This window comes from Pleuronectes platessa, chromosome 5, assembly GCF_947347685.1.
Source record: "Pleuronectes platessa chromosome 5, fPlePla1.1, whole genome shotgun sequence".
NCBI classification, from domain to species: domain Eukaryota; kingdom Metazoa; phylum Chordata; class Actinopteri; order Pleuronectiformes; family Pleuronectidae; genus Pleuronectes; species Pleuronectes platessa.
This window is the reverse complement of record NC_070630.1, coordinates 6,497,778-6,569,866: the sequence shown is the minus strand read 5'-3', so window position 1 is coordinate 6,569,866 and position 72,089 is coordinate 6,497,778. Positions and strand designations below refer to the sequence as shown.

Sequence of the window (72,089 nt, the reverse complement as noted above, 5' to 3'; positions counted from 1 at the left end):
TGAGTGTGCCGCTTTAATTGATGCAGCAATCGGGTTTGATTCATGTTACGTTCTACGAGGAGAGAGAGCCATGAAGTATCCGATGAGAGCTGGGGCAGGGTTACATTAAAGGCATTCCCGTGAACTCTCAGCACTTCACAGCACAAGATCCCAGTCTCCGCTTTCCCCTTCCAGACAGATGCCAAAGTCATTGTTTTTTCTGAGCCGGGTTTTCAGAGAGAAAACTCGATCCCACTGGCCGCCAGTGTCACCAGTGGCCCCCCGTCCTCCCCCGTCATTCAATCCCGTCTCTCCTCCTTTCAGGAATGCACTTCAGTCATTCTTCCTTAGTCTCCCTCCCTCTTTTCTCTGGACCATGGTGCCCGAGGCAGTCTGGGGGAAGTGTGTGTTTGGTTGGCCCAGATCTATTCATCCCTCCCCGGTGAAACGGGATACAGTGACCTCCTCTGTGTCCGGTGGTCCCGATCTCAGGCTCCTGTCTGGTAAGTGTCAGAGATCGACAACCTGCGAGGGGAGGGGGGAGGTAACTTGATGGCTGGTCAGGAGACAAGCCAAGAACATGAGCCTGTCAGACACCACAGAGGGATGATACTAAATCTGAGTGAAAGCACCAGCAGGAATGTTCTGCAGTGAGTTGATGTTAACTGTGGCTCAACACTATGGACCGAGATCTCAGAGCCATCTGTTGTGCTGTCATCATTTCTCTTCCTCAAATAAAAGGAGCAGAGAATATCCAGCATCCGAACCATGACTAATAAACAACGCAGATTGCAGGAAAGTGCTATACTGTACCTCACAGGGGGATATTCACATAAATGCATCCATTTCAAGGTACAACACTGGGGACAATTACAGGCAGGTTTCCTCTACTACAAATGGGGGGTATGTATAGCAACCCCTACCTCACCAGAGATGACAACCTCTCTGCACCTCACATTAGCATAATCTACGTTCACCATGTGCGCTGCAATTTGTCTGGAAAATCTTTCCCCCCACAGGTTCATTATTGAGAGTGTGTCCATTAAAAACAACTGAATTAGCATCACAACTGGCTCACCGCCGTGTTGGCAGTCTTTGAAAGAGTAATTGGATCCATTAAGGCAGGAATAACTGAAAAAAGGACTGAGATCCATGTTCCTTTGTGTTTGTCTGAGTGTGTGTCTGTGTGTGTGTATGTGTGTGTGTGTGTGTGTGTGTGTGTGTGTGGGTCTGTGCGTGAGAGAGAGAACGTACATGCGTGTGGGTATGCGTATGGATATGAGAAAATGCCAGTACATGTCAGTTCCTCTTGACTTTCTCTGCAGCAGCAGCAGCAGCTGAACAATGGCTAATTGGGACCAATTAAGATACAAATTCATAATTTAATTTAGAATTCTTTAAAGCATATTTGCAGGAAAGTCATTTTAATAAGAATTCTCAACAAGCGCAGCACTGAACAGACTTTTGAATGTGGCTGTCGTGGAATCAAAAGCTGCTTGTGAAATGACTTTTAAGCAAAATAACATAATGGCACACAGTGGAGCTCATACTTCTGCTTAATGGCTCTTCCCCTTAGCCATAGTGCATCCTTCCAAAAGGTTTTGTGAAAAGTCCTTCAGTGGCTGAACAAAAAAACACCAATTCTTGTTTTTACACATATTTTCTATATAATTTAGAGGTAAGGATGTACTCACATTATTTTTATTTTGACAAGGACAACCATGTTTGTGTCACTGAAGTCAAATATTTGTGAAACTGGTGGTTCTGCATTTGCCAATATAGTTAACATGAAGGTACCATCTCATCATCATCTTGCCCAAGTCATAGGGATAAACAAACATTATGGTTTTACTTATCAACCATAGCTAGCTGCTAGTTTTCAGAGGTTAAAAAACTAGAATGATCCATTGGGAGACTGGTCGCCTGTGCAGAGCAGCCCAGTGATGTGAATCCATTTCCAGTTTAAATCTTATAAAAGACCCTTTAACTTTGCAGCACCTGCACCGGATGGCTCATCCTGCTAATGTTAACGAGGCAAACAGGAAATCCTTGCTCTGTGATAAATCTGACCACCGCCACAGCAAAGCTCCTCCAAACAGCCCCCCCCCCCCCCCCCCCCTCCCCTAATGATGAATGAACAAACCTGCGAGAGTCCTTGAAGCATGGGGGTTACTAGGAAATGCCACAAACCTATCTGTCTCAATTGTGTTCGACGGCCTGTGATTTCTATGGGTCCACGCAGGAATGTGTGTGCCTCTGTGTGCATGTCCTAAAAAGAATGAATGCCGAAAAAGCCATTACCTGTCTGAAATGGTGGCCCAATTATGACAGTCTCCTTCAGCATGCGGCCTTGCGAAAAACAAAACCCCATGAAATTGATTACCCATACACCTGCACCTCATTTGTGACCATTATGCTCCCAGCTCCCCTGTCAGGGACTCTCCGCACGGTCCTGTTCATTCCCCTCCCACAGAAAAACAAAAAAACGCTTTAAAGAGACAAACATTCCGGACACAAGGACTGGTGTTGGGCGACAAACCTGCAAATAGAACAAGAGGATACAGACAAGATAAAACCAGAAGGAAACAAACAAACAAACAAAAAGATACTGAATTTTCATTTTGCTGCCAACGTTGTCCTTCTATCTATCAATTGCAACCCTGCTTTATTGAGTTCCCTCGTTCTTTTCTCTATTTCTTCCCCCTCTGATTCGGACTGACCTCCACCATTAGGCTCAAGGTCACCGGGGTGGGCACAAGGACATTCCTTTGAGACCGACGGCAACGCTCGGTTGCCACTAAATAAATAGAGATGTTTTATTGCTGCCGGTGACAGTAAAACTATATAAGATGACACATCTGCCAGTTAGGCAAGTCTGAACATGCAGGGGGGGCATTTGTTTTATTGCTGAGCTCAGGATGAACACTGAGAGGTTTTACTACAGTTAATCATCTCTCAAAATTTACCAGTGTTTCCAGTTTATTATTCAGTGACAGGATTGGAGTGGTTGAAATTTCAGAAAGTCGATGGCGGCCTCCGGCTCTGCCCCACTATGCTTCTCTGGGGTCTGCTATAACGTACCCCTCAGTTCTTAGTGATGGATCAGATTGGTGGAGGTGCAGCTCCTGGAAATAAAAAGCCTATTTGCGTTCTGCTGCTGACCTCCGTCACTCAGTGGGACACTCTCCGGGGACACCCTCCACTCTCCATCTCTCCATCCTTCCGCCTGTCCATTCCTCCCTTCATCGCTGACTGCCCGGTAGCTATGCTCAAATATCTGCTGATAATGTTACAGGGCTTTTCTCTCACAGTGATACCTCAGGGGGAAGCGGGATGACAACACAGTCAAGTCAAATTGCACGCAGATGGCTTGTATCATTGGCTGTTGCAAGCGAGCACCAATGTTCAGCTTCTTTTTTTTCTCTGGGTCCAGTTTCTTGGCTCGATCTCAGCTTTTCTTCTGAGATGGACTCCGGGGAATGTCCTAACTCCCACTCAGTGAGCTCAGATGTGAGAGGATTTGGCCTTGCCTGCTGGCTTTGCTTAAAACATAGGGTACACCGAGGAAAAAATTTGCTCGTACCAGACCAAAACTCACGAATGGCAGCCGGTGGTAGGCACACACAATGATGGCGAGAGGAAGAAACGACTGCGGGACAAAGCTTGGACAGGGAACGTGTCAGCTCCGTCTGGTGATGTGTGAGTGAGGTAGGGAGTCACGCAGTGGTGGGTCCCACACAGCAGTAGCTGGTGAGCAAGTCTGGCGTGGGGCTGCCTGCGAGGCGACCTCTCCTGTCTCCCCTGACTGTTGTTTTGCATTCTTCATAATTAGAAGCGCCCAAGCATGCCAGGCATTCCTAATAGAGGTGTTTTACACTAGCGGCTGACACCATCACTCAATCTGAAGCCAATGGTCCTTTCCCAAAGGTCAACAACTCAGCCTTCTCTTACTCGGAGCTGCCTCCTTCCCAGAGATGGGGGGCCCCCACATGTCAGCGTGACAAAGGCACACGCCTCTTTCTTTTGTTCCCTCCCTCCGCCACTACCTCCACGGACCCTGGCAACCAACACTAGGGCCTGGTACTAGTTAAACCAAGACTCCCTATAGAGATGGATGACTCCTCTACTCCCTACACCAATGAAGACGAATGCTAAGCATGAATTATTAAGGGCCAGAGCAGAGGGGGAATATTTTGATATTGAAACCTTATGAATAATTCCAGCAGGGCTACCCCAAAATGAATTACCTTGTTCTCTGTGTACTGCTGAAGGAGATGCTGCTCTTCATCTCCAGGGGCTCAGGTAGTGGAAAGAGATGCTGGATGCAATATACTGTACATAAGAATGCATGCCATACCGATGTTTGGTATTGTGAGCGAGGTGAAAGGAGACGGAGATGCGATGTGTTTGGACTGGGTAGGATTGTGTATTCCTTTTGATCCGGTGGTCAAAGACGGGTCCATGGAGAGACGGGGATGAGGCGTGTGTGGAATGCAGAGGGGGCTGCAGTGATTGGGATGCGAGGGCTGGGGTTGCATGTCCAATTATCTAGCAGGCAAGGAGAGAGGCGAGCTGGCCAATTAGAGGGAGAAGGAGAGAGACCTCTGCCACGCGGAGACAGACAGCCAGCGAGACAGAAACATAAGCCTATAGAGACATGAGCAGGAAGAGAAACTGAAAAAAAGGTCAAGATAGGAAAGAGAAAGAAAGATGGATTAAATATATTTCTCTACGTGTTTTCTGAGAGGTGAAGGAAAGGAAATGTGAAGATAATTTTTTCGTGTTAAGGAGAAATATAGCATTTACCCAGTCTTCCCTGACTGTAAAACACAGTGTATCCCTGATTGCTTAAAAACATCCACATATAAGTGAATCAGGGTAAAACCATACATTTCTACAATTAATTTATTCCCTGGCGATATGAGCCTTTCACACACTTTCTGTATCTGCATTAATATTTCTTATAGACAAATTTGTAAAGTTATGTAAGTTGGCCACTCTTTTACTCCTTAATATTGATATTGGCATCAGCCCCCTAACAAATCAGTGTCTATGGAGCTCTACTGGCAACCTTTCAGGATTTTACGGCTTGGGTCCCCTCTGTTAAAAGATTATACTGCACTGGAATCTAATTATCATTTAATACTCGTAATTTGTTGACACTGAGCTCCAGAAAAATTATGATTATAACCTTAGAGAATCTGCGGCGAGCCAACTCCTTGACTGAATAACTCTTAATAGGGTTATTACTTAATAAAGACATATATCCACCGCTACAATAGCTCTCTGTGCTGCTGCCAGTGTTCATGAGGTCTACTATAATTTACAGTGAGGCTGACTGTAATTACCCTACTCCTTAAAGACACTTGTCAAAGTGATGTAGGGTTAAATCTAAGGGTAAACAAGGGGCAGGGCAAAGTCCGATTTTGACTAAGACAATGCCACTCTGTCTCTGCCTGGATATTTCATTGCCTGTCAAGTGGAAAGACAAACCCTTTCTATAGGTCATATAGGAAGGGCTTGTGAAATCCAGGTACATAACTTTATGTTCTTATGACCATTCAAGGAAACATTAAGTAGGAGCCTTGTTAGCCCACAATAACTGCTAGCAAGGGTACCACCAAGATGGCAGCTGAGGGATGAGACCCACCTCCAAGGACTTTCCTACTCCTCAGAGAAATCTTTTACGAGCGTGATAGAAATCATCTTGAAAAATCCTCGACAGTTACGACAACTCGGTACTCGGAGAAACCTCAGATTCTATCTGTGGCAACTCATCGACCTTTTCACTAGCTTCCAAGTCTGTCAGTCATTTGATTCCTCTCCTCTATCATTTCTATGCCCTGAAGATGCTGAGCGATGGTTCACTCGCTCCAGGAATGTCTGGTGACTTCTCTATGTCTCATTTAAGGCTAAGCAAATTGAGGGGTTTTGAACTAAACAGTACTGCACTCTGCGGCCAAGTCAAGTCCAAACAGTGGATTCTGTCGTTTCAGACCAACTGTATAATTTCTGACGCCACAGGAATGGAGCCACGACTCTAAACTGAGACAATGCTCACTCGCTTTGAGAGAGGAGTAACACTGCCTGTCTGCCAATCAGCTACAGCACGCTGCGATAATGGGAAAAGGTCTTCACCGCAATCACAGGGATGGCGTTCGTTCTTTTAGGCACCTGCACGGCAGCGAAGCCTGGAGGACAAACCCAATCGTCATCAAAGGGACCGCCTCCGTTTCCATCGAGCATGAACGCTCCTCTGTGATACAGAGAAACAAGTCGAGGCCACAAACAGGATATTAAAGACCTCGGTCCTCTCGTCTTACAGCTGCTTCTCACTACAAAGGCTCTCGCAAGCCAATAATTAGCCACAGGTCCACTTCACACGCTCGCCCTGACCCCCGACCTATTTTACTCACCACTACTTCCTGTGAGCATATTTAGGGTCCCGTTGTAAATGACCCTTTGATGGAGGAGCAGCACAGATGTTAATACATGCAAAGCCATTAGTAGACCTTTGTGCTTAAATACATCATAATTTGGAGTTAAACAGACAAAGGTCAAGAGGGCACTCTGGCCTGACCTGGGAAGGCCCTCAGCGCTCGATCAGTGGTTAGTCTTTAACAAGCCTCCTCAAGGAGAGCCAGTGTGTTGGCCGGGAGAGGATGACGCAGGGAGCTGCTTGCTGATGTGCGGAGAAATGTAATTTACCCTTCATCAGAAGAGAGATTAGAAGTAAATGCGGGGAGGAGGACGGGGGTCATCCGTCTTTTAGCCCTCAAGGCCACTCCCCCTGCTTGCAAGCCACTTTCACAACTGCCTGAGCATAATTATAATACTGTGAATAGAACTCACACAGAGAACACAGAGACTTTCATTGCTTTGTGAAGACTTTTTGGGAGGTTTCTGAGATGTGAAGCCAACAGGCAGAGGTGAATCTGCCGGTGCATTGCTCATCAGCCGTAGCCACAGACATCCTGTTGACATCTCATCTTCCCTTTTGTTTCTCCTTTCTATCCACTTTCTGTCAGTCATTCTGTCTTCCTCTGCTCTCTTCCCTGGCCCTTTGCCTCAAACTCCATTTATGTCTAATGTCTCTGTTGTATCTCTCAAAGCCACATAAATTATATTTCACAAAGTAAAGCCTGTTGTATGGAATATATCTTCCTTTCTATTTTTTGCGTAACCCGAAATAAGAGTAGTGTTATAGCAGTCACACAGATGGGTCCAATGCAAGTCCTCAGAAGAGCGGCGGTTTGTTCACTGTGCTGATGTGGATATCAAATGAGGACATCAATACAAATTAATACAAAGTCTGAAAACACATTAAGAACTATGCTTATAATAATAAATCAGTCCATTTCTATGCTGTGGCGGATTCTCTGCCAGCAATTACAAAGCTGCACAGCACATTCACTCAGAGCCATTCATCATGGAAAACTCCGATTTATGCAGAACCAAATAGCTCTAATAATTCCAGCCCCTTCCCCGGCACTCAAAAGACTATAAACACTCGAGACAGATAAAACAAGATGTATTAGCAGAGGACGTGGAGTGGGAGAGGAAGATTGCTGAGTGGCATCTGGACAGATTAGGATGCAGGAATTCTTTTTTTCAGCCCTGCATCTGTCTTTTGTGCCCTCTGGCTTAAAGAAGACTTCGGACTGTGCATCTTTTTCTGATTGGAATCTGCGGGTGACCGCAATCAATGAGGACCTCTGTGTGCCAGATCAATGGAGGACAAGAGTAGGTGATGGAAATTCATCATGCTGGAGTGGCTTGGGGTAAATGTGTTTGTGTTGCATAATCACGATGCCACTCATCTGACTGACTAGAAGAAGTGAAGGATGATTGGTAATTGTCCCTCTGACTAATCAGGCCTCAGGAGCTGCAGGCAAGGAACAACACACACACACACACAAAGCAAGAGAGGGCAAATTGTTATAGAAAACACACAATAATGTGTTTTAAAATATGATATATCGATCACACTTTTCGTTCATTACCAAATTCCAAAATCTAGACAAGACACAAACATCAAATAAACAGATTTACAAGCATTTCATTTCAAGTGCAGCAGAATGACCGGACTGATTGGAGTCAAATAAAAAAGGCAAACAGCGATGAAGGCAGCCGAGTCCATCCATAAAAGGCTGGTCTCCAAGAGATGAGAGGGGAGAATGTAGGTTACTAATCCTCCCAAATTAAAGGAATAAAGAGATTATATCTACCAAAGCTCTCACTTGTAGGCCAGCTCGCTGTTAGCCCCTCCACTCTAAGCTTGACTAACTTCTGTGTAATCAAACGTTAGTGTTTTTTTCTATCCCACTTAAATTCTTGCAGGCACAGCAAGAAGATAACATGGATCACATGTGTGTCATGGAAACACGGTAATGAAAAGACAAAAAAGTTAATGGGAATTTATGTAACCAGAGTCTTAAATCTTGTGCATATTCCTAACACACAACTGTACACATGTGGGCCAAAGCGTACACACACACACACATTATGCAGACTTGTCAAGCAACACCATGAATTTACTGCAATTTGCACAGTGAAAATGAAATAAAGACACTGTTAATGAATTACCAGGGGAATGATATAACCCTATGAGGGGTTTAGCTGGAATATGGGTGTAAACACTACTTAGATGCATTTAACTCCCTTTTAGCACCTGTCCGACTACAGCACAACATTCAACTGGCTGTTTATGCTCGAGCGTAACACCCCTGACCTTGCTCTCATCCTTGGGAGGATTTTTAAAATAGTAAAGCCGCATCCAGCTCGTGCATATGTTTAACACACATACATATTGACCCAGCTTCAAGGGGAAGCGTGTTTTAGGGCCAGCTATTTAAGAAGAGCTTTAGTGTTCAAGGGTGGAAAACAACAGCCCCCCACACTGACCTGGCTATTTAGAGTCATGAACCTTCACCTTTAGACAAGGTGATGTCAAACCTTGAACAAAACCAAACACAAGCTCCAAGCCCCCGACCTTCAGGCTGCACAAGTAGAGCACTTGATCCGACTTGTAGTTAATAAAGCAGCCATTAATCACACAGTAACTCCATCTGACTGATGTGCATGGGGGCTGAGCACGCCTGTATCATATGTGGGCCACATTTCAGTGAGTGGGAGAATGCTCTTCCAGTCTGCAGAGCATTGACTGCTTCTTTTCATGGTAATGAGGCTACGCGACGCAACTGCTCATGAAGAACAGAGCACAGAGACGAGTGTAAACACCATTCACTCCCTGTTGTGTCTACTCGCCTCACTGAGGGCCCAGTGGAGAGAAATGAGAACGCTAATGTGAGACCACGGCGCATGTAACCTGGAGCAGTGCACGTCTGGAATAACCGTTATTTGCATGCAGGGCCAAAGAGGAGAGGAAGGAAGAGAAGCTACAGCGCAAACTGCACCACGAAAACCCACCTCGGTGGCAGGTAATGACAGAGCAGGGCTTTAGAAATTAGTAGGTGCGAAAAAACGCGTGGAAAGACAAGTGTGTTAAAATAGGGAGAGAGAGGGAGGGGAGACACACACACAGACAGATAGGCGTTTTTTATCTCGGAAGGAAAAGTTACCCAAAGTTTCCCTTGAAAAGAAATGTTCAAACGAAGGAGGGTAATCCTCAAATCTCTGGCGCTCTTTTCCTATAAACCTAATTATCACCAAACATATCTGTCAGAGGACGAGGCCTCAAAGAAGAGTTTTGTCAGAGAAAATACATAAAAGATGAAAAGAGTGGGGAACGGAGGAAATATTCACTTTGATGAGAACACATTAATGCTGGTTTAGGGGCGTCTCTCCCTGTGTTGTGTTGTTTCCATCGCCCTCCGTCGTGTTCAGTGAAAGTTTAAGGTCTCCTGGAATCTCCCCCCCCCGAATCTCTGTCGGCAGGAGAGCTGCTTTGAGAGCAAACCACATCCTCGGGGAATTGCACGATGGGAACAACGCTTTCATCCCTCAGAGAAATCTGTCTCTCCCAGTACGAGGTTTATCACAACTGACACACTGAGATTCCTCAGAAGGGGGGGGGGGGGGGGGGGGGGGGGGGGTATAAAAGGGCTTCTTCTGAGAAAGTCATCACCTCTGACGACAGCACGGGGCTCATTAACAGCTTCTACAGAATCAACCTGAGTGATAATCTCTGCCCGTCTGATGCCTCGTGCTCGACACTCTGCTTTACTGAAAGGTTAAGAGGGAGGTGATTTGTTATACAGAGAGGATTAATCCAGCTGTCTGCCCACCACTTGGCCGCCGGGACTGTGGCGGGTAACAGTTGCCTCTGTGCATAAAGCTGACGTGGACAAATGAACAGTATCTTTATCCATCTATCTAATTCAGACATAAATTCACGCTGGACAAAAACCAATGCCCTGCAGACTCATCCTCCATTTATTCGATCAAATCCCAAATGGAAAAAATCGTATTATAAACGTGCAGAACTACATATGTGCCCTAGCATGTGCACATATGTGTCACATGCGATTACTCAAGCACACACACCAAACATGCGCTCATGCAATACACAGAAATAGCCGAATACTACACAGTTATACCTGACTTGTCCCAAAGCTCCACTCGCACAGCACAAGCTATGACAAGAAATGTGTTGCCTATCTCCCTTTATATGATAATTCGCCACGGTTGACTTGCGGGAACCCAGATAAGCCAAGTCAGGCTGAGAAGATAAATGTGACAGGGGACCACTGCCAACATGTACTGAGTTTATTTGGGGACAGTCTGGCGTGAAAGTGAGGACATGGCCCAGTGCTCCTCCGGGTTCCAGGTGAGGGCGCCGGCTATTCCATTTAGTTTCATTACGGCAGCAGCAGCGGCTGACATCCACCGTGCAGCCGCCACAGCAGAATGTCAGAAGCAGCCTCACACAGGTGATGTGGATGGGAACAGAGCTCCGGTCTGTGATTTAACTTTTAATAATAATTGAACGAGCCAAGAACCATTGTTTAGCCAGGCACACATGCTCATGTTAAGCAATGGGCTGCCTCACGTCGAGCCAACAGTCTGTCACTCTTGGCCACGGACCAGCTCTGCTAATGTGGCTGGAATTTAAGTGCACCTCGACGGCAGCTGCTGAGAAAGCTGAGAGCATGAAGGTGGCAGTGTGTAGTGGAAACGAGATGGAAGCCGGCTCAGGTCAAACTAGCTTGATTTCCTGGAAAAGAAAAATGAGGAGAGGAGCCATGGTGAAGTGTGGGCCGGATACTCATCCTTAAAAAGTCCTCCTTTACCCTCTATTAGCATCAGTCAGTAGTACTTAGGTCACTGAGACTGTACAGCAGGTCACCTCCTGGAGCAAGTATGAATTATGAGCCATTATGGATAAATGATCCTCACATAAAGCTCTGGTAAAGATGGCTCAGGTCACAAGGCCACCTCTGTAACCCATTTCACTGCTCTATAGTTATATATAGCCGTAAAAACAGCTTACTAATGAAATAGATGATAGGCAGGGATAAAGGGTTATTCCCTTGGAGTCCATGAGCCTGTATTTACTTCCATCAGGCCTCGGCCGTCAGGAATAATAACACGGCTACGGGCGGGTGGGCGGGCGGGCGGGGGGGGGGGGGGGGGGGGGGACCTCAAGGATCTTCTGCTGATAGATGAAGAGACTGACAAGTGCTGCGGAACAATCCTTATAGGCAGCTAAGTGCGACCAAGGGGGACCAATAAGTTATTAGGAGCCACGATCATTCACACTTACCTGAAGATAGTGATTGAGTATCTTTCAACACTGCTCAATTTATCTGAGTGTGTGTGAAGGGAGGGGGGGTGCATGAAAAAGAGCGAGGGAGAGAGAGAAAGATAGAGGGAGGGGGGGGGGGGGGGATTGCACACACAGCCCATTGAGGTATGGTGATGAAGTGTGGCAAACAGACCTTATTAACAAAGAGTAAAGCTGTGAGGCACCTCCTTGCCCCATCTCCACCTAAACGCCACAAAACAAACAGGGTGACCCCGCTCTAACCCCGGCTCCGTCCATCCATCAGCCGACAGAACACACACACACACACACACACACAAACACACACGACCACAGCCCATATCTCCACACAGTCGACATTAGGTCTGCGCCTGTGGAGGGATCCATGCTGCTTCACTCCATTAACAGTCCCAGCACACACATACAGACACACACACAGACACACACACATACACACACAGACACACACAGACACACACTCACACACACAATCAGCAATCTAACAGCAGTCCCACATTTTAACGGGTTCGTATGATGTCTTCATTTTTTAAATCGACAGCTCACTGTTCAAATGTAAGAGCTGCAGGTTTGAATTTTTTTTACATTTAAAGGCTCTACCTGTTCTGTAACAGTAGGAATAGTACGTGTGCACTATGATAAAATATGAAAATAAATATAGCTCCAAAAGACTATTTCCCACCTATTTCCTAGAACATATTTTCACTCTGAAAATGAAATTTCCAACATTTACAAGGAATTTGATCTGAAGAGGAGGGGGGCAGGAGGGGGGGGGGGGGATAATAAGGTATATCTTTCGACTTACTGCCGACTCTCTTTGCTGATCTCTTTGACTTTGTTTCCCAAACTCAGTTTATTATATTTCCACACTGTGGGTATCGGGCCGGCTGGTTGGATGGTACTCCTGCTCCTCATACCACCACACAGACAGATACAAGATAAGGGCTTAGACAGTCAGACGTGGTCAGTAAGGCAGAGGAAATCCCTATCATTTGTCTAAGGCCTGCAGACGTATGTTCAAGCTCAAGTCTCAACCCCCCCGATCTGTCTCTCAGCTTCCCTTACTGGTTGAAGGTTCATGTGGAGGTGAGGGTTCCTACCTCCCCCCCCCCCCCACCTCCTTCTCCGGTGACCCCTTGCTGTTGCTTAGTTCAAAAGATCCCCTCAGGGAAAGACCTCTCTGTCACACACACACACACACACATGTTGCTTTTTACGTGCTCTGCAGGTGCTGCAACACACAGTCAAACACACAAATTCTCAGCACACAGACACATGTTAAGAATACCGACAGAGGGCCAGAGAGAGAACAGGGTGATGTGCATTGTTTCTTTCATTTTTCAAGATCGAAAAGAAATAGATGTTGCCATTGGTTTCACTCTGACGCCTTGAAAACACCTTCGCTGCGCATGTGTGGAAAGTAGCACAATAGACCAGGGCTTTTGATTCAAATGACAGGTACGGCCTGTGCCTTCTATTGTTCATGAGTGGATTTGTGGGATTTAAACAGTGCTTCGTGTGCCCAAATCTTTCAGAGGAGGTAATTATTGTAATGCGATCCTGAAAGACGCCACTGCAGAGGACAAACTAGTATCACTGCTTGGTGGGAGGGCGTTTCGGGGGCAAGGGTCAGAGAGACCTGAGGTGACCCCGCGATGCAGGGAGAGAACAATCAGTCAAAATGCCAGAGCGACTTTAAATCACCAAACATCTCACTGGTCGGCCTTTGTCCTCGCACATGTGATGAGGGATATTTCACAGCGGCACATGCTGTCCGGGTCATGCATGTATTCCCACTTACCACTCACCCACAACCCCTCAAAATTATTTCTAGACTATTCAGCTGAATCATTCTAGTAGATTCAAGGCTTTTAGAAACTAAACTCAACTCAACTGACTATCCTGTATGCTGGACTTTGAGTGTCCAGAAGCTGCACTTACAGCTAGCGGGTGCATACACACAGATAATGCAATGCAGGGCAGAGAATCTAAATCAATTTCCATCAGCGAAAATCCATACCAGACAGTATTAAGTGTGTTCACCCATGAAAACGCGATGTTTGATTGTGTCACTGCCGGCATCGGGCCCAGACGCAGCTGCTTCACCTCTCGGTGCCCTGGCAGCACCCCTGGGCATGAGGTGGTAATGAGAGGGCAAGGGGACAGGCAGCCCGGGTTCACCCGCAGAGCAGGGGGCAAGGGGCCGCCGAGAGAGGCCAAAGGATATGCAGGCCTGACATGCATACTAAAAAGGCTATCAATTACGAATTCCATTTGCCAGCAATCTTTGTCAGGCACCATCAAAGCTAATAAAATTGCCCTGTGATCTAAAACCCCGCTGAGCACAGAGAATCAAGAGGGAGAGACATGCATATCTTAATCCTGTCGTGAAAGGCTGCACACCTCGACATTAACCGCTCTTGTCACCTTTAGCGGGGAAGGTTGACAGGAGGCGGGGTTTTCTTTCCATCATGGTGGCGAGGGAGAGGCGAGCGGAATAAACATCCACTTCTTGGAATATGTTGGGATAACACATCGAATTTAAGACTGGTTTTATATTTAACACTAACTTATGGATGTGTGAGGTTGAAGGAAAGAAAAGGGGAATTTTTGTTGTGCGTTTTTACCCGTGCACACTCCTCAGGGCTGTGGGTTAAGTGACAGCCTGGGCCCATCACTGAGATGAATGGCTCTGTCCTACCCAAGGCCTTTTAATTAGCTCTAAGGCTACGCACACACGTTCGCATACACACACACCCACACACTCCAATGCACCCACACACATGTGCTGTTATGCACATGTGTTCTCAAGCATGTGCCCTCACACCAATTCAAAAACACCAAGATACAAATTGTAAGGTTTTGGTGAATTTGAAAGGGTTTGAACAATTTCTGTGAATGTTCTTGTGAGAGTACACACACACACACACACACACACACACACACACATACACAACATCAGCAAACAACAAAAACCTTTGATAAACCGCAGCTGCCATTTATAACCCAAAAAAAGGTGGGTGTTAAAGAAGTCATTTCCGTTGTGCGAGATCAATCCATCATCTTGTTAGTGGCAGAGAAAGAGGAGGGTGGGCTGCAGTGGTGGATTGGGGGAGGCACCAGTGGGGCGAGCCACCTGGTAACCAGACTGGTGCCATCGAAACCAGGACAGGAAGCGAGAGATCACAGTCCTCCTCCTCTGGCTCCCATCCATTCCCTCCCTTTTCCCTTCTCCTCCTCCTCCTCCTCCTCCTCCTCCTCCTCCTCCTCTGAGAATCTTCCTCCTCCACACATGGTTGAGAACGAAGCGCCCGATCCACCATTAGAGCGCGGGTGGGGTTACACCAGGGCTCGGGAAGGCTACAACCAACCACCGGGGCTGTTCCAATTACAAAGTGACTGATACCAGATGATGAAGCTTGCGGCGTCTCACATTAACATCCACCATATCCGCAGCATCTGCAGAGATGAAGGGCGATGGAGGGACACTGAGCTCCGTGCACGTACAGAACCATCCAATTACAGGGGCTGCTATCTATCCAGCATTACATGGACAGAAAAGAGGAGTGCCTGAGAAGGACCCTGTCAAACCTGAGCCACTGAGCAAAGCAGCTGTAAGTGTGCTACAGTACATGCTTTTATTAGAATTGGCCCTTTGCTGGGGCGTTATGGGCGAAGCAACGTGTGAGTTCAAACCGGTGAGATGGGAAGAGAAAAGGAAAATCGTAGAGAAAGAAAGAAGGAAAGAAAGAGAGAGAGAGATACTTTCTTTTTTATTTGATTCAGCCAAAGACGGTCAGTGAAGGGCACATAACGGCCTGATCTGTTATGCTGGTCCTCTGGAATGTTCCCTTTTTCATCCTCCTTACCCAACTCGTTCAACTGCTCAGACCAACACACACACTTACACACACTTACACACACACACTCATAGACAAAAAGCACAGCCATGGGGCTTACGGTACATCTGTCACACTGCTGGAGCAAACACTGTAGCCTCTCAAGACACCACCAGCTGTTCTGGAACCCCGACTGGAGGTTGGTTTTTTATAACCCCATTGTTTTCTCTGTCCTGTATGTCGCTCCTCAATTTACTCAGATACACGCTAACACAAAGGAGGGCAGTGTGTCAACGCCCACAGCTCTTTGAAGTGAGGACTGAATGTTAGTTTAGACATCAGAGAGCAGCTTTCCAGTTAGCGTGCGCAGCCCCTCCGTCTGCTCTGCACCCGCTCGTTTGCGCACATTCGGAAAGTGAGACTCTCGGAGAATGAGAACGGAAAAACCAATCACCACTTGCCGCTCAGTGTGACCGTCGGCCGACCCACAGTGCATCACTCCTAAATACATGGAGGTGCAACAAGAGCAACCCTGAGGAGGACGAAAAGGAAACACACTTGAGGAAAAACCAAGCCCTGTAATATCATCTATATTGAACACCTTGGAGTGGTGTGAGTTTCTACCTCTCATTTCCTCACCTGCTCCCCGTGGAAATAAAACAATTCTTTATCAGATCTCTTTTAAATACTGACAGTTCCATAAACCTGTCAGGTGCGCGGTGAGTAACGGCATTCCATTAGTTCAATGCTGACATTCTGCGTGGAAAAATGGTCATAGCTGCCGGGCAAGTCAAACAGATTTGATTTCACTTATATCTAGTAACAGTGCGTTTTTCTTTCCTGTGGCTGTAACAGAATACGCCTTGTTCCCTCTCGGCCTCGGGAGAAATCTTCTGCCTAGCGGGGAAAGAGATGGACAGAGAGAACCCTGAATGACTGGGTCTGCTGGGAGCGGGCTCATCAGCACTCGGGTTGGAGAGGGAAAGAGGGATGGATGGACCGAGAGTCGGGGCGAGGAAAGGAGGAAAGGGGGAAATCAATAAACCAACCAAGTGTATCCCTTCTCTTCTATGAGCTGGTTAAAATCTCCCTTTTTCTTCCTTTCGCATAAAGGGGACGCTCCACAGCACTCAAATCACAGAACCACTCAGGAAGTGGATATCTAGAGATAGATGTTACCGGCTATCTTGGGCGGACAAAGAATCCAATCATACGCTGCACACAACGTTTCTCAGTTTGCTCCAAACATGTACCTCCACCAAGGATAAGAAGAAGCCTCTTGGATGAGAGGTGAAACGTCAAAGTCCAGTTGCCTACGTACATTTGTTCAACTTCTGAAGAAACCGTGACCTGGTTGACTGAGAATCTTCACAGACAAACTTCTCCCAAACTTATCACAGTGAAAAGGTTATAGTTCCCGATATATCTGCAGGCGCAAACCAAAACTAACATTGCTGACAGACTCATGGTGTGCTTTTCTATTTTCTTTTCTTTCCTCACGGACGCATTTCTTGCCAGCATGTATCCGAATACATATAATCCTTCTGTCAGCGTGTGGATATATATAAAGTTTTGATTATGATAAGACATAAAGAAGCTGGACTCCTGGGGGTTGGTAGTAAAAGACAGCAAGCCCTCACAAGCAACCTGACACCGCTTCAGATGCAACTCGGGGGGGAAAAGCAGACAGAGGAAAGCAGAGCTCTTCCTCCATCTCAAGTAGTTATTCTGCTTTCGAAGCTCGAGGCAAAAAAAATAAATCACACAGCAATACAGCCGTGTCGGACAAATTCTAGATTGTAATCCCACTTGTTGGTGATGTGTTCAAAGGGCATCTCTGTAACCAGCATCATTAAGAGAGAATGCATTAGTCAGGCCGGCATTGGGACACTTAACCTCTGTCCGCGAAGTCAGCAAACGGCCCTAATCGATCCCCTCAGATCAGTAAAGAACAGACTAACAATGGCCAACAATCAGTGTGGACTCAGGGCTGAGGGCAAGGCCGAAAGCCTCTCCCACAAGGTCAACACTGGAGCCACTCGGCCCTGATAAGAAGCCAATGGGTGATAAAGACGGGGGCAGAGGCAGGCGAGAGTTGACACAGCGGTACTTTCCAGGCAGCCTGATTCATGAAGAAGATGATCTCATATCCTGTGTATGAGTGTCCATCTCTCCAGGTCAAGAGTCCTGAATGACTTCTATTTGATAGAACACAGAGGAAACAGTGGAAGATAAAAACCACTGATCCTTGCGCTTGTCAACAAACTCATGTCACTGCCATGCAAACTAAATCCATCTGAATGGGCCATGTTTGATGAAAGGACAGCTGTCATATCGGGGGGAAAGGTATAAGTAGCATGATGACAGAGAGACGCTGAAAGAAAAGGGGGTCAGCTTTGAGACACTCGCCAGCCCCCCCCCACCGAGGGGAGCCAGGATATTGTTCGTCAACACGACTAACCCCACGGGGCTCACTGAAAACAGTCTGGCTCTCATTTAGCCAGGCCCGGGCTCTCCAAGTGGAACGACAGTACAACAAACACAAGCAGCACTTAAACATGGATATTGGAGATAGAGATTCACCGATAAGCTTTTTTTCATTCCATATGTTACAGGTCATTTCGAGAGCGTGATGATTATGACTAGATGAACCAAACATTATTGAACTTAGGTCAAGATTGTACAGATTGCAAGGGGGGCCTCTATAGAGACAAGGGGTAATATGAAATGTTTTAACTGTATGAACAGACCAAAAAGATGTGAATCTGATTTTTAATAAAGTATAAATTGGTTAAATGGCAGCCTTTGCTTTCAGAGAGGAACTATTGTGTGGATCTTATTATTCTGTAATAAAAGAGGAGTAAGAGTAATTTGCTAGATCTTTTCCTCAAAGGAAGATAGATGCTTGAATACAAACTAAAACCCAAAGTGCTCTTCTTTGAAATGTACTGAGGCCAGGGTTAAATATCAGCATGCGATCTACACTTCATCGACATTTTCCTGGCAATAGTTTCTGAACTGTTTCTGTTTCTGCTTCCCAGTTTCCACTCACTTTCCGTTTGAAGCCACCGATGTGTGATTTGGCTCGCGTAAAAAATCCTGAAGTCTAAAAATGAAGGAAATGTTGAACAAGCCAAGACATTAAAACTAAACCAAGACAGTAGCAGAGGAAAACACAGCAAACACGGGGCTTGTGTCTTGTTGGTTTAGTTTAACATGCAATCATCTTTTTTTCCCCTTTTCCTCCTGACATAAAAAAAAAAACACACCTCAGTTGAACAATAGAGCCGTGATTGTTGTGGGCACAAAAGTGAAACTTATCTGTCATGTAGCCTCCTTCCACTGAGCAGCACCGAGGCCTTTAGAAGGAGATGAAAAGCCAAAGAAATGTCCCTCTGGTACAATGGCAGCCTTTGTCAAACTGCCGGCTTATACATAGCAAACAAAATGGTAAATGTTTGAGCAATGAAACTCAATCTGTGCTCGGTGCTCAAAGCAAGGCCTAACCTGCTCAGCTGTTTGGCAGGCTCTTTATGTGTCTGGGGAGAGGAGAGGCAAGTAAAGGGAAGCAGGGTAAGATACAAAAAAACAAAATACCTTTGCTTTTATCAATTGAAACGTCTCCTCCCTCCTGCAAATACGCAAGTTCATTTCATCTCAAAGGTCGTTGCATGACTTCTTTTAAATTGCTAACCCGATGACCCTGCAGTATTTCCACATTGGGTTCTCTGCTGACAAACCTATGTTTGACTTTTGCGCTCTGTTTGGATTCGGGCCCCTGATCTCACACTGCCAACACATACAGTGCAAGTTCATAAGTCACTCAGCTGGTTCCTTGAAGGAGCCGAGGCAATGAGAGCTCCATTGGTCCGAGTAAAGAAAAAGCTCAGATGATGGAGGCTTGGCACAAGGCAGATAATGACTACTCTCTTTGCTTTTTGAATCTATCTAAAGGTCCCTCCGACTTGGATGAGGGCCCTCCAGCATAGAGGGACTTTGATTTTTTTTTTTTACATGAAGAAAGCCAGAGAATTCCTCCAATCTCAAGGGACTGTGATTTGGTATACCAGCCTTTGACACACTTGTCACGATTCAGAGCCGTGGCCATGTTTCACTCCCTGAGAATATCCAGATTTACCCTCTTTCACCAAATCTCAGGCCCGGGAAACAAATTGCGTGTGACATTGCACGGCAAAGACGCTGAGCAGAACTATGTGGAAGGGAGGTATGGACAAGAGGAAGGAGAAGATGAAAGAAGGCAGCAGGAAGTCCCAGTGACTCTATTGTGGATTTCTTTTTTCTTTCCTCGAGACCCGATGTGCCCTTTTGCAGTGGGAAATCAACCATACCTTCCTGTGAGTGTCTGGTAATGAGGGTGTCCAGCTAAGCTAACAACGACCAACACATGCGCACAGCTGAACAAAAAGACATGGCCGAGACAATTTTACCACTAAAAGCAGCTTTGCTTAGTCTACCCTATTCACATTGTATAGTCCCTGTCTATAAATAGATGCAGCCAAATGGTACAACATAAACCTAAGACTTGAGTTGTGTCCCTCAGCAGCATCTGCCCGGGGATAAATCTGCCTACAGCCTGCAGCTGTCAACAGGAAGCCAGAATGACCTCCACACACATATGCTCTAACAGTCAAACATACATTCAGAAACACACACACTCACACACACACGTCTTTCATCTGCCCATGACTGGCCGGCTTCCAGATCTAGCGCATATCAGTTCCACTCCCTTGTAATAAAAGCTAATATTCAGCCCTGTTCAGCACCAGTCTGGACTCTTATTACAGCCAAATTGAATTAGAGACATAAATTCTCTCAGTGCACTGCGAGAAATAAGCAAATGAAAAAAAGTGCTATTGGACATTTTATAAACACATGCTATATTTAACTGCGGTGGCAGCGCAGATCGCCTGTAGCCGCGTGCCGACGAACGCCTGCTCTCAAAGGGTTTCTGGTTTTTGTCACCGCAATAGCTCCGAGCACTTCAAGTGCCGTGGCCCGATTGTCAGCTCGCTCATATTTTCCCCACGAGCCTGTTGGTGGAAAATTTACAAGAACGGTTTTAACAGTTTGTTATTTCATGGGCTGGCAGAGTCAGTTTTGCTGAGAGCCTTGTAAATGTCTTTTAGGACCTCCAATGAGCAGCGGGGCTACGGGCACTTTGCAGAGTTGAGCACATGAAAGTAGAAGTTTCCAATAATCTATGGGGGGAGAGACAGAGTGGAAGGAGTGTAGTAATTGGTGTGTGTGTGTGTAAATGTGTGCATGCTTGTGACTGCTTCCACTTCAGCCTGCATCAGAAAGCATCTAGTCTTATTTTCCATTTCTCAAATGATGAAGATAAGTGGGGCAGTTGTGACGGCTCAAAAAACTGCACAAATCAAATCCATCATCGGTCGTCATTAAATAGACAAGTGAACTGATCAGTCTACACACCTGATGAAACAATATGTGCACAGACACACACAGACTCACGTGCACACTCAAGGCAGAGCAACAGTGATCCATTAACACTAATGAGCATATACCAGTTAGGATGATCTCAGGGTGTGACAGCGGTGGAAAGCCAGGGGGGCGTGGACCCTGCTTCAGTGCCAACCTGCCATCTGCGCTCAGCACTGGCAGAGTTAATGAGGGGATTAGGCCCACGTGCACAGCCCTGGGACAGGACCCCATACCCTGCCACCAGCAGGAGCCCACCACACCGGCACTTTAGTACGGCTAACATGACAGAGGCAAGGTGGACTCCTGCACACACGCTGAGCAGAAGCCCCACTGATCTTCGACATGCAAGGACATGTTTGACCCGTCTCTAGATGGATGGCACTGTGCATGTGTGTGTGTGCGCATGTGTGTGAGTGGTTCTCATGGATGCTCTAATAAAGGACTATAAATGTGCACGTGAGGAAAGCTACGTCGGAGCACTCAGCGTAGGGAACAAGGGGAATCACTCCTCATTTGGCACAGACAAAAGAGCGGCTGGATGAAAGGGAAACCAGGAGGCAAAACAAATCTGTTCACCTCGAAAAGATTAATATTGGGATAGAGGGGCAATCTGTTGAGCAAAGCAGGGAGTATGTTGGCAGCTCTGCAAGGCACTGACCCAAGGGAGCGGTCCACTGTTTACACCCAACGCCATCAGCACCGCCAAACCTCCTCCTGAGGCCGAGTATCGTGAAGCCCTCAGACCTCCCCGGCTACTAGCAACATCCCCATGTGTTACCGGCTTCCTTCTCACTGCCATCACCACCTCTGCTCAACATGTTACACAGAGGTAGCACTCTGCTGCAGGAGGTGAGGAGAGGACGGCTGCACCCGGTGACTCGGATGGCAAACAGCCACGGAGAACCAAACGACCGTAAAACAGGCTGCTTACGAAATAAATGAACGGGTAAATGAATAAATCCACTGACCTTGGGTGCAATTAGACCTTAATCACTTCACGCTATCTGCCCTGAGAGATACACTAATTAAAAATTACAATGGAGGACAATAAGGGAGGCTTTGTGTGGAAATACCTGCCAGCAGAGGAGAAGACCATTCTAGGTTTTGGGAAATAACACAAAGGTTATTTCCGATGAAAAAAAAAGTACTAACACGCCACTGGAGATGCATTACAGGCCCTATCCACAAACATGTACCAGCATTCATGTTGGACATTTTAATTCAAACCTTTCATACCCAGTGGTGCCTCCTGACCACAGCGAGGAAACTTTAACCACTAGTCAAATAGGGGTTTGGCAGAAAGGTTTATTTGCCCTGTCCCCTCTGTCTGAGCTCGTTTCTGTCCACAAAGCTGCTGCTGGTCCTGCTCCCGCAGCTAAGATGGACGTTCTTACCCTGCTTCTTCCCTCCGTGACTGTAGGAGCCATCTTCCTCCTGCCCACCACCCACAGAGCTACAGAGGATGAGAGCGGAGACAAAGTCCAGACGGAACCTTCATCATTTCGGAACACAGTGTTTGTTTCTACGTTTGTGCCATGTGAAAAATAAAGCAGTCCTGTTATATAAAGTGCCAGACTTCCCAGGAAAGACACAGAGTATTTTGTTTATGTCACGGGCGTCCCGCTCTCCTCCCCCTGCCCCCCCCACGGTCTGCCTGTCTCTCCACACTGACTGATCAAGGCCCTGGGAGCCCTGTAATAACAGACTGTTTAGACACTCATCACTGATTGTCAGTTAGAGGTCCTGTCTCCTGTGACCTCCAGCACAGTAACTTTAAGGAGCCGCTGAAAGGCCCAGTCATCTCTACCTGGTTAGTCACCGTTCTATTGAAAAGCTACGTCACCTCCAAACATCCACGTAATAACGCCGAGCGTCCCCGGAGCTGCCGAGACAGACACAGTCTCACACAGCGTTAGCAGGCCACCAATAAACACTAATGCACCAAGCCAGAGCCTAATGGCTGAATGCACTATGTGTTAGAAAACAATAAAAAATAACCGAATAAAATCCTGGGCACTCTGCGATGTTGCATGAGTCATCACTGTTTAACTAAAGCCTAATAAAGGACAACAGACCCCGAGAATAGCCTGAGATGGAATGAAAGGCTGGGCTTCTCTGGGCCTCGTCCGCAGCCTATCAGAGCACTGGCAGGCCGGACGGAACACTGTCCAGTGGTGGTGTTTTATTGGAGCCTTGTATTTGTTAATGTGTCTGGGCTCCTGCACTGTTGAGAGAGAAAGTGGAGTGGAACAGAGAGGCTGTTGTGCAGGAGCCTGGCTGAGCTCCACTGTCCCGTCCAGCCAATCTACCATATTCACACTTTTTTTTATTTTTTTTTGATAAAGCTTTATGAACTGTGGGCACTCTGTGTGGGTGAATAGTCACTCTACCTCTTCACACACACAGTTCACAGTAAAGAGTTCACAGTGTCAGCTGGGCTGAGAGCAATTGTTCCAGTGAAAGTGCCTTTGCTTTTATTTCCATCACCTTTCCTTGTCCCGTTAGCCTCCGAGTCTTTCTGTGCTGCTGAATAGCTTCCTACACGCCTCTCTTTCATGGCGTCCTCTCTGTCGCTGGAACAGAGACGCCTAGGCAGGGCATGGGTCCTAAATAAGAGCCTGAAGCCTGACACATGTGGCCTGTGAACTGACAGCAGCTTTGTGGCAGAGGCAGGCAGGGCGGGAGCCGGGGGCCAGGGGCCAGGGACACTTGGAGAGGAGAGACAAGCTGAAGGAGCCCCTTGAGAAACGGCCCCCGCTCAACAACCACAACAACACCTCAACAAGGGCTCCAGTCATCCAGGGGAGTCAAGCTGGAAGGAAAAGGGAGAAATGGCACCACTGCTCACTGCCAACAGGAACCAAGAAACCACTGCGTCAGAGAAAGAGCTGGTGAAGGGCAGAGGGACAAGCTCAAAGCGAGAGTGGATAGATGATGGACTGAGGGTTGTAGAGAGAAAGAGAGACTTGGTGGGCTGCCCCCCCCCCCCCCCTTATTGTCTGTTACAGGCAGGAAGCTGGAACAAAGTCTGAGGAAAACAAGTCGGGTAAAGGCAGAGTAAAAGAGATGTCGTGAAGAAATGGAAGCAGACAGGTGAGAGAGGGAAACAGAGAGCACCTTGAAAGTGTGCTGCTTGTCACAACACATTGCTGCTGCAGTCGCCTTGGTACAGATGAAAAGGCCAGCAGGAAGAAAAACAACTCCAGAGGAAACGATAAAAAAGAATCCAGAAGTAGTTCAGCGTGACAGCAGGGAGGAAACACAGCAACAAAGATACGGATTTAAATGACAATGCATTTAGAGAATCAAGTTTTTTTAGAATTAGATTGGGGTAATTACAAATTGGTGGTATCGGTTGTCACCAGTAGTATTTTAGGGAAAGCTACAAAGCTGAAAGAACGTCAATTCGAGAGAAGAAGAAAAGGCGAGAAGGAGGAGTGGGTGGTTTTCCAGGACAGCGGACAAAGAGAAAGACAATTACAGAGGCTCTAAAAATCTATTCAGTGGATTTTGCTGGGAACCGTTCATCCTCCATCTCTCTCTGGCTCTCCCAGTCGCCCTGACTCACTGGGCCCTCCTCTGGCCTGATCCCAGCCTAATCCTCCACTCTACCTCCATCGCAGATGATTTCACAGTTGTCAGTGAACACTGAATTTCCTCTTTCTTCCCACAAATGTTAACTGGGGAACACGCCAAGATGGTGCCCGGACGGTAAACTGGTTAGAGGGGAGAAGATGTGTCTCTCAAACTGGCAAATGCTTCCCTCACGGTTGTCAGCATTCACCACAACACCGAGTTAAGACACTTGGCCGGCAGAGTCATTTAGAGGGTTTGAAAACATCCAGACTGGAGTCACTGGTCTTTGGAGGGCAGAGCAGGAGACTGGTCCCAGCAGCTAATGTCCTTCGTTTAACATTAGAGCCATCAACAGCTCGGTCTCAGGACAAGAGACCCTCTCACTGAAGGTCGTGATGACATCTCCACCTGTTCCCCACCCTTCAACCCATGTCCACACATTGTAATGGGAGTTGTGTCTGTGGCTGGTGGTGCAGGGTCCGATCAGGTCCCCGGCTCTGTCTAATTGCAGTAAGTGAAGTCACTGTCCCTCCTGCAGCTAATGTAGATTTACTGATTCTAAATCCCACTTCAACAAGCCACAGAATCTATATGACAGAGATGGAAAAAAAAACACATACAGCTGTGCAACATGGAGAGTTTGGGTAACAAGAAAGGAGACAGTAGCTAATGGTTTTTAAATGCCACTGAACATTAAATCCCTTCTGTCATGTCCACAATTGCTCGGTGATTCCCATCTACAGCTGCAACACTGTTTTGGTTTTCTACACCTCACATCTCTGGAGCTTTGTGCCATGAAGCTATGCCGCTGGTATGTGACTACCGCAGGCGGTGGAGTGAAATAGGTCTGAAAGGGGGTCAGAGGAGCTGCGCCGGGGTAATGTTCTTGGCACAGACGGCACCATGTGTTACCCGGCTGGTTACCGCTACACACAGAGAGAGAGAGAGAGAGAGAGAGAGAGAGGGGTGAGGTGTGGTAACAGTAAACAGCCCAGACGTAGGAATGCACAGGGCAGTTAAAACGCTACACAGCGCCATTCTTCACAGAATCCACATCTCAGCGGGGACACGAATATCAACCTTTCACCCGCTCGCCCTGTTCGGCAAACACTCAGCGCACTTCTAGGCTCCCACCGTCTATAATTGCTTTAGTGTCTATAACCGACTATGCAACATTCTTGCTGTCTTTCGCTGTCACGCATGTCAGCGAGTCTTTTATTTTGTCTTCCCGTTATTATTATTAATAGCTTTGTGTGTAAACCGTTTGTGGTTTAGCATAAAGCCACATAGGCCATGTGCCATTGTGGTCACCTCAGGGACAGACCCTCAGAAGAAAAGGCTCCAGACTGGGGGGGCCACAGCAGCTGAGGATTGAGAGACTGGATAACAAACATGTTTTCAGGGGGCGGCAGGGGGACTAGAGATGTCACTGTGAATAACACTCCAGTGACTCGGGCTGCAGTGATACTCAACGCGAATATGAGTCAACGTTTGTGTGGACTAACCTGGTAGATTCAATAAAAGCAAGTGTCTGTGACGGATGAGAGGAGGTGCGGTCCATATACAGCGCCATGGATCATTTAGTGCGCTGTCAACAGAGGAGGGCGGCAGAAGTGAAAGCATGTGTGACTTTCGAGGAGGTGTCCGAGCGTTCGCGTGTTTCCAGCGCGTTCGGAAAACGGAGTATACGAAAAAAAGCCAAATGTTTGATAAATCTAAACATTTCTGGCCGACTTAAACACAACATGAAATCTGTCCTCAGAGCAAGGCAGCACAGAGACAGAGGAATAAAGACGGAAGAAGATTAAGATGCATTTATTAGTCCCAAACACATGCACAGGCAGGTAGGGGAATTTAACCTCTGCTTTTGACCCCTCTGGTGCAGGACACACAGAGCAGTGAGCGACCATGTACGGCGCCCGGGGAGCAGATGTTGGGGGAGTAAGGTGCCTTGCTCAGGGGCAATAGACAGGGTAGGGAGAATCCTCTTGGATTTTTGGACAGATCAATCCAGGTTCGTCTTTTTGTTTTTTCTCTGTGGAGTCGAACCAGAGATCTTTTCTGCCCATAGACCAAGTTTCTGCCCCTAGTCCACCGCCTCTCCCAAGCAAACAGTGACAAACAGAGTTACGCGTCCTCCTCCATGACGAACAGAGTCACTGTTTATCTCATTTTAACCTTTAAGCCTCTATTTTCTCTGGATTCCTTCACGTCACAGCTCTGGCGTAAAACTCCGGGAGGAGCGAGATCCAGGTACACTCATAATACGGAGCCACATGTACTGTGGTCCAATTAATTCAGTGATTCCCTGGGATATTCGAAAGGCAAATGATTTAACAAAGAGCCGGGATTAGAACAGCGTGGAACAAGGTGCTGGAAGCGAAAACAAAAAAAAAGGAAACAATGAGCGATAAGGAAGACTGCGCAGGGAGGATAATTAATGAATAGCAGCGTCAAATAATACAAGCTGTAACAGTGGGACCTCTTGTCCTACTTCTGCTGTGTATTATGCACACACACATGCACACACGCACAAACACGCGCACACACACTCACACACTAAATTAAGGGGGAGGAGGAGGAATTAAGACTTGGTTCCAAAAGGAATTTAATAGTGATTTACCAACAGACTTTCCCATAAAAATGTCTTCATGAAATAAAATATGAAACAGCAGGGGTCATTAGGAAACACAGAGAAACGCTGGCAGACGGTAACATTCTTATAATAACGATGGTGAGGCCACACTGCACCAGAAAATAAAAAAAGGAAAGGTCAGACAGTGGTAAAACCAAAAACCTTGGTTTCACATTTCTTTGTTCGTCTGTGTCGATTATAGGGAGACACCCCCGAAAAACACTGGTCAGGGCCGAATGCTCTGAGAACTATTTTATATGGAAATGCTGAAAACACGTTTGCATTAAATATGCGACTCAGACCAGCATAAGAAAAAAAAACATCCGCTGGGCAGATAATGAACCCAGTTTCCACTGGTGTGTATTTAATATAGGATGTAATCTGTGAATTAATATTCCAATATATTCAGTTCACGGGGTCCTGCCTTGAATTATGTGAGGTAATTTTCCCAGTGTGGAGAAAGTGGCTGTTTCTCTGTGGCAGGTAATTGAGAGCAGTGATGTGAATAGAGTGTCGGATACGGTGAAGGCCTGACTCTCCCCTCAGCGTCAATGTCTCTCTGAGACCCAGGAAGGAAGCATTGTTCCATCAAGGGACACAAAAAAAGGATTAATTTGAATTTGGTTTACAATGCCATGCCTTTCAAGTTAATCCATCTGGCCTGTGCCCCGGAGTTGCCAGCTACTCCCTGCGTTGTCCATTCATTCTGCCGGCGCTCTTTGTCTGCAGGAGGGGTAAATGTCAACTCTGCCGCTGCTGAGACAGACGGAGCACTGAGAGATACTGAAAGAGAAAATTAAGACGGAAAGAAAATAGTCTGTGTTTGCTGCTTTTCTTTTTTTCTTTTTCCTAATCCTTGAAATGTTTTAATATATAATTATTCTGATACGTGCCTCACTTAATTTCACTCCATACTAGTAACTGGTCTATACACAGTCAGATGCATCCACTGGTATAATATATATGTAGTTAAAATCTGTCTGAGTGCAGAGGAATTAGGAATTATCCAGAGCGACGCAGTCATTTTGCGTGAACAGATGGAGATGTGGTACTCAGATTCTGTTAATAACAGGTTGTGTGAAAAAAAACACACAAAATACTCATGTCCTTCCTTCCTGTGAAGTTACTAAATGGCACGCATTATCCGGCACCCCCGCTGAGAGTGCTAGGACGAGTCTCCACATACAGCCATCATGTCCGCCTCTCCCCCTCCCCCCACCCAGATATACGGATTAAACCAAATTACTATAAAGGCTGAGGGAATGTTGGGTTGCTGTTTGTTTGTTTCTTTACTTTAATTATTTCTGTAAAAAATATTTTCTGACACCTCAACTGTTCACAACACAAGATTAAGAAAAAACACAACAAATTGATTCACGTTGTCGTATCTGAACCAACTGCTCACATATTGTGTTGTGTGAGGAGAGTCCAGATCCTTCACTTGATAGGGAAAGTGGTTTCAGACTTTTGTACCCCACTCGAAATATAATAATAATGCACAGAGTGAGCATAAAAACCAAATAGTATAAGTTGCTCAACATGGAAAATAAATCCCACATAATGATAATAATAAAAAAACAAGATAAAATAGAGATGAAAATGAACCCACAAGCTAAAGTAAAATGATTTCAAACTATATAATTACATATTTGCAAAAATAGGATGGATGGACAACTCAAAAACAGAATATGCACACACACACACACACACACACACACACATACACACACACGCTCACTGATATCCAGACCAGACCTGGCTGCAGTGAGAGAAGCATTCAAGGGGAGAACGTATCATCACTGGCCAAGTTACAAAGTACAGCCTCTTGTTCACTGTCTTATCCCGAGGCTGCAGAGGGACAGTGCAACTACTGATCTGTGTCTTTGCTGCACAATTCCCAACACACCTCTGAAGGACACACACACACACACACACACACCTCGGCGGATCAACTCAGGCCAAATAAGAGAAGTTGCAGCAGACATCTGCACGGCGGATGTGATGTGGAGTTAAAAACTGGGGGACACAGATGGGGTGTTTGAAGTCTCCTGGCTGTTACCTTTCGTTAACAAGCCTTTCAATTAGCAGGTACAGCGAGGTGCTACTGCAGATATCAACAAAACACCGAAAAATGGTTCAGTTGCAGCTGAAATAAATGAATAATCATGTATTAATCCAGCTCCCGAGAGAGCAAAGTAAAATACTGATAATATACAGTATACGGAGAACAATGGAGGGGGAAGATTTTTAATTAGAAATGTTTTATCAAACTACTCCACCATCTCAGGCAGATGTCCTCCTGGCGCCTCTCAAATACTCCCCCTAAGGCAGCTCTCAGGCCAGTAGATAATCAATGCAATGTGTCTGTATCTCTCCACGAATCACAAAACACGGCAGAAATTCACTACTTCTCCACTTTTAAACTTCAGCACTTCTTACTTTGTCCATATTACAAAAAAAGCACCACAACTGCAGCTGAAGTGAAATGATCAAGATTTACAAAGGCCGCTTTGATATTTAATTTATACGTACACTGTAGTTACACACTACGCACAGAGCTTTTCAAAGGCAGCAATTCTGTGCACAATTTATCAGATTCATCCAACTTCAGAGGTTTTTCTTGAAATCGACTGTCAAGACGATACAATAGTGCACAAACCATCTCCAATGTATATTTAAAACCCACAGAAGAGCTGTACGGTTCTTTTCTAAGCAAGGCTCCAGATGATGACTGAAATAACAATGTATAATATAATTAAATTAAGATAAATACAATAGTAGAAGGCCAACGGTGCTGCCTGAGGGGAGGTACTACACTCCAATTACACATTTGGATTTTTTTTAGGTCAAATCTCGGTAGCATGGTGAGGATTTAACTAATATTCAATTACACAGTGGCTTAGTTCTAATATAAGCCGGCAGATTTAGCCGTCGCTCGGTGTCTGACTGCATGCAGCATGCAAAACTGGAGCGAATAGACATAGTGCTTTGGCCGAGTCAGATGTGTTTAACCTACAAAGATCCTGCATCCTGGGTGCACTTCCAGCATGCTGTCAACTTTGTTTACCAGAGCTCGTTTTACACAGGCCTCAAAATGTCAGTTTTATGGCCAGTGTCACGAGTCAGATTGATGCTGCATGCTGCACGAACTGCGCCCGGGATTTCTTCAACGCGGCCATTCTTCAGTACAGAATTCGACACACAACATCAGGAGGCTCAGAATTGGAGAAATGCAGCGCACAGCCCCCCACACAGTGACGAGGTGTATTGAGGTAGACAGCTCTTACCACCCCGCTCTCATACACCATTAGTCCTGGCTGTGTGTTGCACATTCCAGCCCCCCTGAGTGTGTCCGGGAAGTGGGGCCCCACCACTGTGGGTCCATCTATAGAGTGCTAATCCACCGCTGGGCCATGCAAAACAGGGGGACGACCAAACGTAAATAAATAAGAACGAGCTGAATCCCTGTCCACTTTTCCCATTTCAATCAAGTGCCGGGATGGAAACCAGACGGCACGGTCACATTCAGGGGTCAGTCCCGGCTCAATTAGAAAGGCCCACACTGAAAACACTGTGTGATTATTTTTAAGCCCTTAAAGTGTCTCTCCCTGCCGGCTGGGAAGTGGGGAAGTGGTGCTCAGGAAGAGGAGAAGAAGGAAAAAAAAGTTACTTCAACCCCTAAACCCGCCTTCCCCCCCACACACCGGCTGTCAAAATGTATACGGTTTATAAACAGAGACAGACGGGCTTAAAGGTGCAAGGAGGGAGGTCAAAGAGGAGGGGAAGGGAGATTGAGGACCCCCAACCCTCCCACTGCCAGATACCAGTCACTGGCAAGCGCCAACTGGAGGCCGGTCACCGAGACCACACTTCTGTGGGGGAGAAAGGACTGGGACCAGTAAAGTCTGGAAACTAAAGCCAACTGTTTATTCTTATGATTCTTTGCATTCAGTTCAGCTCCAGTGTATGTTGTAATATAATAAGGCACCATGCTGAGGGAGAGGGAGTGGAGTGGTGTTAGTGGTTTATACACCCAGGGAGCATTATCATGTAAATGGTAGTTACCATACAGTAAAAACCCCACTTTTACAAATGATAGCAGCTGAGCCTCGGAGAGGGGGGGATGTATCCTGAACGTAAGTGCTCTTCAGGGACTCTATCCCTGCTTTTTGTCTACTACATCAAAGAGATGCAGCTGAAGAGCTTCCATTTCCAATCGCTGAACACTATGTACTCTAGCTATGAATCTTCCATATCACTGTCTCCCTGACAGTATCCATGTGCACACGCAGGTTGGTGAAAACCAATGATCCCTTACCTGGCTATGTCATGTTTCCTATTATCTCGAGTTCTCCTCGGCACACATTTGGTTTCCATAAATAACCGAAGAGGCTTGTGAGCGGCTCTCGACTTGTTAACAGATGGGGAATCACTTGGAGGATTCCATTAAAACTCTGCTTGGAAATCATTTGATTAGCTTGAGGACAAACAACCAGTATCGTGTTCTGCAGCTGAAAACTATTAACACTCTGCCTTTATCACCTTTCACTCATCAGACAGTGTCATTCCACCATGAGCATTACACATATCACATTATTTCATTAATCTAATTCCAATCCCTTCATTGTTTTTGCAAATTTCGGTGACGACGCCTCTTTGGATCAGGAACAGAGGAATACAAACGACAGCTGTAGTCCAGTGATGCAGCATGAACTGTGGATGAGTAATTTGATTTCTATCTCATTCTACTTGACCCCAAGTTATCGTCTATATCAGAGGAGCTGTGACCCAGGGGCCAATCAGCTTGAGCACCTCTTCTACCGGTCGGCTCCAGAGACATTTAACTCTGTTATCCAATTACAATCCAATGCTGTCAGCGGGACACAGTGATGCTGAAGCCCCCTGATGAATACAGGAATGCTGAGGATATAAATGGGTTTCATCTGGAGTCGGCCCGTACATCCACACTAGAAATACACACATGTGCACACACACATCCATGCTGAAAGATTTTCCCCTGGGTCTCATCTGTCTCACTTTGTTTCACAAACTCACTTGTGATCGTTTGCAGAAGAAAAAAAAAACCTTAGTGAGCATCTGTTTAACTTAGTTCTACAGGAGTCCAGCCCGAGAGTCTTTCAACCTGACATCAAAGCTGACCGATGGATATAGTCCCCAAAGTACTTATCATCTATGAAAACTCGCTACAGATCAAGAACGATTACTGTCTTGTAGCGGCTGCACTTTTAAGTTTGAGGGTGTAAACAGCCAGTGTTCTGCAGAGTGAGACAGAAAGATAAAATCAGTTGCATCGCTCAACGCTGACAAAAATACTTAAAAAGACCCGTTTGAAAAATCACCAGATCATCCTCGTCCTCTCCACAAATCCCCAATCTCTTAAAGTTCCAAAATCCCAAGACAAATGGAAAAGCTGTTATAATACTTCACTGAATTCCTCCGACAGGCCAGATAGTTGAGGTAACACAGACTCGTATTAAATGCCTAGTCTACCGTTTCCTTGCAGCACATCTTTTGTCTACAAGCTGGATGGATGCTCATTCTCCATCTGTGGCTGAGCGGATTAACAGTCGGGCTAAGGGAGTCTTATCTCACCTTGCACAGATAAATCAAACGGGGACACACAGCGCCGCTCGCACTCTGCTCTGTGGAGCAGCGCAGAGCGAGGAAGGCATTTGAACAGAAAAGCCACACACAGGCACCTCGCCAGACTGTTTGTTTAAAAGCTGCTTTAAAGGTTTACACTGGGCTCTGCCTGCCCTCGGGAACGAGCAGCCAACGGCGAAAGGCTGCTCGTGTTGTTCGGAATGGTCACCTTGATCTCTTCTCCCGTGACAGCTTCCAGACAACACGAGACAAAAAAAGCTGTCTGCCGAGAATTTGGCATGGATTTTCTCTACCTCTGACCAGCCTCTGATTTTTCTGGCCTCCCTGGAATACCCTGACACCTACTCACGTACGCTTGTTTTGTAGTCCGAGCAGAAAAACGACGTGTGAAGCCGAAGAATCGAAATTCTCACATAAAAGATCAGAAAACGCCAGATTGACAGGCTCCCCAAGGTTACAGCAATATGTGGCAGGCGACCAGCAATTCTGCAAAACGACACTACTGTAACTGACACGCTCATTGTGACACATCCACACTGCTGTATTACTTGTATGCAGGGAGTCAAATGAATAGTTCTGCATCACAAAAGAGTCGAGGGCTGACATTTTCCATCCCCTGCATGCCAATGTGAACGTTACAGGACTCCTTACAACTTTACGGTCAAGTGGAATAACAGTTGATGTTCAGAATAGATATATATATAGTTATCCGAGGACAGCTATAATAACATCTGTGCGACTGGAGGACAAGGCTGGCTTTATGTGGCTTCGCCTCGGGGGAAATAGCTTGAATGTCGTGCAAAAACATATTTTTTAGCAGAAATTCTTTATGTGGCAAAGCAAATCAGGAAAAATGACCATGTCTGTCCGAGTTGTGTGCGATCGAGTCATTGCTAAAGGATTTGTTCTTTGAGAGCTGATTTGCCGTAGATACTAAACAAAAAAGAGATTATTTTAATGTTTACTGCTACTACTACTATTTATGCACAATTTTCCATTTAGTGGCTGAGGATGGAGATTTAAAATACCCTGAGCAATTAAAAAAATTATTGATCTGCAGAATTGCCTCAACAATCGGTAATTACAAAGAGCTTCAGTCCAAATGATTACCTGACGAGAGGCACATTCAAGGGAGGATACACTAATAGGAATCTTGATAGAGTCAATGTGGCTAAATGATGAAATATTTGTGCCCAATGGGCTGAAGGTAAGTGTAATTATGGTGCTGAAGGGAAGTTCAAAGTCATTATGGGACTGTTTTAACAGCTGAGTAGATCAGCAATACTCTCTCCGCACTGTGATTCAGATGTGGTGGAGGCCATGGCTTCTAATGAAGACCGACAGGGACCGGTGTATTTACAGATAGGTGGAGATACAGATGGTGCCTTTCATCTTAAAACACTATCATCAATTTGCATATGAAAAAAGTTCCATGCAATAAACAGGGTGTGCCCTCGTCAAGGTGACCTCTGGGCGGTGGAACATCAATGGATCAGGTGCAGGCCAACTGTTCTATTGAAGGTGGGAAGCTGAAAGGAAGCACTGTGACTACAAAGAGTGCGCCGGCTCCACGCAGAAAAGAGAGGACGCTTATAATGGTTGACATCAATCAATAATGGTCCAGGAAATAGATTCTCTTTGTGTTGACCAGAAGCAGCGCTGGAGGCTAATCTTCATTCTAAGCCTCCACCAGAGAACAATGGCCGCAGAGAGTTTAGGGAGTGTGAATTAAATTTAAGAGCAACTTGCATTTTGAGCTAACTCTGCTGCACCGAGGGATGACAGCCAGCTGTCAGGCCACAGTTGGAACTGAGTGCTGCACCACTGAGGACAGCGTCTGTTTGCCAACAGCAAATAACCGCCTCTGGCCCATTTAGGACCTGCTCTTTTTTCTTTTCTGCAAACAAAAGCAGTCTGCCACTGAGATGACACGAGCACTTCTCAGTGGCGACCACTACACCGCCCGATCAAACACAGAGCTGGACGTGGAGCAAGCCCAAAGCCAACACAGTAAAGAACTCTGGACTAACCAGAGTACATGAACACTGCATAGTGCCCGACCAACAAAGAAGACTTTAAAGTCCCTTCTGCTTTGGGCTCATTTGAGATACCGGGATCTTCTTTGCATGGAAATTGTTCATTGGCCATTAAATTGAGTTTAATGAGAAACTCAACGCCAACAATTATCTTCATTTATCGGAGACCAGATGAGAAAAAGTGCAGAATTTGAAATGTCGGTTTAAAAGTGGCAAAGAACTCGATGCAATACATTAGACCTAAACTCATGACAGACATATTAACATTAGTCTTTGCAGGGAGCTAGGTACGAGCACCAAAGTAGACATCAGACTAAGTAACATGACAAGACCACTCCTTAAGTTTTAAGTGGATCAGAACAGGAATCAACCTGCTTGGCTTTCAAGCAGTATTGCTACACACAGGAAGAAAAACAATAGTAGAACAGCCTGGTATATAAATGGCCATGGGGCTGCCAGTCAGCAGAAAAAAGCACAAGGAAAATGTAGAACAATATCCTAGGTGTTAGAGCTGAGACTTTAGGGATATATCTAAGCTGGCAAGTGCCAAAAGACCCACCAAAAGCACATGCACCTATAAACACACACGCTCTTACAAACAAATGTCACACAAAGACGCACACACACACTCTCAGGGACACCCACGCATACATTCTGTGGCAGCACGCTTATAGCGAGAGAGTTGCCAGCTGTCGGAGATCTTTGAGAGAACAGAACACCACCTGTCCCCTTATCTTCCCCTCACGAGCCAAGAGAGACTCTCAGTCCAAATCGGAGCCTCAGCCTTCCTCTCTCTCATCCCACGCTTAATGGCAGCTTGTCCGCTATTTTTCTTCTCCGCGATTTATCCCCGTCTTTGTTCTTCCTTCCCATCGCTCCTTCTGCGCGTTTGATCTCAAAGCGCCAGATTCCATGCAATTATTCTCGAATCGGATCAAGCCGATTCCGACGGGAGCGAATGTTGTACCTGCGGTCCTCGTCGCGATGGTGAGGTCAAGATATGAGTGAAGGTGGACAGTGGTGCCAGATGTTCCTGTTGTCGCCAGATAGGAGCAGAGTGTGCGTGATGGGGTGCAAGGTCAACGTTTCCCTGTCTCTGTGTTTACATGATCTCACTCTTTCACCTCTGCTCCTCGCCGGGCCATTGTTTTGCTTTGGGTGAGCCGAGTGTTTGTGTGCAGACAGGTTGATGGAAGCCAGGCACAGGCATGGGCAAACTCCAACTGCAGCTAAACCCCTTTTTTAACTGCAGTCTGAGTAAAAACAAGCAAATGCTATACGCTCAGGAGTAAGCACGGCTGGGAATGGATTGTGTTGCTAAATGAGAGCATCATCAGTTCTGGTCCATGACTGTGTGGGATTGAAACAGTTACTCGGGACTGGGGCAGTCGAGGTGCGAGTCTGTGCTGGTGCTGGCAGCTACATGGCCATCAGTCAAATAAGAGCAGCACATGCAGTTTCCAGGTAACCAGCGGTAGTGAGGATATGTATATGAAGGAAGTGCTAATGAGCTAGAGTTCCTTTGAGTAACACACATACACACCTTCCTGTCCATACTGTACACACACATGTACACACTGCACAGGAGCACTTAAGCGTGGAAGGACCAGTGGAAGATATGAGTGCTGGCCGAACCAACCATCTGCGAGTGATGGTCTGATTCCTGGAGACCAGGCTGATGTTTTACAGACTACTTGAGCAGCACTACAGCAGATGGAGGTCCCCACTGGGTAAAATTATCCCTACAGCTTAACATAAATTAGGCCGGGCCCCTGGGCAGGTAGCTTGAAACCTTGAGGATTGAGGCGGGTGCAGGGCAGGGAGTACCAGGCCGACAGGGACCGGGCCCCAGCTGAGGAAAGGTTTCATGAGATCAGGATGGTCCCCTCGTACCCAGAGCAGTCACTCCAACTCCTCGGAGGTTGAAAGTGAATTTACATGGCAGTGGTGAACCCTGGGTAATGTGATTAAATCCTGGCAACACACTGAGCAATGATTAACTTATTCTCTCCTCTCTCTTTGCCCTTCCATGCTGCCTCTTGCATTTCTGTCAGGCAATCAATAAGCTATTATAGCTCCAAACAGTGGGGTAAATTAACTTACAGGCTCCACCTGCAGAGTCGGCACTCTCCCCTAATCCCATTGGCAGGGAAAAACGAGGCTGGACGCAAAGGCCAGGACCCAAGATCATCTGCTTCCACACCACGACTATCGGCATGATGCTGGCATAGAAAGCAAAACAGCTTAAAATGGTGCAAGTGATACACTGCAAGACTCTGGAGAAGTGGTGAGGTTGAAAGTAATACTGCAGTACGGGTAGATACAAGAATAACACACTGACAAAATAAGTTTTGCAAACCAGCATTAGTGCTTTAGCCTTGGTTATCTTCAGGGATGTGAAGAACTATGGGGAAAAGACTAGTTATGTCCCTGCCAGTCAATGAAGGGTCTTTCTATCCCATCCATCAGATAGTAAAAATTGGCTAAAAGGAGCCGAGGCACCACTGATAGATGAGAATCTGATACTAGTGCGAGGCGGAGAAAGAGAGAGGGGTCTGGAAAGGGAGAATAGAAATGTCACCCCGGAGCCTAACAGCAGCACTATGGTCATACAATACCGGGTCCCCACTGAGTCAGATGTCAGATATTTCAAACTTACCCACAGCAACACTGACTACTGTTTGAATTTTCAATGGATCCTCTCCACTTTTCTCCTTTTACACATGACGTCCCCCCTGTCTGCCTTTTATCCCACTCTCTGCAGTATATGGTTACATGGGGATCCCTTTGTGTCCTTGCCACACCCTGTTCAGAAAGGTCAAGCCGGCACAAAGAAGAGGTGAGGGTGTATCTGTTCTATTCACCGCTCGCTCAAGCACCCCTTCTCCTCGTGGTCCTAATTAGACTATTGTATGTGTTTACATACACTTCAAGGAGGATGATTATGTTCGCTGGCTGAGCCCGAGGTGCGTAAACTACATTTTCCAAGTTAATGGGACCAGACGGATACTTCAACAATTCCTCGCTGATCTGACCTGCACGCGTTCAATGACGTGCGGTGTCAGCTTGTGGCTTTTTTTTGTTCCTCCATTTCTTTTTACGTCCTTCGTCATTAGTACTGTGGTAATGAAGTCAAACCCTTTATTTGTAACGTGAGACCAAGTATGCCGAGTGTCCAGGGTTTAGAAATGAACTGTGGGCATTACAGAAAGGTCATGATAACAACAGAGCTTGCATAAGAACGACACGCCGATAATGAGCATCAGCTCTCACTCATACCACTGCTATTTTAGAACCCACTTGTGTATCCTTGACACGACAAGGAGAAAGCAATTTTCTCCCAATTGTTGCATTGATGATCAGATTAGCTTCCCCGGCAACCAAGGGCAATTAGATGACAATTGGATGCCATCATGTTTCCCCTGTTTGCCTTTGTCATTGACTGACGGCAGGGCTGCGACTATCCACCGTCAACAGCAAATAGATTGCATTTCATTTGTAGTCAGATAGCAGAAGGCAGATCATTATCAGTGTTTGGGTCTAGTGCTTACCTCGCCGGCTCTTCCTGTCTGTCACGCTCCAGGGCAAAGAACATGCTACAAGTCTGATAACATTTCAGACTTCTATTTCTTTTCCTGCTTCTTCTCCCATTCTCTTCTTCTTTCTCTGCCTCAACCTTTGTCTCTCTATCAATATCACAGGAGGCAGAGTGAGAGTGGGTGGAAAGTAGAAGGAGAAACAGAGAGAAAGGGAACATACATCAGATGAAGGCTGATACAGCACCACAGACTCTTTCTCGTGTTATCGCTACACTGAATCTGAAGAGGAACAACCTGCAAGCAAACCCTTGCTACCCACCGCCTCAGCGAACCCAACAAATCTACAATTTAACAGATAAATAAACGATGTGAGCCGTATACTCATATCAAAGATGCTGCAGTTCATTGTCAATGTCACCTAAACATCCAAGTGAAACCCATCAGTATTTTGGGGGCGAATCTGTCGAGTATGTGTCTGACATTTCACTGCTCTTGTTCATTGCCTGTGCTGAACTTTTCCTGGAGTTCACAGCCGGGTGTCTACCGTTGGTTGAGAGTTAGAGGGTACGTGATAAAGTATCAATTGGTGGTGAATTGGCGGCCTGTCTGCTGGAAGTAAACAGTGAAGACGAGGAGGGGGGACTGTCCGGCCGTCACAAGGTCTGTGCACGCTCACCTTAAGATGAGAGTGTGCCCCTTGTGCACATTTTTCTAACTTTGCCAAAATGTTGGCTGAAAATCGCTGATGTTCCAGTCTCCAAACCCCTTAATCCTCCTTAACTCCATCGTCTCGGATCGAGGAGCATGATAGAAGGTTTCAAGTAAAGGCTTAACCCAGGTTTAATAACCAGAGCATGTCCGCAGAGCAGAACGCCTCGTCATATGACCAGACACCAGAATGCCGGCGTGTACGCACACACTGCCCTCGCAGACACGCAAACACACACACATGCGCGCAGCCTCTCCAGCCACGGGCGAGGCTCCAGACCAAGAGGAGATTACACCTCCCAACAAGAGTAATACCCAGGTCCCGGCAGAAGAAGTGGAGATTAGAGTCAGCAGCATCCATTCATCTGGTTCTCACCAGCACTGACACACAGCTTACCACCAAGAGCATTTATCACACATGGATCAGGGCCAGACACACACCTCCAACAAATATGGAAAGAAATTGATAAAGGCTGCACATAAACAGGAACTAACTGCACACTGAGAGATGCACACGCACAGGGACAACATGGGCGGTTTTTAAGAGGAGAGGAAGTGAGGGTACTCGGCTATCAGTCGTCCACCAGAGTGGTCGTAGAGGACTGGAACTCAAGAGCTCACGTACTGTATCTTATCTACTCTAGACAACCACTTCATAATGTTAATATCATACTTCACTATCCCGGGACCCAGCGCCCATCCCTCCCATGTGTGTGCTGCACCGTAGCCAGGGCCAAGGATTACACAGAGATGAATAAGCAGTCGCTGTGGTGACGGTGGGGGGGGAGAGAAAAGCTCTGACGCACATGTTTTGGGTGGGTGGGGGGGACACCCAGAAAGCAGGCTGAGCGGTGGCACTACTTCTTTCAAAGACGCTCCCGAGATATCTGGGAAATGTCATAGCCTGTAAATGGACGGGCTCCAAAAAAAAAACTCAGCAGAAAACAGAAGAAAGTGCTCAAAGTGGATCCATAAGTCAGCTTCCCCCTGCCTTGTTAACAGAGACATTTCCTACATGAATGCACAGAGCTCAGATCTGAGCGGGGGGGAAAAACAAGTCAGTGTGAAACAGCTGTGTTTAGCACATCTAATGCATTTCAGCCTCCTATTTTTATACACAGAGAGAGAGAGGGCGAGATCAAAGAGGCAAATATGTATCACACTACAGAGACTCACTCCACTGTCACCGACTGAAAGGTATTTTAAGTTGCCTTTAAAAAGAAAAGTACCTTATTTACCCAAGGTCTGTTTATTGTTTTATGGTGCAATTTCCCCTCCACAGTAAATTCCACTGGTGATAAACTGATAACACAAACGATAACGATTCAGAGTGGAAATTACATGAAAGTAAATATTCTAACGGTTCCGAGCTTTATCGTCATTTGTTCTTTTGTTGAAAAAACGTTCCAAGTGTACTTCAGGAGGGGATTGTCTCTTCTCTTTCTTGGCCCAGTGGGCTGTCAGAGACGGGGGAGCCTGGAGTGACGGATGGGACTTTGGGCAGGCTCTTCTTTACCCACGTCTTTACACCTGCCCCTTTAGCTCAGGTGCAGACACCTTCACACAACTCTCTGCTCAGACATTGTTCACCGGACCAGTTTACACATGTTGACAGATTGATGGAATCAAACCACAGACACAAACACAGGAAGTCCTGCATCGCCCGTTCTACCTACAGTCGAATACAAATCGAACCGGTCATGCTACTTTCTCTCCCTCTGCAGGATGTGTGTTCTCTTCAGGCGTGGTGCCAGTGTTTGCTGTAAAACAGCTCAAAGCTTATTCCCTCGCTGAGCATTTTCACCGCCTGGCCTCTCATCTAGCCAGCAGTATTAGTTTTGGTGGGGGAGGGGGGGGGATGTGTGGGCGAGGTCACGCTTGTGTTTGTAAAAAAAAAAAAAAAACATGTTCAGAAAATCCTGAATTTGCCGTGACACTTGACAGATTCTTACATGACTGAAAGAGACGTGGGCGCCCTCCTTCCCCTTCACTCCAGGCTGCCGCCACAGCAGGAGTGACAAGTGCATTTAAGGCGAGTTATGTCGGCCGAGATATAAGCCAAGTTCGTGTCTGATGTTATGTTTAATGAATGAAGTCAAAGTTTGAAAGTACGCGTCCACCACATTAACAAGCAGATCGTGCCATCAGGGTCGCCACACGCGTCGATCTTGCAGCGTATCGGAGAAACTCTTCACTCCAGATGACATTTAAGTATTGACCAGCAGCAAATAGACGCTTTTGGTTTAATTACATGTATTGCATTGATTTATGGAAATACCCTGAAGTGGTAAATATGCTAGGTTGAGCAGAGCACACGCAGAGTGCATGTTAAAAACTGTTTTCCACATATATGGATTGCTAGAAGACGGGTCGACGTGCATGTGCTGAACATATTTTCTCGGCAGAGGTTTCACATAGTCTAGCGAACAGTTATGTGCTGATGGGGACTGTAATTAGACAGAAGCCAGTTGTTTCCCATGTACTGTAATTTCAAGATTAACGGCATTGGACTAAAATAGCCTCGACCAGCAGCACACACCCAACGACTATTCAGAAAAAGATCAACTAAAACCAAGACATAATTCATCAAATACTCTGGGATTTGTTTTAAAGCCAACAGCATGCATGTAAACCTTGTTACACTCTGTTACAACAGACTTTTCTCTTATTCACACACTCACACACCCACACACGCACACCACTGGCCCTTGAGATTGTGGATAGGGGTCTGCATTCCAACATAAAACAAATTAGAGCGGAGGCCAAAAAGCCTCTGTGGTGTGGAGCCCACGTCTCGGCTGCATGTTGACTCTTGAGGCAGACCCTGGCTGTGCCGTTTTCACCAATTTGCTCGAAACCTCCCTGAGACAAATAACTGCCACAGCGCAGGAACACACTCGGCCTCTGGTCTCCTGGCAGCTTGCCAGCGCTCTAACTCCTGATCCTGCCTTGCTTTAGCTGTCCTGTATTTTCTTGTTTTTAATCAGCCGCTCATTCTTTGGTGTTTCTATGCCTTACATCACTTCCTCTTACTTCCACTCATTGTCTCAATTTATGTCGGAAACTTCTAATTATTGGCCAAAGTGAGAAAAGAGGTTAAATGCCGTCTACACAACACTCAAAAATAAATAGATGGACAGATCGGTGCTTCACCGTATTGTCACTCTTGTAGTAGTTGAACGAAAAATAAATAGAAGTCGGAAAAGCCTGGTACCGGGGCAGGGCTTGTTCTTGTAGATAGCAGCAGAGAATAATGAAGAGTCGGGAGGAGAGACGGGTGAGTGCAGGGAAGAAGGAAATGTGAGATAGAGTAAACTCAGATGGTTTGTGTCAAGAGGAGGGGGGGTTCATTTTGGGAGGAGTTGAGCTGCAGAGGACACCATTAAAGACCGCAAGTCTTTGAGAGCCAACAGATGTAGCACAAGGGATTTCCTGCGAGCGAGACAGGCGGACCCCGGATCAGTGGGAGGTGGCGCTGGAGGTGGTGCCATTGGAGTGGCGCATGCCAGCCAACTGTCCTCCGCTCGGCAGATGACCCTTAGGAATGGCCCCAAATCTGTCAGAATGAACCCTGCCTGCTTCGACACATCCGACGCCCCCCCGACCTTCCCCCCACTAATCAGAGTCAGTGGAGCCAGCTGGCTGCTCATGCTGACAGAGATTTCACGGAAGCATCGTGATCAATGAGAGTCACATATAAACTCGGTTGAACAGTGATATAAGCGCCGGGCCAGATTCGAGTCAACGTCTCTTTGCTTCTGTTGTTACTGGCTGTAAAAAAAAAAGTAAACCCTTCCTCTGGAGAGCAGAGTCTGCATGTGTATACAAGGCCTGCAGCCAGCGCAGTGTGGTCAGCACGGTGCAGTCGGCCAGGCCACTAGACAGCAGGCCCTGAGGTTATCGCCTTCCTCGAGTGGAGCAGTGTGCCGTCCATTACCTCACTTTACTATCTCCGCGTCCAGGAGAAGGGAAACAAGCTATTCATAGAGCCTCTCGGGGCCTCATGCAGAGCAATGGATAAAACTCCTCTGACCTATCACAGAGAATACCGCAAACATACTGTATTGTACAATGAATGCTAAATAAGAGTTGGCACGTTTATGAGAACAGCATCCAAAGTTTTTATGGATTTAAAATGTGCAATGCATTATTTTTTTATTCAATCTTGAGAGCTTTTAAAAGTTTTAACACATTTTAAATGGTTTCCTATTAAAGTCAGAGAATTCATAGAAAATTGTTTTAAAGAGAATATAGGTCAATGTGGCCCTTAGTTCCTTATCAATGGTCTTTTTGCACAAAAGTTTGTTATTTGAAGAGAAAAAGAAAACATGAACAAAAGAATAATCCCAGCCTCAGCTCATTTTAAAACACAAGGCAAACATGATTCATGGTAAGTGCATTAGCTTAGGCTTTGGGTTAAGAGGCTGAGATATAGAGATTGTGGGCTGCACTGTACAAGTGGTTAATGATAAACCAAACAAACTGGGTTAGCGCTCCTAGCCTGGCAAAACAGGACTTGTTGAAACTTGGATTATGCTAACAATCACTGGTGAGCCAGGGAAACTGTCGAAGCCAGGCTTTTAGATTAGCGTTTCCAAAAAGCTGTGTTTTTAGCTTTTAAAAGCGAATACGTGAGCGGTGAGAGCTTGACAAAGTAAACACAATTAAAACCGCGACTTCCCGCTTTGGCGTCTCATTGGAAATCAAAAGCTTGTAACGGTGCCCTCAACTCACTCTGACACCGAGTTAAACACACTGTCGACAATGTTCAGCACAGAACAGTATTGGCATGACGAGCATCTTTAATGACATCAAGGAGTCCAGAGAACTTTCTCAAGTACCCTCATGAGTCAGATTCATGGCGAGCCGTTTCTTCACTCAGAAATCTCAGCGTTTCTGGGGTTTTCTTTTTTTTCCTTTTCTTTTTCTTCTATAGGCCTCTTTTTCTCCGGCAGGGTTCCGTCCCGGTTGCTCCGACAACATAATTATACGTAGTTAAGCATGAGTTGCAGAGACGGGAGTGCGAGACACCAACTGAGCGCGGAGGAGAGAGAGGGCTGGAGCACAGTGGCTTGTCATTATGGGTCTGTTTGAACCTTATACAGAATAAGCAGCCCAAACTTGAGACTGGGCCAACGGCGCTGTGTACTCTGGTCCTCACATGTCCTGCCAAGTGTCTTGTTTTTCTTTCTTGAAAAATCCACCTAGCTAAACACAATATTTCTTCTCTTATTTGACCACCGCTCTGCACCTCTCTTTTCATTTCTTCCACTCATCTCCTCTGTATGTATCATCTGAATGGACGCTTCTCTGCTCAGTTCAAAAGCAAAGCTCATAAAATACACCATACGAATCCCAGTTTATGATCAGGAGGCCTCTGATCTGCATGAAGCTTCACACTTTACATTTCACTGAGCTGAAATATGGCCAACACACATTTGCACAAGAACAGTCTCATCTGTGCGCTCCAGCTTAAATTCAAAATACACAGCAGGAAGTCATGTTCGATCTGACTAACACCTCATACCAAAGACCATTACACTCAATACACCAGCAGCCCATGCAACACCCAGTCATGTCATTCGGTTACACGCACACACACACTAATACACACACACACACCGTTGTTTCTTTCCCCATCTTGATTAGATTACAGTGAGCGGCTTGGTGACAGCCTCTGGGCATGCTGGAGGAGCGGTTGATATCGGAGCTTTTCCTCCTCAGCCGCCGCTCTCAGCCAGTCAAGAGAGCAAAGAGAGATAATATATCTGAAGAGCTGACCTCACCAGTGAAAGCCGCCCCTTAAAGAATCATGGGAACAGATTTGTCAACACTGGTCACCACTTACAAAAAGAGAATGACCATTATTTACTCTTCCTACATTATATCCCTTTGGATGCCAATTACTCTCCTGGCTAATATGTCTCAGAACCTGCATGTCGAGCCCCAGGAATGTTTTAGTCCACTTCACATCAAAGCTGGCCCGGCATTGCACGAGAGCTGATGATAAACAAATTCCTTACGATCTCTTAACTGAAATGATGACTTAAACAAGGACTAAACCCAAATGCAATAACCTCATTTCTTTCCACAAAACAACTTTTATTTATAGCTACCTCTCTGACAAAAAGTAGAAGCCGAGCCAAAACATAAAGGGCTTTGTTCTCATTGTGGCTCCTGACCACCTACCAAGGGCCCTTTAGAGGAGCACTCACCCTGGAATGATCAGGCCACTTCTCCCCCAAGGCTCTGCAGGCTTGCAGAACCCGCTGGGGCAAACACATCCTGCCCATCTCCTGAGAGATTATCCAACTCAATGAACACATTGACTACAGAAACTGTGGAAGAAACTGGAGCCTGCTATTCAGCCGCATCTAAACCCAAACTCTAAAATTCACACCCACGCTAGAGGCCAAGGGAGAAACAGAAAAACATGCTGCACTTACTGGCTACTTCCAGTGAGGCGTTGTGGCTCACGGCCTCTCCCAGGTAGTTGCGGGCAACACAGACGTAGGAGCCTTCGTCCGGTTTGCTCCGTCGCCCGTGGACGATGCGTAAGAAGAAGAGGGAGCCGCTGGGCAGCAGCATGCGCTGAGAACGGGGGTTGTCCCTGTCCGTCTCCACTCGCTCTCCATCCTTGTACCACTCCACTGTCGGGGTTGGACGACCCTCTGCCTTACAGTTGAGGGTGGCGGGCTCCCCTTTGGAAACTATCAGGTCAGAGGGGTGCTCCACAATCTTGGGTGCGGTGTCCTCTTGGCGCAGACGAGATCCTGAGGAGAAAATGACAAAGATGAAGGTTAACAACTGGAATCATTTGTACAGTTTTAATCGATTTGAATGGGAATCATTATTCCACTGTTTCAATCAGATACAGGCCACAGAGCCCAAGTTGTCTTGCTCAAGAGGAAAGTTTGAAATAAAACAATAGCGATGTAATTAGCAACTGATGGTGGACATCTTTTAAATACCTCACATTAACCATTCTACCAGATGGGGACTAGAGTTGTGTTGCAGCTGGTTATTGAGCCTCCATTCACTTCTGCCCATATTTATGTCCATGTTCATAAATTATTAACCCTTATGTCATGTTATACTATCATGTCTTTTTATGTTTTCAATCAACTCTGGAGAATCAATATGGAGCCTGTTAGGATGACTCATGCACTATTTAGACACGAGCGTACTGATACACGGGTATGTGTAGAAAATACTATTTGAAAGTAGTGGAACATAGTCTTTTAGGCACAATAACAGGTAATGCTGATAAGTAGTAAAGTAGTGAGGACAGTCGAAATAAACTACCAATCTGTGTGTGGAGTCACCCTTTAATTACAGAAACAGCTCCTTCAGTAAAGCTGAGCACTGCTGCAGCTACGCGACTCTGTCATTGTTCACTTCAAAGAGCAAAACAGAGCAGAAAAGAAGGCAACAGTAAACAGGAGCATGACGCACCTTAAAGGTAAAAGGAAATTAAGAGATGAAAGATATGATATAGGTGCAGTGAATAGCCTAGCAGTAAAAAAAAAAAAAAAAGGAGCAGCAACAAGATTGCATTGTTGAAGGAAGACAGCAGCCAGCAGCAGTAGCAAGGGGGTGAATACCCCTGTGCTATCTCGGGTCATTATTATTGCTCTCTGACTAGTCAGCTGTGGCTATCAAACCTGCTTTACATGCAAATTAGCTTCCTGTTGTTAATTCCTGGAGGGTGGGACTCGGTTGTGAATGCATTGTGTGCCTTTACACACAATAGAGAGAGAGAGGGAGAATGAGGTATGTGTGTGTGTGTGAGAGAGAGAGAGAGAAAGAGAGAGAGAGAGAGAGAGAGAGAGAGAGAGAGAGAGAGAGAGAGAGAGAGAATGAATTATTTCCTCCTTGCCGTATCTGAGCAAGCGAGCTCATTCAGCTCCAATTAAAGAGAGTCGGGTCTAATTGGAGGCAGAGGCCTGCAATTAATTTACCCAGCATTCAGTGAACTTGCACCGCCGCCTCATTTCTGTGCCCTCCGCCCATCCTCTATTCCCCCAGAAAGCTGGTGCTGAGGAGGCAGCTTCCTGTGGTCACCACGTATTTCAGGTCAAGTCAGCATAATTAGTGACAGCTCGGTGGAGAGATTAATAACCTCAACACACATGTGTAGAGTGGTCAGTGGAATATAATTAATCTAGCTGCCCAATCAAGGACATCATGATTGTGGGTCATTCGCAGTTTAAGATGAGCAAAGGCTTTGCAGCATTTTTGGAAATGACTTATAAGAAATGAGTTTGTTTTGACTCTGGGCAACATCTATACAAGTTGTTCTCACACAAATCTCACACAAACACTGGGCGGTCCCTTGAGACTAAATGCAGGCTCCTTCTTGGGAATGTCTCATGCTGTATATGTATTTTCAAAATCTATTGGTCACAAATATCAGTGGTTGTTTATGGCTGCAGTGACAGCAATAGCAAACTAAAAGGGCGCTGGGATCGTGCGTACGTCTGCCAAGGCTAACGCCCTATCTCGCCACGTTAAAGAAAATGAAAAAAAAGAAAACATCTCCCAGATCTGCACGTTTATCCGGATCAGTTCCAAATTGAATGGGTTCTCTCTGGGGTCATGCCCCACCCCTCCACAAAACCTGATGGGAATCAGTTCAGTAGTTTTTGCGTAATCCTGTTAACCAACAAACACACAGACATGAAAACCTCCTTGATGGAGGCAATGAGCTAAGAAGCAGCCATAAAAAATTTTTATTTCTACACATAACAGTCGGGTTTTCATAATTAAGCGGCTAAATTACAAATAAGATAAAGTCTCGGTGAGAAATCCTTGTAATTATGAAAGTGTGTTTGTCCTCCGTGTCATTTTATAGATAATCTGTTGGAATGAAAAAACATATCTGTGGAGATTAAAGCATTTCTGAGAGAAACAGACGGGAGAGAGAGAGCGCGAGCGGCAGATCAAGCCTTTAGCGCAAATTAATAAGTCTGAAATCTGAGTCTGAATAAAGTTTATTAAAAAATACATACGGGCTATTGGAGTTGTCTGAAGCACAACTGGGCTTCATTAATTAACTCCCATTAGTAATCTGCAGTTTTCAGCCTACTGACAGCGTATTGGTCCGGCAGGAGCTGATCTCACACTGCTCACTTTGCACAAGGCCATTACCACCACACTGCACCAATACCACCAGCCAACCTCCACCAGGAAAGGCAGACTAATATGTTTTATTAAAGAGGACTTTGAAGAGCTGCACCGCTATCTGCCCATTGCCTTCCTGATGCAGAGAGAGTTCCTCTCTAATTTGAAATGGTCTGAAGTTTGGGGTTTTATGGGGGGGGGGAGCCATTAACTATTTAGATGTGGGCCCACGCTGAGGGGAGCTGTGCAGCAGGCGGTGCAGTGTTTGATCAGTGGCTGCTCCCTGTACACGATTACATGGAATCCGCATGATCAAGACGCAGACTGATGTAAAGAAACAGTATTGTGTTACAGCTGGTAGATGCATATTCAGCAGTTCATCCGAGGTGTAACAATAGACGCTGTGTGTCCGACTCCCTGCGAGTGTGTTTTGGGCAGTGGGTCTGCGAGTATCACTTACATAATGCTATTATACTTCCTTTGTCCCTGATTGAATTCATTGTGTGTCTAGCGTGTTTGTGTGTGTGTGTGTGTGTGTGTGTGTGCTCTGCCACGCTGATCCCATCTGACACCGCGAGTGACCCTACTTACTTCAGCCCCATTACCTCTCGCCAGGGGAAAAAGACACAGGCGGTGTAAGGGATTATTCTGTCAGTCAGTCAATCAGTCCCACGTCCCCCCCCCCCCGCTACAGGTGCACGCCATTAAACGAGCTAACTCCGCTCCGTCGCTAACACGAAGCGCCCAAAGACCAAATCTGAGGCCGACACCAGCGAGGAGCAGAGTGCAGCCTCGGCTTCAGAGCCCGGCTGTTCAGCATCTCTGTCTCGCTTCGCTTTGAGTCGTCTAACGTGCCCTTCATTTCAAAGCGCTGCTCTTCCTTCTCCTCCGCCGCTTTCAACCACCCTCTCGCCTGTTTTCTATCCCCCTCTTTCCCTCCCCCCACCCCCCTTTCTTTGCTTCCAGACAGAGAATGTGAGATGAGCTAATGCAATACACAGCCTCACCAAAGGGAAGCTGGGACTTCTACTGCAAGGATTGGAATCGATTGGTGCCTGAGGCAAGATTCTGCTCTTCTCCCTTAACCCTCACAGTTGCCGCAGCGCTGTGTGTTTCTTTTTTTTCAATGTTTAATCACTCACACACACACACATACACACACAAGCATGCACGCACACATATACACACAAAGTTAAACTATGCTTGAGGGAGCTTTTGCTCGCTGAGGAGGTAATTAAAAAAACCTACAATTCCCTGTGACTTTTCTCTCACTGCTAAAACCAATCTCAGTAATGAACAACAAACCGCGAGGGCCAGACAGCAAGAACAAGCTCAGTGAATTGAGAAGCCTCATACCCCCCCCCCCCCCCCCCCCCCATACAGCCATCACAAGGGTCCAGACCCAGACATTGACCCATGTACCCACACTCTCTGTGTGCACCGCACGATTCAGGAAGACCTCTGGGGTATTTGCCCATTCTGCAAACCAGACTCCACTCCCCCCCCCCCCCCCCCCTATTCACTGATAGACAAGGCATTATCGTGCGATTTGCAATGGTGCTCCAGAAGCCAAGGTCAATCTGCTGGCCTTTAGAACACTGGGCATACATCGTATATTAACATTATGACTACCGGCTTCATATCGATTCATCTGTGTCTTAGGGCTAAACTTGAATTTCACCCTCTGCAACATGAGTTGTGAATCTATATTCCAGGAGATGAGCCCCCCCGTCAAACTGATCTCCAATCGACTCATCATGCAAATACTGTATATCATAATAAAACCAGATCCACATAGGAAGACACTCTGGATATATCAACACTATTTCTATTACTGGAACGTCACTGTTGTGTGTAATTATAATAAAGCCTCTGCACCTTAGCAGAAGCAGAATTTCATTGAGAACATTTATATGAATAGTTAAGATGTTATCTGCAAGAAAATGCAATACCGTCGACGAGTCTTTGTGGTGCTACAAAGCTCGTAGCAGCACGGAGGCTCAGAGGCAGCGATCGATCCAACTACTCCGACTGAAGGCACAGAAGAGGAACCTGGAACTCCAACCTTGAGTGTGAGCAGCCTCAGGACAAGGAACAGCCAGACAGGGTCAGTGCTGTCAGGGCCGGGGTCACTCCTCAAACACAGCATGTTCGCCCTCTGCAATTAGGAGCTCATGTACCCCCACAGGCAACATCGTGTGCACGGCATCTTTATTACTAATCACCGGGCTTGAGTTTGTCTGTGTATGAAGGACAGACCTAAAAAGATGGAGAGGAGGAGGGGGGGGCAGAGAGGCAGGCAAAACAAACAATCACCTCGCTGCAGTAATGACTCCAGGTTCAGTGACTTTACGAGTAAATGCGCCTCTGTCTCTCACAACTTTTTTCCGTCTTGGCAGAGTGTGAAGGAGAGGAAGGGAGCCAAGCACCTGCCCTTCACCCTCGGAGTAATCACAGGGGAGAGGGACGGCGGGGCTGTTCGGAGATGTTGTCAGTGTGGTCCTCTGATGCAGGGAGACGGGATAATGTGTCCACTTCAGCCAATGATAAAAGGGACATCGTTTAGACCGATTCTCGCCATCTAACATATGATCCCAGACTAGGATTGCTTGTCAATGCATGAGCGATATACCGGTGACGTTTAATTTCCCCCAGACGGATATTTCAAGGTCGCAGGATATCATGAAGACAGATGTTGAAATTGAGAGACGTTGCAGGAGGCCAGATCATCACACCCCGTATCAGTTGACCAGCTGAGCAATGGCGCAGATATAGAATATGGATCAGTGATAAGGGAGGCTAAGCACAGAAGGGCACTCCCTCTCTACAGCCCCATTAATCTGTGATTAGGGGTCTTAAGAGGGATTTATGGCAGAGATAAGAGCAGAGGGCGTGTCCCTCGGGGGGGGAAGGCAAGCACAGTCCGCAGCCACGCCTGCCCGGGACAGGGCCGGCCGATTAATGAGAGCCGAAAGAAAAGGCACCCTTTTCTGTGGAGCTGGAGAAGATAACAGAGAGCGAGGGCAGAGATAAGAGGTGGAAACCAGGGGAGGGACGGAAACCGAGAGAAAAGCCGAGGCACTGTGCTCCTGCTGATCAGATGACATTAACGGGAAAGTGAAACCGAATCTTTTACCGTTTCAAAATCAGGATCCCAACCCTGGAATGCGTCACATGAATGACTTTGCGGTTTTGCATCAGATCAGACCTGTTTTAATGTTACACAAGGCTATCACTTACTCTCCTAAGAGGCAGGATTAGAGCCCTGTGTGTGAGGGTGTATGGGAGGGGGGGGAGCCAGAGGTGGGGGGGCGGAGGGGGATGATAGATATCTTCATGGCGTCTCTCTTTCCTCAACTCTTTGTCTCCGTTTACCAAACAGAACGGGGTAAGGTTACATCACTTATACTTGAGCAGCCCTTGAGACCGCATATCAGGTTTCCAAAGAAATAGGACCACTGTCCAAATTTGTGATTATTTTTCTCCATTAAAGTAAACCTCTAACTCGCTGCCTGCAAGTTTACACACATCACAGCAACCCAGCGCTACACTATTTGATGTTGATGTGTATTTGTTGTTATAGAAACAGTTTCTACAGAGGGTTACGACACTGCTATTGATGTTTGAGTGATATATGGCCTCTGCAGACATAATGAAACCATGACACTAGGCTCCTTTGTTGTTATTAAGGTTAAGACGTTGGGCAAAGATAAGGAAGTAATGTGATAAAAGATAACACGGCTGCCGACTGTGGTGTCCCTGCCAAGCTCTCCTCATAATGTTCCGAAAATATATTTTATATCAAGCAGGAATCATAATGGTTCAAAGTAGGGCAGATGATTTCTTAACTTCCACATAAACGAATAAACTTTATGAGCTTTATTATCCCTGTTTGCCCTGGTGCTCATTTGTCACCTGCAATTAAGAGGTGAGAAATGCATTGATGATATCATAAACAGGTGACTCTCCGTCCCATGCTCAGGGCCACAGTTCATCACGAGCTCCGGGGCTCTGGCATTATCAGGATCGCTCATCAGGACCTGAGCAGAGGTTTAAAGTCCTGGAGCACCAGCCCCAGCTCCTGGCTGTGTCAGCTGGGAAACACATCCCTTGCTCTCCCCTGGCAATGCAGCCCAGGCTGGGAGTGAGACAGCGCAGCACAGTGCTCCTCTGGGAGGCTGGGGCCCATCCTGCTCTGGGGCCCCCCATCTGGAGCTAAGACAATAGCAGCAGTATTTCCACTTCGGCTTCAGGCTTTTTTCCCAAACAGGCCTGACACATTTGGAAGAGACACCAGCCTTGACTGGGTGTATGATAAAGGAGTGTTGATGCTCGTGAAACACCTCATAAGTCAACTGAAGACAAGAAGGAGATCTTTGTTTCCTCAGTCTTCAAAAACCCCTGAACAGGAACTATCAAGCTACACTCCCACAATGTAAATATCCATAGTAATTTGAGATATACTCTCAGTCACAATGTGGAATGACTGCGGAAATACATAAATAAGGGAATCATTCTATACAATAAGGATTTTTCATCAGGAACCCAGGGGACACAATTGTGGATGAGCTGTAGCTCCTCCACGATGCCGTGCTACTCCAGCGAGTGTCATTAGACAAAAGTAAAAGCTGTCAAACTCAGCAGAAGGCCACAAGGGCAGAATTCATTCCTGCAGGATAAATTCAGCTCCTATGCTTTTTTTTTTATTCACTGACACAGGGAGGAAATCTGCAGTGGAAAAGACTGGAACGCTTGTTAGGAAGCTGCCCATCAAATTGGCTCTGGAGACCCGGCAGATGGACCGAACAGAGCAGTATGGCTGCAACCAGAGAGTCAGTCTGTTGTGTGTGTGTGCCAGTCCGTCCAGTATCTATCCATATCCATACAGTGTGACTTCCATCAGACTCGCAAACACCTTCGAGCTGACCCTGAGTATTCAGTGCGAGGACCTGCGAGGAGAAATCCCTCACATGCTTCTCCTGAAAGAACTCCAACGCCAGTATCGAGGAGGCCATTGATTCAGCAGAGCAGAGAAGCAGGGAAAAGAGCTGTAATTAAAATGGAGCCCAGATGCTTTGCTCAGCTCCTCTAACAGGAGGCTTCTGCATGCGTCGAAAAGAAGCACGGCGGAGCACGAGTGGGCAATTACTCATATTTTTTGTTTTCTAACATTGCCAGTTTTTAATGAGGTTTGACCGGTGCAATCTCCATGATACATCAAAGCAGCTCGCGACAGCAGCATCGGAGAAGCGGGGGTAATTGAATAGGCTGGCGCATTTATTTCCCAACAGGGGACGGCAAGAGTTTCACTGCTGACTTGTTCCAAGACGCGCAATCCTCAGGAGATTAATAAATTGTATTTCAGAAAAAGCAATTTGTTCAGTATTTTGAAAAACAAATACATGGTTGAAAGGGGGAAGAGAGGAAGAGACGGTTGCGACTCTGTTTCAAAGACTTTATGACGCAATTATTGCACCGCCAGCACAGTAGGGCTAATGTAAATAAGGCTTAATTTAATTCCAAATCTGCTGTCTGCTCAGTTTCGTGTCCAAAACAATAAGGTGCTGTAGTCCGCTCCTCCCAAGGTCACTGGGAGAACTGGAGGCAGCTTCTCTCCTCCCCGGTCATGAGGGGACTGTGAGAGGTGACACGGTGCAGAGGGAGGGCCGGGGGGGGGGGGAGCGGGCCGCCGGGCGGTGAGGAGGAAGGAGCAGCACACTCAGCTGGCACGGCCCAGCCACACGGAGTATGACATTTGGGCTCGGTGCCAAGAGAAAAGAAACAGCTCTGATGAGATGCCAAAGTGAATTGGGGCAGGCGCGGCCAAAAAGCACCTAATGCTTTTTAAATGTTATTTACTTGATGGCAGCGGCTGATACTGGTGTTCAGTTTCAGTCCCCGAGAGCAGAGCTGATGACCTTAACCGCTTGTGTGGACTATTCTAAATGTTCAGCCAAACGCATTCTAGAGCCAATCTCAGACAGCTGGGCGTTGAAAGGAAATTTCAGTTACAGCATTCAGCCGGTGGGTACAAGCGGTTATGCCCGGGCACAGAAACTTGGCACAATTCTTTCCGGTGCCCTTTAGGTTAAAAGGGTAAGCACGGAGCACATAGCAGCAGAGTGTAAATGTGTGCAAGTTTGCCTGTGTGCATGCATATATGTAAGAATGGTTCATGCGCTGTAGCTGCGGATACAAGGTATTATTAAAGTGAGACGTGGCTCCCACAGGCGAAGCGTAGGTTAAGACTCAGCGGAGCCAGTTTCTCATGTGGCAGGAACCCAGAGACACCAGCACGGGCCTGCTGAGTGGGGCATGGCCCGCGTCCAGCCAAATGGAACACAAATTGCCCCAAAATGTTCAGAACCTGGCCTGGAAAAAGGAAAGCGGGATATGAGGCATGCCACGTGATGCACAGTAAATATTTGGTCAAAATTAATGAAGGGGCAAAGTCTGCCAAGAGGCCTTTTTCTAGACGTCCACAGAGGGGAGACTGTGCCCAGTCTGGCATTAAAAAGAAATTTCCTTCTGCAGACAACTGCTCAGTGGCCTGTCTGCTTTCCAGCAACCACTTACCACGTCCTCTCTTCAAATCACATAACAACTGTGCAGGTACAGAGTGGAGCTAGTTTCTTTTCATGCTATAACGGAAAATGACTTGACCGTACGTCAGTTTTCTGTGTTTGACGGCAAAACACAATTTGTTAAACATTTGAATAAAATGTCGACGAAAGCCTGTTGGAGCTGGATAGACAGGGGGAGGGGGAGGAGAGTCAGATCTGTGCAGGACAGCTGTGATGACAAATGCAAGAGGGGAGAGACCCCTCCCTCCAACAGCCTGTCAAACACCCACACTGAGCAATTCATTGATTCCACTCAAATTCTTCATTTAAAGATGTATCAACAGTGAGGCAGCCATTGAAGAGGCAGATATCACAGACAACACCTTATAGAGTTTGCATTGCAACCGTTATGCTTTATTAACTTCTCCCTAAAACTGCGTTATCCCACAAAAACAACAAATAGGATATGACAGCTGCTGGAGGTCTAAATCAAAACTGACACATTTCTACCACGCAAAGATAAAAAAGCAAATAGAAAAGAAACGAGGCATTAACGCAGCTCAATCAAATCCACGGGGTAAAGAAAAGATATTTTTGGCTTCTGCTACTTGGAAAGAGGAACCCAAACACACTTGAAGATGTTGAAAGGACGGCCGTCATTATCATCACAGCGCCGAGGTGAGGTGGAGACAACAGTGAATAGTATGCTCTGATTAGAGGCCATAATGAGATGGGATAAACACTGGCTGTCAGGGCTGAATGCCAGAAAGAATCACAGCCGTCAAGTAGGACGACATTTAACACGGAGCACCTTCACACATTCTGCAACAGTGTCTTCATAAGCCCAACAAATTTGAGATTACTCAAGTGCATGGATGGAAATGGAGGTGAGGCTCTAAACCTAAAGACTCTATTATTAGTCTGAGCTATGCAGCTTCCGATTTGGGCCTGAGGACAGACACGCACGCAAATTCAAAAGCAATTTTGTGCTTAAAGCCTGAAGAACCTGTCCCTCACCCGGTAACAATTGTTATTCAATTAGGGCTTTCATTGCACAAGCAAAGCAAGGGGACGTGGGAGGGAGAGAGGGAAGTGAGTGAATGAGAGGGAGGACTGCACAGTGGAGGGAGACTGAAAGGTGACGGGGAGAACTGATAAACAGCTCGGCAAGTCGCTCAAAATGGACACAAGTCGAGTTTAAAAGCTTTTCAAAGGGTGAAAATCCAGAAGCTTTCAGTCTGAGGCGCAAGCATCATTCCTGCTCAAAGGGCTCAATGGTGTTTGTGTGGAAAGTGAAACCAATGCACATTATCCACAACAAATACATTGAGAAACTGTTTGGGATTATTTTGTTCTTTTCGAAAAGGTGACTTCTTGATTCAACAACAATGTCACAAACACTTCCAGGAAGCAGGAACAGCTCATAGCAGATCGGGATTGGAGTTAATCTCCCAGTTCACCCAGTTATTTGAATTTGTCCTCACCATGGTAACCTCTGAATGGTGGGAGCGCCTCTAAAAGCAGTCCTATAATAGTGAATTTCAAGGTCACCTTCCCATTAATTATGTTTTCCAGCGCTTCCTCTTAAATGGAGCGAGCCCCTCCTGGTTTTATCGCTGTCTTTTGTGTGACAGAATTAGCCCCCCCGGAGCCTGTGCATAAAACTGCTGATGCAGCTCTTTTGAACACAACTCTCTAAGTGCATCATTTCCACTGTGAGGATTAAATATATGTTTAAATTAAAAAAATTTAGATAAACAGTAAATTTTGATGGAAGGGGGGGGGGGGAGCTTGTCACCAGAGCAAATCTTAACTACAACAGCAGAGCTGAGAGGGGGAGGAACCGAAGACATTAATCAACTAATTAGCAGTCTCTCTTTTAACTGCTAATTTAATCTATTCCTCTCAGCCTCTTTAATACTATTTCCCCCTGTCAGTTATAACCAAAGACAGGTTTAGCATTTCAAAAGTGTACCCCGGCCTTGCAATGAGGGGGTAATAGAATGATAGAATGGTCACAGAGAGCCTGGGAGGAGGCCTGAGCTCTGGGAGGGAGAAAGAAAAGAAGGGTACTGGGGGAAAGAGTGTCCTCAATGCCATCGCTCAGTCTTCCCCAGTGGTGGAAATGAAAGGGAGGGCGGGCTGAGCCTTTTTAAGATGCACAGCGTGGAGAGCACCCCACGGTAGCATCGCTTCACCACCACAGCAAACGCCAGGCCCCCCCGAGCCTTCTGGGAGTTCCTGAGCAGGCAGAATTTAGACGCGCGAGGGAGGCTTGCTCGTACCGAACCCTCAATGCCACACAGAAGCCTTTCATTTACGCAGCACTTCTGAAAATCCACCTCACCTCTCCCTCAGATGTCCACCTTTAAAAGACACACAAAAAAAAAAACCAACACCAGGATCCCCTTGCCTCACACTTTTTCCACCGCTATCGCCCTCATCAGCACATTCTGGGCCACGAGGGAACAGTAAGAACATGCAAGGCGAGCGCAGAGAGCCGGATCAAGAGAACTCCCAGAGCTGATGTATCACGGTGTGTTTTAACTGCTCCGTCCTCCACCTTCATCCCACACACCTCCCCCCCCCCCACTCCCTCTCCACACCCATGGGGTAGCCTTTGTGTGTAGCCGCCCACCCCCCTCCACCACCCTCCTCACACACCCTCAGTCCCCAGTGAAGCTTTTCGGTTCCCCTCCTCCATGCCTCACAATCGCCCTGTTAAGGCGACACAATGTGGCCCCCCCGTCCCCACAGGCCCCTGCTTTATTCAAGAAAGGCTTTGCGCTGACCAGTCACAAAAAAAAAAGGCACATCTTAAAAAATTTGGGCCAAAACAAAACAAAAAAAATGAGGGGGATGGGTAAAAGGATGAAGAGATTCCTTAAGCCCCCTTTCACCACCACCCCCACCCCCCCCACCCACCCACACACACACACACACACACACACCCCTCCTCTCTGTTTTTCCTTCCCACTCACATCTATATTAGTGGAGTCATGGGGGAAACTAATCCACGGGCGAGGGCTAGATTGGAGTAAACATGCATATGCCGGTGTCGAATCAAATGTGGATTAGCATTATGTAATTTGCTCGTGTATCGCCGAGTCTGCGACACACACGCTTTTATGCATTTTTCATAGCAGGAGGCAAAGCGGTGGGAATTCTAAGCGTGTCACTCGGGAGCCGAGACGGAAACCAGACTGCACCTTTCATCCGGTGAGGACACGTCATTTATCACTTCCTGCACCAAGTGGCAATAGGGAATGTTTGTCCTCCACGTCAAGTTCAGAACAAGATGCATTAACTATATATATATACTGACTGACCCGTGAGTGTAGCACAGCCTATATCCCGGGCCCCGCCTGCTGCCTCGTCCTATCAGACATCTCCCGCTATGGATAACAAGTTGTGTTGCAGGAGAATTCTCGGTGCAGGACGCCTTTGCTCTGTCTCACGCTACACTTTTAGATCTGAGACTGACACACAACTTCATGGATAGAGTCAACAACCTCAGTTCTCACACGGCTCGTTTCGGAGGAATTTAAAAACACACAGAGAGGTTGACGAGAGGCCCACTGGGACGGAGTCACAGTTTCCTGACACGATCTCGGTCCTCCTCGCTGACGTGCTTATCAGCCAGACTGCAGCCACGGCAAATTACAAAAACCATTGACGTCGGATGGATCTGTTAATTAATCCAATTAACCAGTGCTTTTAGGTGGTTAATTGAAGAGCAGTGTGGGGAAGGCAGATCATTAGGAGTCACCGCCTAATTTATCTGCCCTCCGACAAACTGCTTTGAAATGTTTATCTAGTCACTCATTAATGACTTAGCCGCGGTTTCTCAGGAACAGGAAGAGGACGCGGGGCTGCCCCCCCCCCCCCCCCCCCCCCCCCCCCCCCCAACGCCCGCCCCCCCCACATTCCTCCATGCGGTTTCACTAAGCCAAAATCTTGCTAATCCTGGATCTTAGGGTGTGAAACCCTGCTTGATTTGGATTAGGAGCAGATTAATGTGCATTAGCAGAAGTTATAGAGATACTGACACTTGTCATCTCGCATAGGTGTGAGATTTCTCCACCTCAGGTAAAGAGGTGAACAGCAGTGCTCTCACCCAACATCCATAAGGAAGGTTAAACCCTCAAAAACAACATGATTTGGGCCCTATCTGGAAAAAATTTAGCTATTTTTCAAGACGCTGATATAAAAATAAATAAGTGGGAAGGTGAGAGAGATGGCGGAGGGAAGAGGTCGGCTCTAATGAGTGTGCTTTCAGGGCCATGTGAGAGGTAACAGGGAGGAGACAGGAGACAGAGACGGGTCTCACCTGTGCTCTCTGGTCATTAATTGGCTCGGCAGCCTTCTGTGTCTTGTCACAGCCTCGTGATGTAGGAGGCGGGGGGGGGGGGCTCTGCAATTTATCAGCACTTACGAGTCAATTTGTCAAGACCTCAACGGCTCGGTGCTGCTGGAGCTTATTACCCACACACCCTCCTCCCTCCCTCCGTCCATACTTTCATCAGCCCTGTTACACACTCACTGCTGAGCTCGGATATAATCATCCAAAGAGGAAAGAATGCAGATGTTATTCAGCTATAATCTGATATATAATGTTCTTATAAGTAAACCTGAGGGGGAGAAGTGTAGCCAACTCTTGCATTCATCGGAATCGAACCTCTGAGGAGCGATAACCATTTGGTGTGGAGCAGCAGGACAGATCACCTGATAGCACAGTGAGACGTGATGTATGGAGGTATCAATTTACCGCCTTCAGACGGAGCAAGGCAGCAATAAGCACGTCACCGCAAGTTGGACAAGGGGGGCAAAGGTCCTCCAATCTCTCTCTCTGTATTTCACACATTGAAGTGGTGTATAAATACTTTACTGCAGCCACGCCAGCAATCTGGAAACAATCTTGATGGGATCCGCGGAGATGTTACGAAACACCATAGAGTGTTTTCTTTAGAGATAAGATACCATCTCTACACTAGAATGAAGTTGTTATCCCTTCAATTACCAGCAAATATGAATTATTTTCCTCGCGAGCTGCACATAATCCAATTTTCCCCACACTAGTGTCTAATCCACGACCAATCCTGTGGAGCATTTGAAGTCTAGTCCATCTCTGGTAACGGGCTCTATTCTCACGCCTCTCCCCAGACAACATCCCCACAGCCGGGCGTAATTGGAAACCCCGGTGTCCGACTGTCTCTCCCACAGGACGGGACCATTACCGGCTCAGCTCGAGCTCAGGATCCCGGCTGGAGGTGGAGCAGCCGCCACCTAGTCCTCGACTCTCACCTCTGACCCGACTTCCTGTTTAGGTGCTGCAGTGTTTCCTCAAACTGAGGTTGTCACAGGCTTTCCCCCCCCGTTTCATCTCTGTGCCCGTCCACACTAACAAAGAGCCAATTCAGGAAGCACACGAGGAAGTGACATTTATGATGAAGATCTTAAAACAAAGATTGACACAGAAGAACAACCTCATATAGTGGTTTTAAATGTCTTACAGAATGCACTTTTAAAAATAGAGTCATTTCATTTGAGACATGATTTAAGGTCTCTGACTTTCACACGGAAAAAACTTCACTTGTAGGGACATCTGGGATTTGACTTTGGACAGGTAAGTCATTACGGCTTTTCAGGTCTAAACTTGAAGACAAATTACACTGGAAAGCTACTTAGGCAATTAAATAGGTGTGCTGGATACGTGTTAAACAGCAGTGGACGGGCCTGGGTGTATCTGCTTTTAATCATTTCTTAAATGTTTTATTATCTAGTTAGTTCGTCTTAGTTCACACAACAATAAAAGTTCACTCATTATCTACTCACCACTGTGAGGAAGTGGAGGAAGTTTCAAATTCCCCTTTTTCTGTGGTTTTTTTCACGTTTTAAACAATTGGTCCCCAGTTACTTTGTAATTGTATTGGATTTGGCTCCAACACTGTTTACCCCTGAAACTCCAAAAGTGTGTTGTGGACTCAAACACTTCACCCACCCCTCGGTCGGCACACAGTGGTGAGTAGATGATAAGTGAATTTAAATTTTTGGGGTGAACTGTCCCTTTAAACTAGCTGTTTCTCTTTGTGTAAAACAGCATTCTGGGCTGTGCACTTGTAAAAGTGTGGCAGACACTTCCTCATAACTCAGAGGCAACTGACCTGGAAAACCCTGAAAACCCTCTCATGGTCCAGGGGCTCTATGAAGACACCCATGTGATGCGATGCTTGAGGAGTTATAATGTGAAGGATAATAAGGAACAATACAGACGGCGTCACATGACTTAGACAAGTGAAACCAGGCTGATGTTGCTCCACATGAGGTTTGGAAGTGGCACAACTGTGAGTTAAAACACTAAAATAAAAAGAAATGTATTAAAACCTGCCTTGTTTCATATGCAGCTGATTTCCATTTTAAAGACAATAAAAGGAAATGTTGCACTCAGCTATAATATCATCCATGGGCAGAATGGTGGCGTGCATGGAAACCTGGTCTCCGTTGGGGTTTGTGCTGTCGGTTTGACCGATGATAGCTGCTGCCTCCACTGATCCCACATGGCTTCAGCACTCCATGTGTGACTTTGTGTGTGCTCAGCTCTTAAAACTTAGACAACTCCTCTGAGTTTGACTTTCTTGGTCCAGAGGGAAAATATCACAGTTGTGTGTCAAAAAATGTTTGCCTTCACCATGAGATGAGCCTCATGTTTTTATCAGAGCGAGGCCTCAAACAAAACTCTGTGTTTAACAAAAAGTCCACTGTGGAAAGATGTGTTTTCTAATGGGTGGGAAAGTTTGTGTTCATATGCCCTGAAGTGACCATTTTTCACTGGGAAGACATATTCCTGTCATGGAGTTTAAACTTCAATAAATTATATTAAATAAAACTGCTTTGCTCAGCATTTATGTGAATAACTAACATCTTTGGCTTTGCAAATTATAAAACTTGGGAATTGGGATTTTTAGTTTTTATCCTCTTCTCTTTCTGTTTCATAGGTCAACTTGTAAAACTCAAATAAAAGCCCATAAAGAAACCAGATTATTGGTAATAATGTTTATGAACTTACCTGAGCACACATGGAGAATTCCTAACAGAAATGCAAATCCAATAAAAGTTGGAGACATCATTCAACGCCTCTCTTATGGGAAATATCCTAGTGTAATCCAAATTATTCAAAAAGCAGCTTAGCCATCCACTCCTTCATGTCAAACTGGAAAACTAAATCTCAGAGTCCACAGTTTGAACATTTAACATTTGCTTCGTTGGTCACAGAAAATAAAAGCAAATGATCAGAGCAGTTAATTACGAGCTGGCTTCTTGTTTCAGATGAGAAGAAAAAAATAAGAATGAGCTCGAACAGTTCCAGGGATATCAGCACATGTTCTGTTTCAGCCGGAGTGAATAGTTCGAAACCATGGATGACCAGAAACAGCTCTATCCTGTCTTTGGATTCATCCCGTTACTGCCAAAGCGCTCAGTGACCAGCCAGACGATCCCATTCAAATCATTTAGTTCCTTTGTGCGCAGGAGAGAAAAAAGGATGAACAATAAATCCAGCGCAAACTCAAAGTTCGCTCGAAACTCGGGGAGAAGACGCAGAAGTCCACGCGTAAAAAAGAAAAGGCTCCGTCCCCGCAGTCACATTATCTCCGTCCAGGTCTGAATCTGTCACTCGAGATCGGAAACTTTGCGAGTTCGCCCCGCGTCCTCCCTCATCCAGCAGATCCGCGCGCGAGATCACTGCAACTTTTCCATCACTTTCCGCCCCCGGTTTCAGCTCCAACCGATCCCCAGCGCGCGTCGCAGACCCCCGGACCTCAGGCGAGAGGGGGCAGACACGGATTCATACCCACAGCATTTCATTCAAGGGAAAAGAGGAATACCTCGACAATTGGTATGCGCCTCTCTACCCCCTCCATAGACCCGACAATGTTTCCCTGAGAAGAGATTTAACCTCTTCGCGCCCGGATCCCAGTGAGCAGCGCAGTTACGCAGCGCGCACCGGCACAGTCTGCTGGCTTTTCTTTAACTATGTCCAAGAATAAAAGAAAACCTTAGAAAAAGCGATTGACTTGATTCATCCTCTGCAGACTGAAACCAACTGTAACCGCCACATTCCACTGATATTCCCGAAAGGGGGTTTGACAGAAAGCGTTTGGTTATTATCCAGCCACAATGCTTCTAACATACTTTATGGTTTGTTGTGTCTCCTTTGGTTTCATACTCCATTAATGTCTCAGTATTATAAGCTACTTCGGCTATTACCTACTATTTTTCAGATTAAACACAAAGTAAATTTATCTCAGCATGAGAGAAATGACAAATGCTGGTGTGCTTGTGGTTATAATTGTGCTGTTTCTATTCAAATACTTTTAGATTTACATGCAAATCCAAACGACTTTAGCTTCTATTATGGAATGAGAGGTTTTTCCTATGTTTCCAAACAGCCCCCATCCAGTTTTTGATAAATAATAAAATCCAAGGAAGATAATGTATGTGTAAGTTCACTATTTATGACCAAATATACTACAAAGTGCATACAGTTCACTAGATGACAGATTAACCTTTGGCTTCCAATTGATCTGGCAATCCTTATTCCTAATAACAAATGTATGATTCAACATTAACATGTGTTTTTCTGTTGTAGTTTAAAAGCCATGCCTCTACCCTGCTGTGATACTTTAGCCTATATTTATTCCTCCAGGCCTCTGTAGCATTACTAACTTTAGAGCCAGAGCCTGGCACAGGGCTACATCATTTATAACTGTGCAAGTTATCCTGCATTAAAGCTTCTGAAACGAATGAAAGACATAAAAAGGGAAACAGTGGGAGAGGAGAAGAGCAGAAGATTTTCTCATTTGCTCGGCTCTGCTCAAAGCTTCTCTCTCTCTCTCTCTCTCTCTCTCTCTCTCTCTCTCTCTCTCTCTCTCTCTCTCTCTCTCTCTCTCTCTCTCTCCTCTCTCTCTCTCTCTCTCTCTCTCTCTCTCTCTCTCTCTCTCTCTCTCTCTCTCTCTCTCTGTCAACCTCACATTGCATTTGCTACCCAACAGCGCCCCCCAGTGAAGGCTGCCCGAACTAATCTAACGAGAGCAGCTGCAATCTGTCTCTTCTATCGGACCCAGTGGCACATTAGTCATCAAGCCCAAGGTCTCTTGAGCTGTTTAATGCACAAAACAGATAATTCTCTGAGCAAACACCCACAACTAACAATGACCTTTTCTGCATCCATCCATCATCGTTACCGTTTATCCTTTGTGGGCCACACAGCCAATCCCAGCTGACATTGGGCAAGAGGTGGGTACAGCAACACAAACAACACCTCACACCTTTCACACCTACAGGCACGTTAGAGACTTCAGTTAACCAGAGTTGCATGACTTTGGACAGGAGGAGGAGGAAACTCCAGAAAACCCACACAGACACTAACGGAGATCATGCAAACTACATAGAGAGGGACCCGGGTTCAAACCCAGAACCGTCATGCTGTGAGGCATCGCTGCTACCCACTGAACCACCATGCCACCCTTCCTCTCTTTCTCACAAATGCAATATTGTAAGCTGAGAAAATATATGGAGAATAATAATCATATTCATGATCTAAATCTGATCACAAATGCACATAAAAGCCATAAATAGCTGTAATAGGCGAGAATAACTTGTGTTTAATGAAAGAGCAGTAATGACGCTGCACTGCTATTTAATTTCAACCCTGGTTCTCAAACAATGAAAAGCGAATAAAAGAACTCAATCCATATTTTAAAACTTCAACACATGGCTTTTTACTTCTTATTTTCAGTGCAATGTGCATCACCAGTGAAATAAACATAAATAGCCACTATAAAGCTGCACTTTATGTATAAACATTAAACTTAGGGGACAAGTTATCCGCATATAAATGAATACGATCATTGGGATAGTGAAACAAAATGCTTTTAATCACACACATAATAGATACAGCATCTTGTTCTATGCTCCCGGTAACAAAAAATACAACATCCTTTCAGTTTACCCCCTCAATGAATCTATTGATGAGAGCTACCCAACGGACATGCTAAGACAAAAGAGCCCGTCTTTCATCTGTTAACATTTTTATTACTCATCCATGTGTGCATTATCTTACAGTTTTACACACTTCATTTTGTCCTCATGTGCCCTGTTTTCCATGAAACGCTTCTACAGCCTGATCCAATAGCAAAAAATCTGCAAAGCCTTCACTTGCACCCACCAGGAGAGGAGTTCGTCTGATTAATACAAGAGGACGTGAGCATTTTAAAAGTTTGATGTAACACAGCAAAGAATAAGATGGTAAAAAAACACACACACACAGGCAGATACTAATCAAAGCTCTCATTTCTCATATGTAAGAGCATAAGGAGAAAATGAAACATCCTATTACTATCGTTAAATGTGCATATTACAAAAGGAGACCCCCTTATAGTTTGTAGTGTGCTTAAAAAGTACTGTTGGCCTCGGTCTCACCTTTAATGCCTCAACTTCCCAGCTTGATGGCGTATGAGACCCTTTTGTATTCAGGCTCAGTTTCACCCTTCATCTGTGGTTGTCAAAGAAAGAAAGAAATCCCCTGAGCACCACAAGTTATGGCATCTGAGCCCCATGCACAGGGAGGCGCTCTGTCCTCCCCCCCTCCATCTCCCCTGCAACCTCCATCAAACCGGCAAGAGGCAAGCAAAATGACAAACTGTCGGGGCTGTAATGGCAGCCGAGGGAGCGGAGAGCTTTTAACACCACAACAGAAATGTTTTGCACTTACACTTACAAGAATATACAAGGCACAGAAGGATTCAAATCCCTGGCTGCAGAACCCTACGGGCATTTCAGTCTTCAAACAACCACTAAAGAGAAGCAAAACAACTTTGAATATAATATCCATCCAATTATATTGACAATGATTGTCAAAGATTTGATGAGTCATTATTTTTTGGGCCATGCCACTTACGTAATACAGCACTTTTTTTGTACTTACTGTGAAAGGCCTGGCTACATTTGTGTGGTTTGTTGTGGGAGTGCCTCGAACTCTGCCGGTTCCGTTGCAGTCCAGAATTATTAGGCAGCCGTTTGCACAAGAGAGACTTTTGTATCCCGGAGGTGTGACGGGCTCTGTGTGGACCATTGTGGTCTTTAGGGACTCCCAGCATGACCAGCATGGCGAATAACGCCACCAGCAAGCACATAGTCTGCATGGTGATGATTGTGGACAGCACCAAGATAAACCACCTTTCCTCCCGGTGCGGTGGCTGCCGACTCGTCTATCTCAAGCAAAGGAGCGTCAAGCAAATCCCACGACTCACTGTTGCCCTTGTTGACTCCCAGGTTTTCCTTGAGAAGTTGCAGATGATAAAAATCCAAACCAAAGGTCCTCTCGAAGATTCCAACAGACAGCAACCGACTGCAAACATGGCTGCACTTCCCACCATGAGCCCTTCATGCTTCTACCCTTGAGATCTGCCAGATACACAAACCCCTGCAGTCTTGGCTAGTCTCCTAAATCCCCCCCCCCCCCCCCCCAGAGGACGATGGGATCTTAATGAGGGCAACTCTATATAATGTGCATGGTGAAGTTCACTCCTTTCTCCATCTTGCCGCCCCATCGCTCAATGGAGGGACTGTCTCTCATCTCCCTGGCCTTTTCTATTTACAATACTTCTCCTTTCAATATTCAAAAGAGGTTTGTGGACGTTCCCTCTTTTCTTATGATGTTTCTGATGCATGCAGCAGGACGGGGGATCCTGTAGGCGACACGCTGGGTCCCCTTTTCAGACGTGTTGGACTCCCACACAAAACCTGGGCCCCCTCACCATAGAGGTTATGGGGTGACACACAGGCGGGGTAAGGCAGAGGAGCCCACATTCCCTTTTTTCCCTGACTAAGACTATTTAATGGCTTTCATTCCCGTCTCACCATCGCCCCCAAACAAGATGGAATGAAACAAAAAAGCTTTCCCCCCCCCTGTTGAGAGGCAAACACAGCACTCCCAATAGAGGGTAAGGACACTTTCCCAATCCTCGGAATAAGAAATGCATTTTGGGATTTCCACAGGCGGAGATCTGCCTCCTGAAGTAAAACAGAAACTTGTCAGCAGAGTTGCAGCTCGAGTCACCTTGGACCGAACGCAGCCGTCACTGGTTCAGTCTGTTCTGAGCTCCCTTCACAGAAACCTCAGCACGATGGTTACCGTACTTCACTTGCCTCACATTTACTGCAGCCTTTTATCATTTATGCCCCGTCCTTGGGGAGACGTCCTTTCATTTATTCATCGCACTGCTTTTCTCTTTTTTTATGAAACAGAGATTCAAATGTGTGGTCTTCGTGAGCCGACAACGGGCAGCCATCATTTAGCAGCCCCGCCCACATCTCATCACCCATCACGGCGAAGGACCACGGGTTTAAAATAGAGGAGTGTAAACATATGGAATAGCATTTATTCACCTGAGCCAACATTTATCCAGTTGCTAACTGCACATGGAAGTCTTTTATTTTTAAAACTTCCTGTAGGATGTAACGGCTGCATGATTGATGTGTGTGGTCTGCAGGATACACGCATGTTGAAGGAGGGTTGCTTTTTTTTTTTTTCCATGCGCAGGTTGAGGAGCGCTCCCCCCCCCTCCCCGCTCTGTCATGGAGAACGAGATGATTTTCAGCCAGGATGACAGAGAGTTAACATGGGAAATGAATCGACTGAAAGGAAAGGGGGGTGGACTTCAAGGAGTGATGTGAGGGAGGAGAGGAGAAACGACCTGAGGCGCAGAGGAGGTTAGATCATGTTGGTGTTGCTATGCCACAGCGAAAAGAGGCAACTTATCATTTTTGATTGGTCGCTGAGGGAGTGATGAGGCTTCATGACTCCACCACTGTAGAGCAGCCTCACATTTCGATGTAGCCCATGTGGGTTTTGAAAAAGTTATATGGTTTTTAGTATTAATAACATATAGCAGAAAAGTTTAGTGCACGTTTCAACAGAATTTTGGCATTAGTGTTAAACACAACCAGGGGCCAAAGGGGCGATTAAAACAAAATCAACCATATTTAGACTTTGCCAAAGAGTCGGCAGTCTTGTCATATTTCTGGAACTTCTACAACAGTAACTTCGGTGATTGCCAGGCCATTTCCTCTTACCTGTCCACCGTGGACAACACTCTCACCCCTCAGCCTCCACACCAGAGCCAAATAATACATCATTCTGGGCTCCAACCCAGAATAAATCCCTGTAACCCACTGAGATGAACCTCAGAAACAAGCCAGAAAGTCTGTTAAAAAAGAGGACAAGACAAAAAAATGTCTCTTGTCTCCATTATATTGAGGGTATGCCAGGGGACGAGAGGGAAAGGGACGGGCTGTCTAAAGGGCGAGAGAGATGCAAAACAGAGTGTAACCAAACATAAACAGGAGAGTGAGAACATTCCTCTCCTCACTATAGCCTCTCTGTTCAGCTTTCAGACATGATAAAAAAGAGAGAGAGAGAGAGAGAGAGAGAGAGAGAGAGAGAGAGAGAGAGAGAGAGAGAGAGAGAGAGAGAGGTCCGATGAAAGAGGACGACAGCGAACTGAACAAATCTGTTCCTGTTCAGGGAATGCCCCCATGCATGACGCTGCTGCAAGAAATGTGAGGCGGTTGGGGGGGGGGGGGGGGGGGCTGCAGACACAGAGGAGAAAGACGGAGGGGCGAGCTTCAGAGGATGCCGTGACGAGGGTTTGCAGCACAAAGCGGGATGAGGCGATAAACAGGCTGTTGCTTTTCCGCTTCCCCGCGCACACTCAATCCCTTCTTACCCTGTGTCTTTTAATGGGCCTCATATTAGCATCTGTTTAGCGTCAGGCCTCGACATGGCCTGTGGAGGCTGATTAAAATAACCCAGCTATCACATAACGTCCTGGCAGCGACATCAAGATGCAGGCGGTCGCTGGGGTATTCGCGGCGGCGGACGTTAACAAAGTTCGCGGGAACGTTCTGCACTTCAGAAAAAATGCTAATCGTAGATAAACGCAGTGCTAACGCATTTTTTTTTAGAAAAGACAGAGACGGAGGGGAAACAGTTCCAGGCATGGTAAAAGAACTTAATGGTTCTAATAAGACATGAAAGCATCAAGAGTTAAGGAGGCAGTCTTCTTGTAAGTATGTATCATGTAAGTAACCTAACTATATCAAGCTCCCTGCTGATTAACATTTTATATACCATGTTAATCATTAAACTTCCTTCACAAGTTGTTTCAGTATGAAGTCTCCTCGTTTGAGATTCTGATCCAAATGGAAAGATGCTCAGTTTGTTATGTTCACCATCGATATAACTATGCAGCAGTTTCTACTTTGTGACTATCGACACACGTCTGCACTGGTGTAACACAAAGGCCGGATCTGAGCACGATTAGACAATATCACAGTGTCTCTGACCGTCCTTGAGTCGCTCTTCTTTTTGTCGAACGCAGCTCGTTTTTGGAGCGACCTGTTGCTCGCTGCCCCCCCCCCCCCCCCCCCCACCCACATAGAGCTGCGTGATGTCAAAATCAAGCAGGATTGTGTTTCACGCTTAACTGGCGTAATTGGTTTAGAGAGTGGAGAGCTTTAAACGGCTGAGAGTGGGGCTCAGGGGGAGTGAGCCAAGAGATTCCTCTGTTCCTATCACTGCTGGACCTCAGCCAATCACGTGGCCGGCGAGAGAGCAGGGGACGAGATCCTGGAGCTCAAAACTTCTTCTTTCTACCGAGTCATGCACGAGGCCGCAGGTTTAGCTTTTTAAAAGTAGTTTTCTTGTTCAGCCATTCCATGTTTTTGGTGAACGAATGTGACAGTAACAGCTGAAAACAACTGAATATAAGAGAAGCAGCTGCACATTCCGGATGTTGTCACTAAAGTGTAAAATTATACGATTGACTCCAGACATGAAAATCTAGTAAAAACGTTATGTAATGGTGGAAAAGCATTGTCATAGATAATCTAATATTCACAAATTACTTTGGTCAGTTATCAAAAACACATTTAGTATTTTGAGGCTGCAGTTTATTCTTAAAAGACTATCATGCTATCATCTCTGTGAGTTTATACTCATGTTGCTTTGAGCCAAATGCTACATCAGCATGCTAACATGCTCACAGCATGCATGTATAATAGTTAGCACTGTGTGTTAGTGAGCTAATAGTTGTTAATTGGCAATATTTAATTGGTTTTGCAGACATTTGGTCATGAATTAGAAATTGAGCTGATGCTGGCACCAGATGAAAAAGCCAGGGAGGCACATAATGATGTCATAATTCATTCTGAGCAGGACACAATTCCCTGCTGCCAGTTTCCTCACAATCAATCCCATAGCTGTTTTGATGCTTCGCTCCAAACTGTAAAGTCAGTCTCGTGCTGGATGAAAAGGCAGAAGATCTCTAAAGTCATTTTTAAATTGTCCTCTGAGGATCAGATTTATCTGTGTGGAATGTCATCGCCATCCATCCAGCAGGCGTAGAGATATTTCAGTCTGGACCGAACTAACCAACCAACAAACTGACATTGATATCCCTGGAGCGACACCGCTGCTGTAGATAAAATGTCAGATGATTCCCGGATCAAAATACATTCTGTAGTTTTTTTGGGGCTAGATAAACATTCCAATTTCAAACCGTTTGGGTTTCGTGTTATTAAAACCAAATCAATCAAACAAGTAAAAACACAAATTGCTCCTTCAGTATTCTCCGCAAACCTCGGCTGCGAAACCCACAGTGCCGCAGAGTCGCGAATTTCAGGGACGATAATGTTTATTTTCTTCCTCGAAGTTAAAACGTCCAGAAACTTTCCAGAGCTGTACTTAGAATCTCATTCTACAGTAGTTGTGGTTTCAATTGGGGCCTTAAAGCCAACTTCGGTGACTGATCTCTCTCTGTAGACCCCGAGCAGAGAAAAGTGCAAAGACACTGCTCCATGCTAAAAAACATTCCTCCCGCTCTCAGATAAAAAGCCTATTCTTCCTCTCTCTCTCTCTTTCCCTGGTGCGATCAGCTGCCAAAACAAACTGGCGCTGGGACGAATGTAATAAATATGATCGATGGGATATCTGCCGCTGCTGACCTCACACCACGCGCCGGAGTCCAGGGAGCAGGTGCTGCCCAGATTTACAGCCGTCCCCCCAATCTCCTGATACTCTCCTCTCGGACACCGAGTCCTGCTGAGACACAGTTGCACTGCTGAGTCTCCACAGCCCCCCCCCCAAGCTCACAGACACAGGCCTGCATGGCTCCGTGGCTGAACGTTAACATGACTATGCATGAGTCACATCGCTGCTAAGAAAACCAGAATTTTTTTTTTTACAGATCATCAAGCCGCCAGTCACAGTCACAGTTATCAGAGTCATTAGTGCAGGGAGGAGTACACAGGGCTGTCAGTGAGGTGGAGAAGCTCTGTCTACGTGTTGGCTCATGAAAATGTCTAATTGATCCGAAAGCAAAGGCACCTTTGGAAAAAGAACAAACAAATAAAGTCAAAGACGATGCGTGGGTTATTTAAAAAAAGCTTTAATTTATAAAGCTTGTACTGTGTCAAAGATGTATTTGCATTTTCCGTACATTTGTTTAATAAAGTAATTAAATCTTAAATTCAAGATAAATGTAAAAATAAGTAAGAATATATAAATTATTAGGATTTTATCGACAGAGTTTAAAACACTTATTATTTTTGTTCAAAAAAACTAATTTATCTTCAAAGTCTCTATGAAGTTGTGGTTTGGATTTTATGGATCATTACTTATTTAAAATCTCAAGCAAAACCAAACACCTGTGCAGCCAACTTTATACATAACACTGGTCTGGTGAGAGAGTTCTTGGTCTTGGCAGGAGCGCTAAGCTAATACAGCACTGACCACACTGGTTTGCTGTCTTGCTGTGTCAAGATATTAAGGATGAAAAACTGGACGTTCCAAAATGGTTCCATTCTTTTAATATAAAAGGTGTCAATCGGCCTCATGTGTCACATATGTTTAGCAATGTTTGGGCGAATGAACCTGTGGTTTATGTACATTAGATTTCCTTTGTTAAAACCTGTTGACTTCCAGACTTCCTACATACATGAGAGTTCTAAAATGATTTCCTGATTCAGCTCCTCTAGACTTTCAGATTTCTATAAGACAGAAAGGATCAAATTCAGATTTTTTTTAGCATTGCGAGGTACGATTTTGTTTTTATTTTTACGTTTACTCCAATTGCCCAGAGAGTAATAAATATTACAAACAAATGTTTTATCTATGTTGGACAGTCAAAGACATCACAGA

General features: G+C 46.1%; 1 protein-coding gene across 1 annotated transcript; it reads right to left on the bottom strand.

Annotated features, from left to right (window-relative positions):
• Positions 1–36,638: 36,638 nt before the first annotated feature.
• Positions 36,639–62,937, bottom strand: LOC128440465 (roundabout homolog 2). The gene is made up of 6 exons (XM_053423193.1): positions 61,896–62,937; positions 45,590–45,916; positions 45,544–45,548; positions 45,333–45,439; positions 37,000–37,118; positions 36,639–36,748 (listed from the first exon to the last, which is right to left on the bottom strand). Exons 1-6 carry the CDS (start codon positions 61,954–61,956, stop codon positions 36,639–36,641), a joined length of 729 nt encoding a protein of 242 aa, XP_053279168.1. The 5' UTR covers positions 61,957–62,937.
• Positions 62,938–72,089: the final 9,152 nt, after the last annotated feature.

Bases quoted from the DNA above. Each gene is read 5' to 3' on its own strand.
- LOC128440465 (XM_053423193.1), bottom strand. From the start codon at position 61,956: ATGATGTCTCCAACTTTTATTGGATTTGCATTTCTGTTAGGAATTCTC. The intron at 37,119-45,332 runs GTAGGTGGTCAG...TTTCTATGCCAG, and splicing joins GCTCCTCTAAAGGGCCCTTG to CATCATGCCGATAGTCGTGG. The intron at 36,749-36,999 runs GTAAGTTAATTT...ACCTTTCCTCAG, and splicing joins CGACTCTGCAGGTGGAGCCT to CTGGGGCCCGGTCCCTGTCG.